General features: G+C 48.1%; 1 protein-coding gene across 1 annotated transcript; it reads right to left on the reverse strand.

Moving 5' to 3' along the window:
• Positions 1 to 31,355: 31,355 nt before the first annotated feature.
• NALF2 (NALCN channel auxiliary factor 2) lies at positions 31,356 to 59,474 on the reverse strand. The gene is made up of 3 exons (XM_007991963.3): positions 57,642 to 59,474; positions 34,698 to 34,869; positions 31,356 to 34,290 (listed from the first exon to the last, which is right to left on the reverse strand). The coding sequence occupies exons 1-3, from the start codon at positions 58,506 to 58,508 to the stop codon at positions 33,905 to 33,907; spliced, it is 1,425 nt and encodes a 474-aa protein (XP_007990154.1). The 5' UTR covers positions 58,509 to 59,474; the 3' UTR covers positions 31,356 to 33,904.
• Between the last annotated feature and the right edge of the window lie 2,715 nt (positions 59,475 to 62,189).

The following is a 62,189-nucleotide window of genomic DNA, read 5'->3' on the forward strand; positions in this document are numbered from 1 at the left end:
AGACTTGGGTCGGGTGGGACTCAAGAGGCCAAGGCTGAAGTGAAAGTGGGCAGGCTGGATCTAGGCCAATTGCCAGGACCTGAGAGCCAAAGTTCAAGTATCAATCAAGACCAGTACACAGCACACAGTAGGCCTGGATGTGGATTTAGACATATGAGATCTCAAGGAGAAGCCAATTTTCATTAAGGAGAGCCTGCTGTGAAAGTCACATGTCAGCAACCCAAGCCCAAGGTGCCAGAACATCTGGGCAAAGAGGACAACCACTGGGAGCCTGGCATTAGAGTCCAAGCAAGAGCGGTGATAAGGCGGACTCCATGCTGCCCCTTCTCTCCCCCACTACTAAGGTCAGGAGGTGTTTCTGAGGGTGGGGTTGGTGCAGGGCCTACAAATAACAAAAATAGCTAACAATTCATGCACTTACTGTGTGCCAGGCATTGTGCTAGAGTGGTTTACACATATTAACACATTCAATCCTCAGCACAACCATATGAGGTAGGTACCACTGTTCTTTCCATTTCAAAGATGAGGGAAGTGAGGCTTGCAGAGATTGTGTAACTGCTCCAAGGTCACACACTTAGTAAGTGACGGAGACAAAATTCAATCTGAAATTCAATGCCAGGGCTGTCTGGCTGGCTTCAGGGCCCATTTTGCCAGTAAATTTCAACTGCAGTTGCAAATTGGGAGCTTTAAAAAATAACCCTGCCTGGCCTCCACCTCTGGATATTCTGACTTAATTTGTTAGGGGTGGGAACTGGTCATGATTTATTTTTTAATCTCACAGGTGATCCTTACAGCAGCCAGAGTTGAGAAGCCCTAGACTAGGCTGTACCAACTCCTGAATGACTGATAGCTCCTCCTTTGAATTCTTCCAGAGGTGTTTGCATGTTATTGAAATAAATCTCTTATGGGTGGAATTTCAAGTCAAGTTGGGAGACATAATAGTAACTATAATGAAGATGATAATGATACTAATAACTCTTTATAGCTTTATAGGCGTCATCATTTACAAATGGCTTTCAAATGCATTATCTGCCACTTAATCCTCACAACCATCCTGTGAGGAAACAATCACTATCTCCACTTTACAGATTATCACACTGAGGCTCAGAGAGGTTAATAAACTTGCTCAATGTGTCCCAGAGTTGGTAAGCTGCAGAACTTTGGGTCTTCGGATTTCAAATTCCTTAGTCTCTCAATTACAGCACAAGTACAATCTTCCAAGGTCACAGTTTGGCAGAAGAGGGAGCAGGCAGGAAATAACTACATACATCTCCCAAATTCACCTTTTCTTTCCCGTGCCAGCAGCCCCAGCCCCAGCCTCCTTTTATGTGGGATCGCCATGTCTAGTATGAGCCCTCTCTGTCCAATTTTCAAGGTCATGGTTCAGTTTGTCTCCCAACTATCAACATTATTTTTTCCTTTTTAATGGCATAAACAACATCAACATAAATACAAAGAAAAGAAAAAAATAATTCACTGACAATCCTGCCACCACAATGAGTCATTTTCATTTTTTATGCTCCCCTCTCCAAAGCTTGGCCATGTGCATAGATCATTTTTACATACTTGTAATCATTGCATAGCTGTAATTTCATATTCTGCTTGTGTCGCTTAGCATTATATAGTAATCATTTGCTGTATTGCTACAGTGTCTTCATAATTACCATTTTAATGGCCACATAATATTCCATTGAGTGGAAGCACCATCATTGACTTAAGTATTTCCAATTTTTCACTATTATAGATAATGCTGCAATAAGCATCCTTACACATAGAGCTTTTTTCTTCTCATTCAGTCATCCATTCATCCAACTATTCATTCAGTCTAAAAACATTGTCAGGACATTGGGGCACACGCACAGAAGAATGAGACATGGGCCCTGTTTTCAGTCTAGTGGTAAAACAAGCACCTCAGCGAATGATTATGATATTATGCTCTAAGTGCTATGGGAGTCCAGTGGAGGGAGTAACACGTTCTGTCTCTTTCCCCTAGGGTAGCTTCTTATTGTTCTCTTGCCAGGACTTTGTCTCTTGCCTGACAGCTCTGGTTAACTTCATTTCTCCAGTCTCTTCTTTCTCCCTTGGCTTGCCTCTCAGTCTCCCTCACTCAAAGTCCCCTTCTTCTGAGCAATCTGTCCAAACTTGACCCTGGAATGCACACCCCCCACAACTCATAAGCTTTCTTTCTTCCTTAATTCAAATATCTCTGACTGCTACCTCCTCTTAATAAGCCTTCCCACAGGTTGCGAAGTATGGCCTTTAGGCCAAATTGGGCCTATGGGTTCATTGGTTGAGCACAGTGTTTTCAAACATTGAAACTGGAAGCTTGTGGACTAGGCATGCTTCTCTGTTTCCCCCAGGTCCATCACAACCTACTATCTCAGACTAGGTCAGTTCTACTCAGGTTTTTGTCCTGGCTGGTCTGAACTGGCAACTCAAACTAGGCTCCACTCAAGTAACCTGGGAACTTTTAATATTTTCCCTCAATTCCTTACCCCTCTACATAGGAATTTAATTTCTCCTATATTCCAACCTTGATGTGTGCTGCTGGTTTTTTATTACATGTCCATTTGCTTCATTCATTTATTAATTCAGTGACTGGTAAGGTAAGGAACCCTCACTGTGCAACTGTATTGTGCTGAATGCTGGACATACAGATGTAAATGATATGAAGTCTTTACACAGATGGAACTCATGGTCTAATATCCATATGTGCTGTGTGAATTTAGATTGTAAGCCCCTTTGCCTTTTGCGGGGGCATGGTTAAAGCACTTTATTTAGGGTCCTGCGTATAAAACAACATACTTAGTGCTCTTTGGTGACAACTTTGCCAAAATAATGGCTATTCATTCGAGGGCCATTCTACTTCATCATGTGAAGCTCCACTGGTGTCTAGTTTTGTGGGACCAGAAGTTGACAAAATTTATATTTCTTCCAGGATAAAACTGGTCACTTGGAAAAGACTGGATGATTATCCTAAGATTTCTCAGTAGGAAGAATTTTGTCCTTTCCTCTCATTTGGTCTTTGCCTCTATCTTCTGCCTCTAGCTTCTGTTTTGTTCATCTGTTCCCACGCTCTTGCATAAGTACAGGTCCTCGGGCCTCAGTATGAGAGGGTCTAGCCTCTCCTGTCTTCTCAGGACCACAACTGAGATGTCTTTCTATCCAGACAGGAGAAAAAAGAGGTGGAAAGAAGAAATGAAGTCCTGATCTTACATGGCTTGTCCCTGGCATCTGACCCTTATTTTGGAACACTCTCTTGACCTGCTCTTATTCCTGTGTATCTGCCCCAGTACTTGCTGTTGACTATCCTATCTTTAGGACATTTCCCCTAAAGGCCTTTCTTTTTCATCCATCTTTTTTTCCTGAATTTTAGTAACAGCTTTATTGAGATGCAATTCACATACCACACAACTCACATCTGTAAAGTGCACAATTAGGTGGTTTTTAGTGTATATTCAGAGTTATGCAACCTTTACCACTCATTCCAGAACATTTTCATTACCCTTAAAAGAAGCCCCATACTCCTTAGCCATCACCCCCAAACCAGTCCTAAACAACCCACTAATCTACTTTCTGTCTCTCCGAATATGCCTATTCTGAATGTTTCATAAAAATAAGGTTATACAGTGTATGTCTTTTGCATCTGACTTCTTTCCCTTAGCATAATGTTTCAAAGTTTATCCATACTGTAGCATGTGTCAGTACTTCATTTCTTCTTAAGGTTGAATAATACTCCATTGTATGGATATGCCAGCATTTGTTTATGCATTCATCCATTGATGGACATGTGAGTTGTTTCCACCTTTTGGCAATTGTAAATAGTGCTGCTAGGAGCACTTTTGTACAAATTTTTGTGTGCATGTGTGTTTTCATTTCTCTTGAGTATACATATATTAGGGAGCAGAATTGCTGGGTCAAATCGTAACTCTACGTTTAACCTTCAGAAGAACTGCCAGACTGTCTTCCAAAGTGCCTCTGTCCACCTTTTTAAATGTTGCTGTTTGTCTTTTCTTTTTAATTACCATTGATATTTTCCAAATTTCCACTTCCAGCTCAGATTCCCCTCTGAGCTGCCTATGAACATCTCCACCTGGGCGTCCCACAGACTCTTCAACCTAACAGTGCAAAATGGAATGTATCACATCCTCCCTACCCCATACTCTCTTCCCTCCTTCTCCCGTGCTGTCTATCCCAGCATATGTTACAGTAGTCTAGCCAGTTGCCCAAATGCCAGATACTAGATTCTTGCCCCTTCCTCATTCTCCACATCTAATTCATTACTAAATTCTAAAGGTTCCATCTTCTCAATAATTCTCCAGGGCAGGGGACAGTGGCTCACGCCTGTAATCCCAGCACTTTGGGAGACTGAGGAGCGTGGATCACCTGAGGTCGGAAGTTCGAGACCAGCCTGATCAACATGGAGAAACCCCATCTCTACTAAAAATACAAAATTAGCCGGACATGGTGGCGCAAGCCTGTAATCCTAGCTACTTGGGAGGCTGAGGCAGGAGAATCGCTTGAACCCAGGAGGCAGAGGTTGCGGTGAGCCAAGATCACGCCATTGCACTGCAGCTTGGGCAACCAGAGCGAAACTCCATTTCAAAAATATAAAAATAAAAATAAAAAATAATTCTCCAATCCATCTACTCCTCTTCATGCCCATTTGCCACTGCTCCAATTAAGGTCCCGTTTTGCTCAAAATAGTAGTGTTCCATCTAACCTCTAATCTTACTATCCCTCCAAATCTTTCTAAATATTATTGCTACTGTGATAAGTCACTTTCCTGCTCAAAATTCTTCAGTAACATGCACCAGACAATGGGATGAAATTTATCTTCTTTACCTGATATGGTAACACATAATGCTTCAGCAATATCGAATTAGGTATGCTTTCTTATACTTCAGTGCCTTGCACATGCTGTTTCCTTGGCCTAAGGACTCTCCCCATGTTTGTTCACTGAGAAAGTTTCTATTCATCCTGTAAAACCTAGATCAAATGCTACCTCCTCTGTGCAGCCTTCCCTGACTTCCTTGGGTAGACTTGTCTTACTTCCTCCACATTTCCACTGAGTTTATACATATACTTCACTAGACACATTATTATAAATTATGTTTATTTAACTATCTTCTTTTCCAGATTGCAAGACACTTGAGGGCAGAGATTTTATCATTTCATCTCTGAACATCCAGCCTCTACTACAGTATGTGGTATAAAGATACACACAGAGAGAGAAGCAAGGAAAAAAAGTAAGCTTTATAGACTCTTTGATCATCTGCTGTTCTGGGCCAAGAATGTTAAACAGTTTGCATATTATCTCATTTAATCTTTATTTAACCCTCTACTTGATATTTCTACCTTAAAAATGAGAAAACTCGGGCTCTATGAGGTTAGGTAATTTACGCAACGTCACGTATATAGTCAAAGACAGAGGCAAAGGTGACAGAGAGAAAAAGAATTGAACTCCTCTAGGAGTAGTCTTTCCTTAAAAGGGCCCCAACCTGAATTTTCACCAACTCCATCTTGCCTTCAGACCCAAAGCCTCCAAACAGTGTCTTATCTACAGACCATAGTCATCTACATCCTCCCTCTAAGAAAGAAAAGTTTCTAAGGAAGAAACTTTATGTCTCAGAAATGCCACCTTTCTATGTAACTTGCCTCCATCTTCTCTACCTAAGACTTCAACTGGGCCCATTGCAGCCATCTCCATTCCTCCCTGTTGGGAGCTTGAAACCCTCCCAGCTGTCTTGACCTTTCTACGGCCCAAGCCTTTTGCTTGAATTGATCTACGACAAAATGGGAGTTTTTGAAAAGAACTTTTCTCAGAAGTTGAGGGGAACACAACAATTTTTTTAAAATTACAAAACCCTAGAAATAAATGAGTTTACAGAAGACATTTATTTTCCTAATGGATCTCAGATCTTTCCACTGATGGATTTGGCCGGCAGATTATAGGGCATTCAATCCCCATTCCTATTCTTGGCCTCAGCCCTGTCTGAATTGGATGCTTGACCATGATATTCAGACTCATTGCCTGGAAAGTTTGGGTTTGTGCCACCATTAGAGCTGGTGGGATTCTCTGTCTTTTCCAGAATCGGCTTTATTAATTTGGCTTTGCAGTAGGGACGGGTGAAGGGAGATGGAGGACATTGCCAGATCACCTCCTTGCCCTGGGAAACTCTATACTTGTCCTGAGTAGCTTTTCTGTCCCCTGAGAGAACTACCCTGGTTCCTAGTCCCAGAGTAAGGAATATACTTCCTTATCTAGCCCAAAAGTGGCCTTTCTTGCACTTCAGGTAGCCTAGCAAATGTCTCTGTAACTCCTCTTAGATGCTTCTAGGCTCTGGTCTCTGAAAAGCCCACCTTCACTCCAGCCTGTTTCTCTTGGTCTCCTTAGATTTTCCTGGAGCATATCTGGTAGGCACCTCCTGCGGTGGTGGTATGGCTCACAACAGCACCCCTATGGCAGTCACTGCTGATTGTCTATCCAGTAGACCTGCCCCCGCTCCATCACTTATTGTTCCGGGGTTTAAAAATCTCTTACAACTCAGTCCAAACAACTTCACTCTCCAGGGAATTTTAAACTGGCAGCGGGAGACACAAAGTGTGGCAGCCAGTCATCGAAGCTGGGTCTCAGGAGTAGCAGCGATTTAATGAGGAGGGGACACCAATTCCCACTGTTTAGGTCTACAAAGCAGTCCTGGTTCCTGCCTTTCCTGAGGTTAACTCTTCCTTCAGTTGCTTGCAACCCAAAGAGCCTTAGATAAGGGCATCTAACAAATTAGACATTAGGACTAGTTCTACCATTCTGTGACACACACGGCTGTTATTGTAGGCCTGAAATTACAAATTGCTTTCATTTTCCATGTCAATGACTAGTGTACTTAGTTAAGAAGGACTTCAGAGTAGTGTCAGCACCGAAATCGGGGTGCAATGTCCACCAGGGGCAGAGGAGTGAGAAGTGGCATTATGTTTGCCAAGTATTTGCAGACCCTATCTGGGCTAATATCTGAGACTATTCTCTCTAGTAACCTATGTGGCCTCTTTCTGAAGCCTGTTTGTCTACCTAGTTCACTAACTCTGTGACCTTGGACAAACTTCTTCCCTTCTCTGAGTGCTGGTTCCTTGAGTATGAAACAAAGAGGCTGGGTCAGATGATCTCGGGGTCCTTTCTAGCTCTATGACTCAGGTCAGCCCCCTTCAAAGGGCAGTAGCAGACTCCCTGTCTCTTCCTGTTTCAAAACTCCCTCCCCTCCCCCTTTACAGCACTCACTGAATTCCAGTGTCATGTTTGAGGGACACCTTCAGTTCTCAGACCATTGGCAGAGTACAGTGGATTGACAGGCCTGGAGCCCAATGAATCATCAGGCCTTTCCTAGTTCAGGTTACGAACTCCACCCACTTCCCCTGGGTTTCTCTGATGATTCATTCAGGTGCCCCTCTCCTATCCTTGGGAATGACCTTCCAGAATTTTATCTCTCCAGTTTTGCAGTAGACAAATACTTCACATGCTGACTTATGGTAAGAGACAATATTCAGCAGCAGTAAAAGGGTTGCTTTCTCACGCCCTCCCTCCTCTGCCTCCACCACCATCACCCAAACCATGCGCCTCTCCAGTCAGGCTCTCACTGGCCCTCTCGTTCCTGTCTGCCTTCAGACTCAGTCCTGCACTCCGCGGGATTTCCTCTCCTAAGGCCCAAGTGCCTGCACCTCACCCCTTTCCCCTCATTAGGCTCTGGTCTTCCGTGGCAACGGGGCCTTTACCTTTTCCCCACCCTGCCACCCCACTCCAGCCTCATTGCCCCCTTCACGGGCCTCTCCCTCTGCAGCTGCTGCAGTCTGAATAAGCACAACAAAAAAATTACCACATGTATTAAAGCGAAGCTCTTGTTGGACAACTGCAGATTTCCCTGGGCACGATTTCAGTTTGATTTTCTCAGGGTTCCTATGGAGCCGGAGTTCCTGCCCAGACCCACCCCACCCCCGCCCCAGATGTTTGGGCCTGTAGGGAACCAGAGCCCTTTGCTTCTTTGGCCAGTCCTGGAAGACCAGACCCCCTTCCCACCCTGAACTTCCTTGTCCACCAGTCAGGGGCCCAAGGAACAGAGAGGACAGAGGAAAGTCAGCCAAATGGGGCAGAGAGCCTGCAGTCCACCCCTTAGGGAAGTTTAACTCAGAACTGGGGGCCTTAGGGCAGAGATCCAAGCCCCCCTCTCACTGAAACAGAAACCAATCTTGCAAATAAACATATAAACAGATTACCAGTGAGTTAGGAAGGGCTGCTAAGGGACTGGAGAGCTAAGCTGTCCATGGCCCCACCCCTGGCACTTCCCCCAAGGAAGAGGGATTGAGTCTCCAAAGCCTAGGCCCCACCCAACCTCTCAGTTGCTGAGCTTGGCCAGGCTGGGGCCTCTTCGTTCACTGTTGCCCCTTTCTCCCTGGCCTCTCCACCCAGAATCCCACTCCAACTCTTTTGCTTCAGAAGGCTGCGCTCCTGCCCATCTCTTCTGTGCACCTCTGCCATCTCTTGCCAGTTTTTCACCATCCCCAGCCACATTCTCTATATCCCCAAGCACATTTGCCACCGTGTGCCTCCCTCTCAAGGCTCATTAGGAGCCTTGAAAATGGCCACAGATAACACTCACTTCATCCCCCTCCTCATTTTTACTCTTTCAGAAGGCCAGACAGACCCTTCTATTTAAGTTGTCTGGGTCTCAGCTTGTCCCAAAATGCTGAGAGCCTTGCCCACACCCACAGGCACCCCTGAGAAGTATCTGTATGTTATGGAGCAGAACTGTGGTGCCTGGGCTCTGGGCCTCAGCAAGATTTTCCCAGTTTGCTCCTTCCTGTGGTTGCCCTTTCTATCACTCCCATCATAACCATTAGGGAATGGTTCCAAGCATTCAGATGCTGAGAGGGCCCAAGGGGAACCTGGTAACAGGCCAGAATGCTCTGCTGGAGGTCAGGTTGCCCATGCAGGTCACAGCCTCCAGCCTTGGCCAGAGGGAGAGAATACTGTCCCTGGGCCAGGCTGGAAGTTCCACAAGTCTGTTTAAGCTCTGTTACTGCATCCTCAAGGCCTAGCACAGTGTCTGGCACACAGGAGGCATGCAACAAATATGTTGAATATGTGCATGCGGAAGTATCTAAATGAATAAAGCTGACAGCAACAAACTTCTAGAGCGATGGTGCTTCCTCACATGACTAAAACTGGAAGGCTTCCGTATTAGCTTTCCATGACTGTTGTAACATATTAGCACAAACTTAGCAGCTTTAAAACACCACCTATTTATTAGCTCACAGTTCTGTAGATCAGAAGTCTGGGTGGACTCAACTGGGTTCCCCGCTCAGGGTCTTATAAAAGCAAGATCAAGATTTCTGCTGGCCTAGGCTCTTATCTGGAGGCTGAGTAAATATCCATTTCCAAGTTCATTTAGGTTGCTGGCAGAATTCACTTCCTTGTGACTGTAAGTCTAAGGTCCTGTTTCCTCGCTGGCTATCAGCTGGGGGCTGCTCACTGTCCTGAGAGGTTGCCTGCATTTCTTCTCACAGGCCCCTTCCTCCATTTTTAAAAGCAGCAACAGCGACTCAACTTTTCAAATCACTTTGCCTTTCTTTTCTGCCTTCCTCTTCCGCCACCAGCTGGAGAAAGTTCACTGCTTTTAAGGACTTGTGATTAGATCAGGTACATCCAGATATTCTCCCTTTTTTATTGTGGTAAAATACAGAAAATGGGCCACTGAACCATTAAGCGTACAATCCATTGAGATTAAGTACACTCATATTGCTGTGCAGCCATCCCCAACGTCCATCTCCAGAAGTTTTTCATCCTCCCAAACTGAAACTCCGTACCCATTAAACAATACCTCCACATTCCTTCATGCCCCCAGCCCCTAGCAACCACTATTCCATTTTCTATCTCTGTGAACTTGACTACTCTAGGTATCTCATATAAGTGGAATCATACAATTGTTTTATGACTTGCTTGGTTAACTTAGCATCATATTTTGAAGTTTTAGCCATGTTGTGGCATGTGTGAGAATTTCCTTCCTTTTAAAGGTCAAGTGATATCCCATTAAATCTCCCTTTTGTAAGGTCAACTGGGCCATAGAACTCAATATAACCCTGAGAGAGATAGCTTATCACATTTACAGGTTTTGGGAATTAGAACATAAAATCCTGGGGCCATTCTTAGAAATTCCGCCTACTGCAGTCTCCAATTCAAGGATGTAAACTATTGCTATCCTCCAGCCAGAGCAAAAAAGAGCAGCGTGGGTGGTAGCCAGAGCATGCCATGGGCCTGGTGAGGGTGACTGGTACGGGGAGTGGACCAAGAGGGTCAATGGAGAAAGGCACTAATCTTTATTGCATGAGCACTATACACAGGGTGCTAATAGGTGCTTTTACATGCATAATTCGTCAAATCCTGAGAACACTCCTGAGAAATATGGATTATCATTTCCATCTGACATATGAGGAAACTGAAGCTCAGAGAGTTTGAGTAACTTACTCAAAGTCTCACAACCAGTAAGAGGAAACATGTGCCTGACTCCACAGTCCGTGCTCTTTTCACTATATAGTGCCACCTTTCAAGACTGGACTTGAGACTGGTCAAACTTATGAGGGCATGACTAGGTGGTTTTTGCTCCCACCTCTCACTAACTCTACCCACCTGTACCGGAACAGAATTTATGAATGCTGGGCACAGCATAGGGTGACTGTTATGAGCTCAATGTTTCATTCCCCCCGCCCCTGCCAAATTCATATGTTAAGGCTCTAACTCCCAGTGTGACTGTATTTGGAGATAGGGGCTGTGAGGAGGTAATAAAGGTTAAATGAGGTCATAAGGATGGGGCCCTGATGTGATAGGACTGGTGCCCTTATGGAAGAAGAAGAGAAACCAGAGCTGTCTCTCCCTTTGCTATGTGAGGACGTAATGAGAAGATGGCAGTCTATAAGGCAGAAAGAGAGCCCTCACTAGGAACCAAATTGTCTAGCACCTTGATCTTGGATGTCTCCACCTCCAGAACCATGAAAAAAAAAATAAATTTCTGTTGTTTAAGCCACACAGTCTTTGGTATTTTATTATGGCAGTCCAAGCAGACTAATACAGTGACCATGATACACAGCAGCAGAAACCAAGATAGAAAGAAAGCTCCCAGCCCAATTGTGCAATCCTACTCTATGTCCTTGACCTTTCTGGCATTTACTGAGAGCCAGCCTGGGTGTCCTGCTGGCCCCAGTTCTGGCGCCTAGAAGAAAAGGAGAAACGAACAGTTTCTGAGGCTCAGGCTGTCTTAATGCAGCTACCTGTGAACTGAGTAGGGCTGCTGGAGCAGCTGGGGCCCTGGGTGCAAGGCCACCTCCCCAGGTGGGGTTAAGAAAGGTTGCAAGGGGAATTAGCTACAGCTGAAAATCTGCAGCGAGAAGCAGGGCAAGTGTACAGTACCATCAATCTGCAATTCATTTGTGACTGTGAACAGCATATTTGGGATGTGACAGCCGACTGCAAGGTCAAGAAGCCAGCAGAGCTGGGTTGGTTTGGAGGCAGTTCAAGACTCTGAACTGAAAAATCATGTGTGTGTGTGTGTGTGTGTGTGTGTATTTTTTTTGGGAAAGACCACGAGCATCTGTTTCAACTCCGAGACTGGCTCCTCCCTCCTGTTGTTGCTGGTTTCTTTTGTCAGAATGGGTAGGTCCCAACTGTGGCTCCTGGAAGCAAAGCTCCCAGTTGTTCAATGGCATCTTACCCTTGGGGCTGTGCATTAGTTATCTATTGCTGCATAACAAATTACCATAAATGTAATGACTTAAAACAACACAAATTTATTATCTCATGGTTTCCATGCATCAGAAGTCTGGGCACAGTTTAGCTGGCCCTCTGCTCAGGGTCTTACTAGGTTGAAATCAAGGTATTCACAGGACTGCAATGTCATCTGAAACTTGGGGTCCTCTTCTAAGCTCACTGGTTGTTGGCAGAATTCAGTTCCTTGCAATTATAGACCTTAAGCCCCATTTTCTTGCTGGCTCTTGGCCAGGGGGTAGTCTCAGCTCCTAGAGGCTGCACTCTGAGGTCATTGCCACATGGCCCCTTCCACAAGCAGTTCCTAACGCGACTGTTTGCTTCTGCAAGGTCAGAAAGAGTGCGTCTGCTCTCTTGCTCATTCCCTTTCACTCTCCCTCGCTCTTTCCCTCTCTCTTTCTCTCTTTAATTCATTTTGAAATAATTATAGAGTCACAGGAAGTTGAAAAGATAACACAAGGAGGTCCAATGTAGTGTTCCCTGACAGTTATGTCTTATATCAGTATAGTACTATGTCAAATCCAGGAAACTGACATTGGTGCAATGTATGTGTATACTTTTTTGCTATTTTATCACATATGTAGATTCCTGAAACCACAACTGCAGTCAAGATTCAGAACTGGTTCATACATTAAAGGTTTCCCTTGTGCTACCCCTTTGTAGTCACACTACCTCCTTCCCTCCCACCATCCCTAACTTGCAGCTACTTATCTGTTCCCTGACTCTATAATTTTGTCATTTTGAGAATGTTACATAACATTCAGCATGTGACCTTTTGAGATTGGCTTTTTGTCTCCACTCGGCATAATGCCCTTGAGATCCATCCAACCTTTTTTATGTATCAATAATAGTGCATTCCCCTTTTATTGCTGAGTAGTATTCCATGGTATGGATGTACCATAATTTGTTTAACCATTCACCACGTGACAAACTTTTGGTTGTTTCTGGGCCTGGCCAGTGCAAATAAAACTGATAGGAACAATTGTGCGCAGATTTTTGTGCCAACATAGATTTTCACTTTTCTGGGATACTTGTCCAAGAGCTGGGTTATATGGTAAATGATGTATAGTTTTAAAGAAACTGCCATACTCTTCTCCAGAGTGGCTGTACTATTTTACATTCCCACCAGCGAGGCAGGAGCCATCCAGTTTCTCACATCCTCACCAGCATTTGGTGTTGTCATTATTTTTTTTAGTCTTTTGGATAGGTGGTTTTAATTAGCAATTCCCTAATAGCTAATGATGATGAACATCTTTTCATGTGCTTCCTTCCCATTTGTATATTCTCTTCAGTGAAATGTCTCTTCATGTCTCTTGCTTATTTTCTAATTGGATTGTTTGCTTTCTATTGTTGAGTTTTCAGAGCTCTGTACACATTCTAGATACATGCCCTTTGTCAGACATGTGGCTTGCAGATATTTTATCCAAGTCTGTAGTCTGTCTTTTCTTCCTCTTAATGGATCTTTCAGAGTAAAATTTTCTACTTTTAATGAAGTCAAATTTATTATTATTTTTCTTTTATAGATCAGACTTTTCATGTCAAGTCTAAGAACTCTTCCCCAATTCCTAGGTCACAAAGGTTTTCTCCTATGTTTTCTCCTAGAAGTTTTAAAGTTTTGTATTTTATATCTAAATCTACAATCCACTTGGAGTTACATTTTGTATAAGGCATGAAATTCAGGTTGTTTTCTCTTTTTGTTGATGGATGTCCACATGCAGCAGCATCATTTGTTGAAAAGACTTTTTGTGTCTTTTAAAGACTCACCTCAATCAGTCAGGCCCCACTCAGGAAAATCCTCATTTTGATTAACTCAAACAGAACTGATTATGGATCTTAATTATATCTGAAACATCACTTTGTTAAATAGTAGCATAATCATGGGAGTGATAGCCCTTCATGTTTACCAGTTCCACCCACACTCAAGTGGAAGCAATTATACAAGAGTGTGGATCATTGTGGGAGAGAGGGTCATCTCTAGAATTCTGTGGATCACAGGCCATGACTCATGACTCATTCACACTCACTCTTTTTTTTTTTGGAAGGAGTTTCACTCTTGTTGCCCAGGCTGGAGTGCAGTGGCACAATCTCGGCTCACTGCAACCTCTGCCTCTCAGGTTCAAGCGATTCTCCTGTCTCAGCTGCCTCAGTAGCTGGGATGACAGGCATCCACCACCACACCCAGCTAGTTTTTTGTATTTTTAGTAGAGATGGGGTTTCACCATGTTGGCCAGGCTGCTCTCGAACTCCTGACCTCAAGTGATCCACCCACCAAAGTCCTGGGATTACAAGCGTGAACCACCGTGCCCAGCCCATTCACACTCACTTTTTCCTCCTCTGGGGTGGGAAAGCCTGCTCAGCTGTAGGGCCTTGAACAAGTGGGGACTAGCTTATTTGGAAAGCCCTGCAGGGATCTGAGGGTGGGTATGGGTACACGTATATATGCCATGACCCAAGCAAAACATGATTGTTCCTTCCCAGGGTTAGGGCTGGGTACTCTCACTCTGGACTGAATAGCTCTGATGGTGACGTGAAACACAAGTGGGATGGGAGGACACTACTACATGAGCCTTTTCTTTTAAAATAGAGCTTGGATTAGCGAACTCAAAGCAGAAGATTGTCATAGGCCCAATTAATGCAGGAAATGCCCATTCTCTTGCAAACGATTTTCTAATCTTCACCTAAATCACTGTTCTTTCACTGACATTCAGCCAAGAAGCAATGTTGGGGGCCCAAGAGTGAGACTTCCTTTATCTGTGACTTCTTTTAGCCATTGGATCCTTCCTGTCCCTCTGTACTTATCTCTGAAACTTCTACAACACGTCTTCTGCCTGAAAGAATCAGGCTTGTAGAAAAGAAGGCCCACCCAGATCCTTGTAGACAAATATCCCAAAAGTCTCAGCAGACCAGCCACTTGGCTGATTCTATGACTTTTGAATGAAAGGTGGCATGGTGAAATCAAGTCACAATGATGCCCTTTCAAGCTGGGGCCCAACAGGAGATTGTAAGCAGTAAGTGGCTGAGGACGTTGAGAAACATTCAAGAGAAAAGGTGAATTGAGAGATATAATGGGAAAGCTATTAGCAGATGCCTATTTAAATGAGTGGGATCCCAAACCTGCTTGTTAATCAGTCCTTCATAAAGCCAAAGAAAAACCTAAAGCAAGAAGAGTAAGGAGAAGTACAAAGTCTTATCTGGTCACAAACATTCTCTTATTATCTCAACTCCCAGTTCCTCTGGACTTTCTTCTTCTTTATAATTCCAATGTGAATATCATCCCTGGGGCTGAGCAGTACGGCAGCCCTGATTCTAATGTGCACTATGGAAATAACACTCTAAGGTCAGCAAGCTCCCATACACTTTCAGTCTCTTCTCAGAGTGCACCCTCCACCTCCTGCACTGGCTGCTAAAATCAGGCTCTCTGTGGACACACTTCCTCTACAAACTAGCTCCTTCTCTGATATCCCACCAGTACATTGCCTCAAAGTAGGATTGGCATCACCTAAATCCCTGTGGCTGTTTCCAGGCCACTGTTCTCCATCATTATGTAAAATCCCTTCTTCCTTCAATACTCAGTCCATCTGGTATCATCCCCTTCTATCCGCTTCTGTCCACTATCACTGTCCATTTTCTCTTCATTGTCAGAGGATTTTTGCCACCCCTTGCTTAGTTTATATATTCCTTCTCCATTCCAATTTGTCTTGCCACATTGGCTGATTTCAACATTCATATGGATGATTCCACTTACATCTCTGGCCCCGTGGTTTTTGATGTGCAATCACTTGAAAAAGTTTTTTAAAGTACTGATGCTTGGGACCAACTCAGATGAATTGAATCTGAATCTCTGGGAATGTGGCCTGAACACTACAGTACAACTAGAATCTTCCAGCTCTCACACTTCCCTACTCTAGTGCCTCTTCCATTTCATTACAACTCCAGATTTTTAACCCTACCACTGTTAAGATGTATTAGCAGTAGCCCATCATTTTGTTTTCCCACCCATCCTGGCTCCCATGATTGATATTCTCACTAGTAACTTCACCAGCCAAGCTCTCTTGCATATCTGTTGCACTTACCTTTACAAATCCCAAACCCTGAACCAACAGGGAAATCTACCTCCCCTGGTCTTCTGTCAGAACTTCTGGAGAAAAATTGGATATGCCATCCAGATGGGTGCCACTGTCACAGAATCTTTGGGTTCTCACTTTTCTGGCCAGAAACCTCTGTGGCCAGTGGTGCTTTTGCCCAAGTTTTGCTTGGGTCCGCTGGGCTTGTTCTGCCCACTTGGCCTGTCAGGCTACTCTTGGCTCATGCTACTGGCCTGGATCCCACACCTGCCAAGGGTGAGCCAGGTGCAGAGTGGCAAGGGGTGTGTGAGTGAGTGAGCATGGGGTCTGGCCATTGTGCACAACCAGGCATGCCAGCTGTGGTGGGGTGGGCAGCTCCAGGCGCTGGCATGGGTGCCAGCTCCCTGTGAGGCTGAGGCTGGACCAGGCAGCTTCCACTCTGGCAATGAGAAACATGGTGGTGTCCAGAGGCTTGGAGATGCCAGGAACCTCAGAGCCCCAAAGAGGGTGTCATAGCCCTGGCCTGGGGAACTGCTACGTCTGGTCTCTCTGAAGGGCCACAGCTCCCTCTTCTCTTCTCTCCTTCTTGTTGCCTGCAATGTAGCCAGTCAGGGACATGTTTCAGCCCTGTTTGTGTTACAGCTCTTTCAGCTCTTTCAGTCCCACCATTAGACAGGTCCCAAGTTCTTCTCCTGCATCCAGGAAGAATGAGGTATACTGACAACTGGAGAGTGAGTAAGGTGAAGAGGTGCTTTATTGAGTAACAGTACAGCTCTCAGGAGACCCGAAGTGGGTAGCTCCTCTCTGCAGGCAGGTCATCCTGTTGCCTGCTTGAGTCTGGCTGAGTCTGGGGTTTTTATGGGCTCCAGATGGGAGGAAGTACATGCTGATTTGTTCATGGGTGGCCATGGGTGGGCCTGGATAAAGCACCATAAGTTCTCACTCTGGTCCATACAACTGGCATCCCAGTTCCTGGGCTTCAGGCTGTCCCTGGCCTGAAGGTGGGGTTTCACCAGGGATCCACCCCTTTTCACCCAGGAGCCTGCCTGCCTTCTGCCACCATTAACCTGCCATCCACAGTACCCATGGTACCCAGGCTGTTTTTGCTGAGAGGTGCCTGCAGGCCTGCACCAAGCCACCCTTAGTCCCCCCTCAGCCTCCCTCCTGTGATCATTGATGCCCAAATTTCAGAGGGGGCCGAGGTGGCAGGGGGTTGGCATGTCAGCACTTTCCTGAGTGCATGGACACCTGGCCAGGTTGCAACAGTGCCTGGGCTTGGCCACAACTTTGCTCTGAAATCAGAGCAGGTGTTGGGAGTGAAGAAAGGCCATCCAGTGGGAACAGGCACTTCCTAGCCTGTCATGGGGAAGACATGCCCAGGTCCACAGTGGCTGCAGCTGCTCCAGGGAGGGTGGGGCTCCCACCCCTCCAACTTGGAATTGGGCGGGGCTTCTGCCTGTTCCCAGCTCCTGCCAGCTTCACAGAGCATGCAGCCCTGACGGCGCCTCCTCCACGGCAGCTGGTGTCATGGCAGCAACCACTCCAGATGGGCCACTGCTGAAATGTATGGCAGCCATCACCACTACAAATATATGATTTCTAATTTTAGTTAATTTCCAATACTATTTTTTTTTTACTTCTATTCAGCTCTCCCTCCCATTTCCCTTAGCCACAATTCTAAAACTTTTCCCCCACTTAGAAAGAGGCCATAGTTTATGAGGCCCCTCTTCCACAACCATAAGTTTGTTTGCATCTCCTATTGTCCTTTTCTCTTTTCCTTTTTCTCTGAGAGGAGTGTTCCTTTTCCTGTACAAGGCACGTTATTCTTTCCGTATTCTAAATCCTATCATCATGTCTCCTTTATTGAATCTTCAACCTCTGCCAGCTTCTTCCCCTGAGGATACACACACACACAAACACACACACAAACACACACACACACACACACAAAGTCTCTCCCATCTTCTAAAAATTCTCTCTTGAGCTTATATATTCCTTCCACTACCATCATCTGCTTGACCTCAGCCAAGCTTCTTGAAAGAGTGGTCTAATTTATTGTCTCCCTTTCCTTGCCTCGCAATTACTCCTCAACCCACAGCTACTAGGCTCCCATCATTCCACTAACCGCATGGCAAATAGTTAGGGCAAGATTCATACAGACATTCCAGATTTTTCTTTTATTGAAATTATTCTCTACACCATCTGTGCTAACCACTTCTGCCTTTTTGAAACCTACCTTGGCTCTCCTGATATTTCCCTTCTATGGATCACCTTCTCCCTTTCTGACTGAATGCTTCTTTTAAATCTTCATTGCTGCATTATGCATTATCTTTTATGTGCATTTTAAAAGTTGGTATATTCAAAAGTACTTTCCCTTGCCCTCATCTTTTCTCTCTATATACCGTCTCCCTAGATAGCCTTATATTGAGGACTTCCAATACTCTCAGTCAAGTCCAAGCCTTTTGTCTAAGTTCTAGACCTATACATTCACTGTCTATTGGATCTCTCCTCCTCCTCCTCCATTTCCTCAACTTTTACATGTCTCAGACCGAGCTCATAACCTTCTAGAATCTTCTTCCATCAAATATAAAACCAGATACCTGTGTTTCTTATCTTTATTTGTGATGCCATTATCTACTCAGTGTATCACAACAGAAACCTGGGTTTAGTTATAATGTTTAGTGATAACACCTCCTAACTTGTCTCCCTGTCTGCAGTTTTCCTCCTCAATGATGCTTCCACCCAGCAGCCACAGTGATAGAAAGCCCCTAGAATACTACCTGGTACGTATCAGGTATTCAGTGGAGTTTTGTTGGCTGAATGGATGTCCAAATGTTCTATGGAGGAACATATATATCCTGTTCCTAGTTCTGGCCTCATTTCCTCCATTGCAATTTGGATTCTGGCTAATGAGTGCAAGAGCAGATCTCATAACAGGCCTTCTGATTCCAAGTTTGAGTGTTCTTTTGACTACAGCCCAGCTGCTTCCATTTCAGCCTCATTTTATGGAAGTCTTAAAAACCTTCTGCTTGGGAGTATTTGCATACAGTCCCAACTGGAGGCAAAAGGATAGGCAATATGACTTCCCCCTTCACTTCCCACTACTGAATTCTATGATGTTAGACCCACCAGAGAAGGAAGGAGATAGATTCTATAGAGGTCGAGAGCGTGGAAAAATTCAGACCATAATTACTGCATTCACTAATTCATTCGTTTACTCAACAGACATTTACTTTGTGCCCAGCTCCATGGCAGGCCCTGAGTATGATGGTGGGCTCCACTACCTTCAGGAGATTTGATGGACAGTGATGGGAACTTTTGATACATTGGGAAACAGAAGGGGATGAATCTGTGCAGCATGACCTTGGTGGTGTGGCGGCCAAGGGGAGAAGAGCATCTCCCATATCCTATGGACCAGGATCTACTTCTGCCAGGCTGTGGGCCCTTGGACATGTCCTTTCTTTTCTCTGGGTCTGTTTTCTCCTCTACTGAACAAGGAGAGTGTTAAGCAAAGTCTGGGATGGTTCAAAAAAAAAATAGCCAAAAAATAGCCAAAGAACTGCTCCAGGGTGTGTCCTGGGTCCCTGCAGTGCCAGGGCAATGGGAAGTCATGGGATAGTGGGCAGAGAGGGAGTTCTGGGTCTGGAGCAAAACATTATTGCCTTAGCCCCTCACTTTTTGCTCTAACTACCCCTTGAAGCAATAATTATCCCACTCCCTGGATACCTAGGATGTGGCCAAGTCAACCTTCCTGGCAGTGCCCAAGATGGCTGGCAGCATAAACTTCCCTGAGAAGATGTTATTATGTGGAATTGAGCATGCCCACTGAGGGGCAAGTTGCCCAGGACTGTCTTCAGCCTGAGTTTTTACCCATAAGCCCTTAGCTCTTTACTGGTGACTCACTCAGGTGCCCCCCAAAGGAAAGTCTTTTACCCAGAATCCTAGAACTTCTTTGACAATATTTTTAAAACCACTTTGTATACCAGACAATTTCTGCCAGCATTGTTGGCGGAGAAGCATTGGCGCCTCACACAGTTGCTGACCTATGAGGACTAGGGCAGGCAACAGGGATCAAGGCTGCAAAGCTTAGCAGTGGAGAAATGTCTGTGCTGTGACTCTGTGCTTCCTCCCCAGGGGTCTGAGCCAGACCCCAGGGCTGGCCTCCTCTGTGCCCCACCCTTTGCCCTCCTCCCTTTCTGGGCAGAGCTGTACCAGACCAAGAAGACACTGCCCCAGGGGCTCGTAATCTGAACGAGACAGTCCAATTATCTACAATTTATGGAGCTCGATTGGAGTGAGTTCAGAAAGGAGCAACCTGAACAATTAAGGGACCAGAGGGCTCGGCTTCTGGGGCAAGATAAAAGGCAGGAGGTCTGAGGCAGCAGTAGTGGTTTCAGGGGGAGTGGTGACTAAGGGGGAGGGCCGGCATGGATGTCTGCCAGCGAGGGAGTGTTAAAGGGGGCAGACACCTGTGAGGGAGGGGGCAGAACGAGCGGGAACAAGGCAAGGGATATGAGCCCCCAGGTAGGGCGGGCAAGAGGCTTAGAGCTCAGACCCAGCCTCTGGGAGTCAAGCCATGTTGAGCAAGTAGTAAGTTTTGGCTTTCCCGGCCCAGGCCCTGGCTTGAGGGAATCCCAGGAAGCCCCAGAGAGCAAAGCAAGCAGCAGGGTAGTGTCTCTGACAGAAAGAAGCCTAGACCTGGGGCCCGTGGAAAACACAGGCCCCATAAGAAGGCCATGAGATGAAGAAAATGGTGGTTTGCTGGGCTGGTTGAGCTCCAAAGTATCCTGAAATATCCGTTCCAGCCCTGCAAAGATCCCACAGAAAAAGAAGCCCCTAACCCAATTCAATTCTTAACTCAGACTCTATCTTAAATCTAGAGGTATACTAGTTGAGAAGAAGTCCTGCTTCTGGACCAGGTTCTCCTGCCAGGCCGTGTGACCTCGGGCAAGTCCTTTATTTTCTCTGGGTCTGTTTTCTCCTCTACTGAACAATGGGAGTTTAAAATGAAGTATGGGATGGTTATTTTTTTAAAAAAACAAACAAACCAAGGGGGACCTTTTAAACTAGCTGAACACTTCCCCTTTTAATGAAAACTTACACAGAATCCTACCATGTAAAACAGATAAAAGCAGTGCTTTATTGATAGAAATGTGTTCATTGGGATCAAATTTATGCCATTTACCTTATTATAAAGTGAATCAATCAGAATTATGGGGCTATTTTGATGAAATCAATGGTTTGAAATGAAAGGTTGCAGCTCTCGGTTGCTGTCTGAATCTGCCAACACATCTGACCTTTGCAGAACTCCCGAAGCTCTTCTGTAAAGCCCAGGGGCACCACAGAATTCTGGGTGAAAACCATCACCTCAGTTATCCCCCACATTTCTCCCAACTCAGACTTTTTCCAAATCTAGACTATGTCTCTCTAGAGGACAGGCACTCTGTCTCCTTTTCCTGGTGTCCCCAGCACCTCAGGATCTTTACACCTGGCCTGGAGCTTTGCACACAGTAGGGTTTATTTTTTAAAGCTGTTGAATTGAATCAGGGGTCTTTGGTCAGGTAATGGAGGAAGGCCTTGGTTGACAGGGTGTATACACAGACGCAAGGGCTCTGCCCACTTCAGAGATCCCTCCCCAGATAACTGGGAGAAGCACTTTCAGAGAAGGAGGGTTTAAGGCCTGGTCTTTGGGTGCACTGCTGTTGCCAAACTACTTTTCACTTTAGCCACAATCCCCAGAAGGCTGAACTTCTGGGTGCCAAGGAGGCAGCCCAAACGAGGAATTTTTAGAGCTTGAATGTAGCCAACCTGAGCAGAATAGAGGAGATGGCCCAGGCAAGAAGCAGCAGAGTAAACGTGACTTATGTACACTTGGACATAGAATGATGACTGTGTAAATGACTGCAAATGAAAGGCTGGGGTACTGCAGACTCCAGGTTGTTCCCTGTGTAGCCTTGATGGTGATTCACCTTGTCGGTGACTTCAGGTTGTCTTAGGAGGAATACTGGAATTAGTTTTTTTTGTTCCTTTTGTATCTACTGCAGGATTTATTAAAAACAAGATTTTTTTGGCTTAGATTCATGGTTCAAAATTTAAAAGAAATACAAAGGTATATATTGAAAAAAAAAGCCTGTCTTCTTTCTCTCCCAGCTACACAATTCTTTTCCCCAGAGGCAGCACTGGTTACCAATTTCTTGACTTATCCTTCCATAGATATTTTACGTCTACACTATATTCAGACATCCTTCTGGAGATACTCTATACAAATACAAATACAAGCAGGTATAAGTGTGGGTGTTTATATTTCCCTTTTCCCCTTCCCACAGAAATGGAAGCATATCGTACGCACCACTCTTCGTGTTCTTTTTAATGATCACATAGTATTCCACTGTAGGTATGTGTCAAATTGATGACATTTCAGTTCTTTCTAATAGTTTCTATTATTCATGATGCTGTACATACATCACTTGGCAGCGACATGAGTGTAGCTTACTAGAATTGTTATTACTATTGAGTCCTTGAGCCAAATTTTAAACCCAACTTTGGGGCTGCAGGAGAGGATTCTCTGGAATGCCATGGCCTCATTTTGACTCCCTTTACCATCTTTGCTGCTTCTCTTGACCTTCAAGTTGGTGTGACTAAGTGCCATTCTGGGACATTAAAGAAAAGGCAGGCAAAGGCTTCTGACTGGCTTGGTAGGGATCTCTTGAGATGTCCCCATTGGCTGACAATTTCTGCTTCATGATGTTCCTTGCCCCTTGAACCATTTAAGCAGTGGTGAAAGATGACAGACTGACTTTAGAGGCCAGGAAGATAATGAAAACTCATGAAACTAGCTGCATGTAAGATGACAAATGGCAAGTGACACCTGGCTTCAGTGTCAGGGACCAAACAGGAATTTGCAGGACTGAGGCTACCCAGGAAAGAGCACATCCCACCTGAAGAGGGCAGATTCCGTTCTAGGTGGCAATGGAGGTCCAGGGCTGTCAGATCTTCTGAATATTTAAGGGGAAGTGAGAAATTTGAGTTTTATGTGAACTCTCCCCAATTTGTATATAATAATAATAATAGTAATAACAAACACATAGCATTTACTATGTGCCAGATACTATTCTAAGAGCTTTAGATGTAACTCAATACTTATTGTAACCCTATGAGGTAGAGTACTATTGTTTAAATCTCCATTTTACAGATGAGCAAGATGAAGCACAGAGAGTTTCAGTAACCTTCCCAGAGTCACAGAGAACAAGTGGCAAAGTCAGGATGCAAACCTAGGCTATGTTGTTAATGACTACACTATACAACCTCTTATAGAGGAAACCCAACTCAAATTTAAATACTGAATAGATCAACACTGCCAAGTTAAACAAAATAGCTGTAGAAGCTCCAGGTGGAGACTTCTACATTAGAAGGGGTTTGGCATGAGGCTGGCTGTTGCTCTGATGGTCCTGCAAACCTCAGCATTGACTGAATTCCCCTGCCATCATTCAGACCCAGGCCAGGTGTCAGCATGGCCCAGGAGCCAGGTGAAAGCCCTTCACTTGGCTTCAGTCACACTGCCTGCTTTTTCAATCACTCTTGAGAACAGGGTGAGGGTACAGGACTGGGGCCAGTTAACCTAGCTTTGGGTCTTCAATAGGTCATGAAACCACGGATGGAAAAGTGCTGGCACTGGTCTTAGAGTTGGAGTTCTTGGCTTCTAGTCCTGGCCTTCTGCTTTGCATTTCTCTTGTTTATTTTGGGTGAGTGGATCTTTTGGCCTCTTCAAGCCTCAGTTTTTTCATCTGTAAACCTAAACTAATTTCTACTGCACATGGTTATTGTGAGGATTAGCAAGACACTGTGTGTATACATGCAGTACAAGTGGAAAAGGATATTCTTAGCAGTAGAGCTAATTTGGGGGGCAGGAAGCTGTCATTTCCCAGAGAAAGTTACCCCAAGATGGAGCCAGGGAAGAGGAACTGCCTCCTCCTCTCATCCCAGCCTTCTCGGGGCTATGTCTTTCATTCCAAGCCCTTTTGTCCACTAGGCCACAAATGAGCCATATCTGACCCTGGGCACTGATTCCAGGAGTCCAAGGGCCCAAGGGCCCAGGGAATCTTGAAATTAACCATCAGTGTTTGCCAATAAATCTACCTTTGCAATTTTCCTCTTCACCTGTATGCTTTTCCATGTGAATTTTCAGGTTTGTGTCCTGGGTTCAACAAGGCTAAGATCAATACAGGAGTCTCTGACCTTTCCTCAAGAACAGCTACCTACAGTCTTAGTATCTGTGAATAGCAGGTTCCTCAAGAAAAACAAAAACAAAAAACCAACCCAAGTGCTGAAAGTGAAACTTGATGTTACAGAGAAGCCTGGTCATGCATGTCATCAAGCACTTTGTGGCAGGATGCTGTGTGCTTGTTGAGAATAAAGCCTCCTGCCTCCTGTACCAGCAGGCGGGTCATGAGGGGACAAGACAGAGGAGAAGAGGGAACAAGGAGATGGCAGGAGAGGACAGATCCTGGGAACAGGGGAAAAAGAGAGGGGCCAAAGGAATAAATACGGATGTGCTCTAGTGTTCCAGGGCAGGCAAGAATTGTGTTCTCTGCATCTCTCCAGTCTTGTGACAATGTGATCATGAATGAAGGTTGTTCAAATAGATGCTATGGAGCCCTGTACAGAGTCTTACAGAGCCTCCCACTCTGTTCAGTTCCTGTTCTAATTCCTCTTCTACTCAGGGCAGCCCACCAGGGGTATGCCTTTGAGTCTGGATGTGAGTTGAAGTGAGTTGGCCAAAAGGGTGAGGTCAGAATGTGGAAGGCCTTGAACAATAGCTTTCGATTTTTTCCCAAACAATGGGAACCATTAGAGGGGCAGGATGCCAGGCCAGTGCTCCAGGAGGCTCCTGGCTCTGTGCGAAGGTGTCTGGGCTGCAAGGGCAGGAGGCTAGAGGCAGGGATGCCAGTTGGGAGGTAATGAAGATCTGGGCAGACAACAGCAGTGACGAAGGAGGGATCAGTTTAGGATATAGAATATATATATGGGGTGGTGGCGATGTAATCTGGGACACACGGCAGGAGGGTGGAAAGGGCCACTGGAGGAGTCCCAGAAGATCAGCTTCTTGCTCCAGGGGTCGGGAGGAAAGGCAGGACTATTAACATAAACGGTGAATTGGCCCCTTAACTGCTCTGGTCCCTCCGCAGGAAAATGCTGCCCTTGCAGCCCTGAGCTCCCTTTAGTCCCGGGCCTGGCTGGACTGGACGGGCCGGCTCGGGGCTGCGGTCGCGAGCTCTGTTTTGTCGTTGGGGTCCAGGGAGACTTGAGGCCTGAACGGGCTGAAAAAGAAGGGCGACACTCCCGCGTCCCGCCCAGGCCCCTGCCTCTGGCCCGGCTGGTCGGAAAGCGAAGGAAGGTCAGAAGCGAAGGAGAGCGGGCTACCGGGGGCCAGGTTGGGGGTGGGAACGGGCCTGAACGCGGGAGAAGCCCGCGAAGTGGGAGAAAGGGACAGACGAGGAAGAGCCCGCTCTACAGCGCCGACAGACCCTAGAGCCAGGCCGGGTTCGGCGGCTGCGCCTCCGCCTCCCTGGCGCCTCCAGCCTGGGTAGGAGGAGCCACAGCGCCACCCAGCGGCCGGTGTCGGGGAACAGCAGTCAGGGCTCTTCCGTGGCCCCAGAAGAGTGGGGGAGCTGGGTGGAACAGGACAGTGGAGGGCCTAGAGGACAGCGGGTACCAGCGCGGGCACAGAGTGGTTGATACGCCCTTCGTTTACTTCACCTACCAGTCCATCCGGCACATGGCACCAGTTAAATCTTACTCCAGGTCAGCTGATGCTATTCCTCTCAAGCTCAACAATCTTCCATGGCTCCCAATGGGTCACCATATAAAGCCCACACATTCCCTGGCCTGACCTTCACGGCCTTCTGTGTTTTTACCTCAGGCTATCTTTCAAGCTCATCTCTTACCACCCACTCCACACATCCTGTGCCACTCATTCCTGCTCAGATGAACCACCCACCACTTCTGCATCTACATCCATTCACTCAGTGAGCATTGACTAAGGCACTGGGAAGATAATAAATAAGACAGACAAGGTCCTTGTCTGCTCAGAGCTTACATTCAAATGGAGAAAGAGGCAATAAACAAGAAAGCCAAAGTATAAACAAGATCGTTCCAAATAGTTACAAGTGCTAGATCATATACAAAGCAGGGTGGTATGATAGAGTGTCTGCGGTGAGAAGGGCACTACTATACCTAGAGTAGCCAGGAAAAACCTTTCTGAGAAAGCGATATCTGAGCTCAGACCTGATCATGAGGAGCGTTGCAAAAATCTGGGAGAATAACATTTCAGGCTGAGAAATGGCGTGTTCAAAGGACCTGAGACAGGAACAAGCTTAGCATATCAGTGGAAAATAAATAAGGCAGGGTGGCTGTAGGAGAGTGAAGGGAATATTCTAGGTGAGGTTGGAGAGATAGACAATTGGCAGGTAGTGTAGGGCACTGTGGGCCATAGTAAGGAGTCTGGAATTTATTTTGATTTAGATGGGAAACTAGGAGAGGGTGTTAGCCGGGGAGAGACATGATCTGGTTTGCATTTTTAAGAGATACTCTGAGTGAACTGTGCATGGGGTGCAAGACTGGAAGCAGGGAGACCAGTTAGGAGGCCATTGCAGTGGTCTATGAGAGAGTTGGTGACTAGGCGGTGACGATGGAGGTGAGAGAAATGGTCAGATTCTAGAGGTATTTTGACCAATTTCTGTTCATGTATTTTCTCCCCAACCAACCCAGGAGTTTCTTGAGCTTCTTCATGTCTGAGTGAGCTTTGGATTCCCATCCTACACCCCTAAGCAGTTAGTTTCTCTGCGATCTGCCACAGTGAATGTGACAGGAGGTAATGGCAGTTGGATAGAAACTTGGGCACGGCGCAGAAGTTCTGAGACTTCCTTCTAGTTGCTCTAATGGGCTTCTCCATCTCCTTTTTTCCTTCTTCACCCTTTAGTGTCACCTAAAAGAATTTAAGTATGTTTTGGAGGGAAGAAAACACAGGAGTTATGGAGTTGCTCCTCTGTGCTAGCAACTGGGCTCCATGTCTTCATTTGGGTTAACTTATTTCATATTTATAAAAACATCTAATCCTATCCCTTCATTTTAGAGATAGGCAGATTAAGAACCCCAAAAGGAAAAGGGACTTTACGAAGTTGGGTAGAAAGGTGAGGTTGTCATAGCATAAAGCAGTCACTATTTTGAGTCCCTCATAGACCCCTCTTCCCATTTAACACCCAAATACTGTTTGTCTACACCCATTTTGCTAAGGTCTTTTTCAGTCTCTTGTTAATTGTTAGCATTACATAATGCCAATAAATCTCTGGGTGAAACTGCAGGTCTTGAAAAGGATTCAAGGTTTCATGAAGTCAATGAAAGTGATGTTGGAGACCCTCTCTAATGTCATGTAAAGTCTTTGATAAATGGGAATTTGGCAGAGAGAGACCAGTTACCCCTGGCAGAAGAGAAAATTGACCTGGGTAATGACAGGATCAAGGCTTCAAAGAGAATGATTCAACTCTCAAAGGATTACAAGAGGTCCTTGGGATAATTGAAGAAGCTCTCTAATTTTGGAAAAACAAAACAAAATCTCTGCTTATGACTGTGCTGCAAAAGTCAATATTATCCTCTCATGTACTTTGGTCAGGAAAATTACATTATCCCCCAGTGCTTGACTCATTCTTTGTTCATTGTAAGAATTAGTGCATATTTGCAATTATTTATACATTTATACATTTTGTACATTTTAAATGGAAACTAAAATATTTTCCATGTTTCCAATTTTATTTCTCAAGATGAAGTCCTAACCAAATCCTTTTCCCCTTTTCTTCTGCTCTACTGTGAAATGTTGGTCCCCATTTCAAGTGGATTCATTGTAAGTGGCCTTTTTCTAGCACCACTTATCCTCAAATAACAAGGACTTCATGTAGCCAAAGCCTTCTCTTCACCCAGTGATTGTAAAGCCTGACTGCACATTAGAATCACTTGTGGAGTTTTCTAAACAATGCTGAAGCTGGGACTCCCACCCCGGACTAATTAAATCAGACTCTCTGCTGGTAAGGCCAGAACTAAAACTCTCCAGGTGATTCTGATGTGCTGCCAGGGCTGTGAGCCACTGCCATGTTTCCTCCTCGCCCATGCTGAGGCTGCAAGAGACAGACTGTCTGCAGTTGGACTGACCTGAAGAGAGTGCCAGGGCCTGGGCCTGGGCCTGGGTGAGGGAGGGAGCGCTTAGAGAGGCAGCTGCAGGGTGATGGTAGCTTAGTCCAGGAGTGAAGTTGTGACATATGGCTTGTAGAGCTACTTCCTTGGCACAGCTATTGCGCCCTTTAGTCCCTTAGTACTGTGGGTGTATTGCTCCCTCTGCTTTTGTATGTAGTAGGTTAGTGTGGGAACTGCAATCCCTCATCTCTCTTTCCTATGCACAAGGCCAAGAGAACCTGGCTCCCTCCTCTTGGGTATGCAGTGAGACAAAACCTCTAATGTTGTAGTGGGTAGTATTATGGTTGTCCAATGCATAAAGTCATGTTATTGTGTGGATTTATAATGTGTCTGTTTCCTGCTGTTTTGCCAGCACCCAGTGCAGTGTTTGATATATAGTAATTGCTCAGTAGGTACATTTTGAATGAATAAGTTGAACACAGGCAGGATGTAATCAGTACCACGATTAAGGGACAAAGTGTTATTGAAGTACAGAGGAGGAAGAGATTTTTTCCAGCTTGAGAGAGGGGGGAATGTGTAAGTCTTCATAGCAGAGGTGACATTTGAGCTGGACTTTGAAAACTAGGAAAGTCAGTGATAGGCAGAGATGGAAAGAGGGCATTCCAGGCAGAAGAGACAATGCGAGCCAAGGGTGGGAGATGAGACTGTGCAGAGCTCATTCAGAGGCTAACCAGTAGGGCAGTGGGGAGTGGATGTGAGTATATGAGCACCTATGGGGGAAGATCAGACTAGTAGGATATGATCAAAAAACAAAGAACCTTGAATGGGATACTCAGAAGTTTACACTTGATTCTACAGACAATGTGGAGCCATCTGATGTTTTTGATGTTTTCCAGGGGTGTAATGTTTGCTTTAGGAAGATTAGCTGTGTCCTCTAGGTAACTCAACTATGGCAGCAATTGTTTCACAAAATCTCTAGCAAGTGCCTCTGAAGCATGTGGGCTGTGCATGGATCAGAGATGGAGTGACTGGACAAGAGATTGGTTGATAGGCTATTGCAGTAGTCCAGGCAAAAGCTACTGAAGGCCTGAAACACCTTAGTAGGAGTCAGGGCGGAAAGTATGGGGAGGATTTGAACATCTTACAAAAGAAGAATGATGGAACTTGGTGAATGTCTTAGGTGGGGGTGAAAGAAAGAGAAGACAGACTGAGTGACTAATGATAATAACAATCAGCATGTGAGTGGCTCCTTTGTGCCAGCTATTTTGCCAAGTGCCTCATGTACTACACCATCTAATTCTCACAGTAACCCTTGTGATAGATGAGGACACCAAGGTTCAAGGAAGTAAAGGAACTCTTGTCTGAACTCATACAAGTAGGAGATGATGATGACAGCAGTGGCCCATCTAGAGTGGCCACTGCCAAGATGTCGGCTGCAGCAGGAAGGTGTGGTCCAGGCCTCCCACTCCACAGAGCAGGCAGGAGCCCTATCCCCTAGGCCTGGGCATCCCACTTTACAAAGCAGGCAGGAGACCCACCCTCCCAGGTGGGGCTGCAACTGCCCAAGTCATGCCTGCAGATCTGAGCATCTCTGTGCTCTTGAGGGGCTGAGAGCAGGCAGGAGCCCTGCCCTCCTGGGCACAGCTACAGCTGCCCAAACCATGATTGCAGACCTGGGCCTCCTGCTCCATGGAGCAGGCAGGAGCCCTGCTCCCCCAGGCACAGTGCAGCTGCCCAACCATGGCTGCAGACTCGGGCATCTCGGCACTTTTAGGGGCCCAGGAAGGCTCCCCTACCCTCGCAGGCTCAGAAGTGCCTGCTCCCACTGCCTGACTTCTCCCTTCTGCCGGTGCCCCCTCTGATCTTGGAGCAAAGTCGGGCCAAGCCCAGACACCATGAGCAGCAGTAGAAGGCAGATAGGTTCCTCAGTGAAAGGGGGTAGGTCCCTGGTGAGTCCCCACCTTCAGGCCAGGGAGGGTCTGAAGGCTGGGGGCCAGGCTGCCAGTCCCACAGACGGGAGTGGGAACTTGTGGTGCCTTTTCTGGGCCTGCCCATGGCTGCCTGTGGGCCAATCGGTGCACACTTCCTCCCCTCTGAGGCCCATAAAAGCCCTGGGCTCAGCCAGAGCTGAGCAGATGACAGGATGATCAGATGCAGTGAGGAGCTACCCGCTCTGCTGAGAGCTTCAGAGACCTGCAGAGATGTCAGGACTACCAGCTGCAGAGAGGAGCTACCCTCTCCAGGGCCTCCTCTCTGCTGAGAGCTGCAGAGATGACAGGATGACCTGCCTGCAGAGGAGCTACCCACTGTGGGTCCCCTCTGAGCTGTTCTAACACTCAGTAAAGCTCCTCTTTGTCTTTCTCACCCTCCACTTGTCTGCATACTTCATTCTTCCTGGATGCAGGATAAGAACTTGGGCAAAGGTGTCACTGACCACAGAGGTTTTTGGCCAGAAAAGTGACACCCCAAAGATCCCGTAACAATGGCACTGGCTAGACTTGGAAATCATATGGTCTGGCTCCAGAGACCATGCTGTGACCTCCATGTTATGCTGTTTTTGGGGAAGTGGAGTGGGCTCATGTTTTCTTGGCAAAGTAATTTGGCAGCTCAGTCAGGACACCAGCCTCTCTCCTGACCATGCTCTCCTTTCCTCATTTATGTGAAAAGCAGTATTAGTGATGGAGAGCCCTGTCTGCCACCCCTCAACCAGTTGTCCCCAAGTGACCTTCCTCCTGTGATGGGAAGATGGGTCTGGTGAAGAGGTGTAGGAGAGATGAGGCTGGCAGACTAGAACCAAAGGCTGCAACAAAAGCAAGAACTGGCAATCCCCAGGCCACATACAGCCTGCAGACTTGTTTAGCCCTCATGGAGATAGGTTTGTTGGTTTTTATACTTGAGCCAACATTTATGAATTAGGGGGCTTCATGTTAGAATCCCAAGTCCTAACTTCCCTTGAAGAATGAGAAGATTGGCAACACTGGACCTACATTCCCCAAGACAACCCTGGGCTTCAGCTGCCTCCTTTGCACATGTCCTGCAGTTCTCAGAACTCAAATTGGAGTCTGCACTTTTCCCCAACCCGGCCTACTTCACTCCATACAGTGATCTGCCTGATCCCTGCAGGTGGCTGGCTTTGTGAGTCCTTGTCTAGAATGGTCTACTACAGTTTACCCTTTCTTCCTGAGATTTGAGCTGACAGAGAGCTGGGCACAGGGTCAACATCTCTGGTCCCACCCCCTCCCCAAGCCACAGCCTTTCCTAATGCAGCAAGCTCAACTCCACAGAACAAATCCATGAAGGGAGGGTTATCATCAAGTCTTACCATTTATTTCTTTATGGGGTTAAACAAGAGCAGAGAGGTCTCTGCTCCACAATGCAACAAAACAGAAAGCAGTACACATACAGAGACTCTCACCGAAACACAGAGGCAGGGTAAGAGGGAGGGCAGAGACAACTGAATCATAGCTGGGTAAGGGAGGAAGGGATGGGGGACTACTAGGAAACCAGTTTGGAGACTCAGTCATAAGAACTAGTGCAAGAAAGTCCTACTCATGAAGCACAGTGTAGAAAATGGCATAAGAAAGCTGCCCGGCTCTGCTGCCTGTGATGGAGGGCAGGGGCAGCCGGAGAGGTGGTGGAAGATTAGGGTGGTGGGGTGGATGGGGGCAGTCAAATGACTTTGAGGTGGAGTGAGGTGCCCCTTTCCCCTGCCACTGGGCAAGGCCTTGGGCTGGTCTGAGCCAGGGGTCTCCTGGGCACTTGGTGAAGGGGAAGAGAGGATGGGAGTCTCCAAGGGTCCATTCCCTGGGGTCATATGGTTCCCCTTTACTTCCCAGTTCCTTTTCCCCTGCTGAGGATGCAGGAGTTAGAAGGCAGTACCTAGGGTCTCTCTGGAGCCCAAGCACCTGCCCCTTTACTTATACATAAGCATGTCTGGAAAGGAGCCAGCACCTCTTCCCCTCCCCAGCTGAAAAGAGCACTAGGGATGGGGTATGTGACCAGGCCCGAAGTGCTGAGGGCCAAACAGGGGAGTGTGTGGGCAGGGCACAGGGGTGGGGCTGGGGGATAGGCTGTAAGAAATGAGAAAACTGGCAGGGAAGGACTCCCCAGTCTCATGTAATCAGTCTGGGACCCAGCTGAGGCCCATGAATGATTCCTTCTCCACTCATCCCTAAGCTGACCAAGGTCAGCTCTCCCTTCCCCATCCGCTTCTTGGTTTCACTCTCACGCAGCTCCAGGCCCACCCTTCCATTCGCTCATTAGCATCGCATCCCAGGACACAGGCCCTGCTGGCACTAAAGGCTCCCTGGCCTGTCCCAGGAATACAGCTCTGGCTCCCTTTCCTGTCCGTTCTTATCAGCATTCAGATGTCCCAGGCAATGTGGGATGCCCCCTACTCCCCACCCCCACACAGCAGACCAGAGCAAGGCTAATGGCCCCCAAGGGGGCTCTCAATGCCTCTTCTCTTGTCCAGCCCTCTAGCCTGACTCAACAGTTTCTCAGCCAAGAGATGACAGCACATTATCTTTAGTCAACGGGTCTTCTTGGCAGTCCCTGGACTTTCTCTTGCAAGGGGCCGGGGTGACTGGAGCAGAAGACCCTGCTACAGGGTGAAGAGGAGTCTGGGTGTTTCACAATTGGGACAGTAACCCATGGAGTCAGGGATGGAAAGGTGTGAATACTCTTTGGTAGGCTGGGGACGGGGACAGGGTGGGGATAGGGGAGGCTCATCTCTGGAGAGCTCTGGGGCAATGCCACCAGGTTCTCCTTCATGGAGGCCTGGGCTGGGACAAGATGGGGGAGTATGAGGACCCGGGCCAGGCCTGACCCACTTGGGCTTAAGTCCCTCCTCCCCATGGAGATCGGAAATGGAAATATCTTTGACCCCAAGGCCAAGACCTCCAGGGCAAGAGTGGCCCTTGGGAGTATGTGCACCTTCTGTAAGATATGGTCCTTCAGACAGCGGCAGTCTAACCATGTGCCTGCAGCCTTTTGTTTTGAGGCCTAGCAACTCAGTTCCTGTGCTCTTTCCCCAGAGGGCTCCTCATGCAACTCACTGATTTGGGGAGCAGTTCTCGAGCCTACCTCAACACTTATCAACTGTCTTCCCAAAGCCGGGTGGCAGTAGCCTATTCGGCCATCTCTTCAAGCCCTCTGTCCACATTTCTCCTCTCCTCTCCCCGTTCTCTATCTTCACTCTCTTTCACCATTCATTCTGTACCCCTTTCCTGCCCCTCATTGCCTAGGGTGGTGGGGCACAGCTTAACTGGGGCCCCGACCTAGCTGCAACTGTGTGCACCTCATCTCCCAGCCTGGTGCTTCACGTGTGATGGTCCCAGGTGGGGCAAGGTGTGCTGAAGTGGCAGGAGGGCCATTGCACTGTCTGCCGTCGCCTGTAGGGATATGGGCAGGAGGGAATTAAGGATCTTGGCAACAAAAGGAATGTGGAGTGGGGGAAAGAGCTTCTCCCCTCTGTGCCCCCCAACATTCCCTGCAGGGCCAAGGCTGGGTGAGCAGCATCCTTCCCTGGGGTCAGGGCTTTTGGCAGGGGTGGGCATATCCAGTCCCCACTTCCTCCTTTTTCACTAAGCCCCATAGATGGGGACTTGGGAGGGGTCACCTACTGCTCCTGCCTTTTTCTCCCGGATGAATTTTGCAGCTCCCTGGGGCCCTCTGGCCATTCTGTTGGAGCTGATTTTGGGGTGGGGGTAGGTTGGGGGGGATGTGTCGTTCCCCCATTTCCCCCCGCCCCCACCTTATCCTATACCTCCCATGGGAGGAACCCCTCCCCCCCACCTGGGGGAGCTGGAGCTGATGTCAGTGTGTGGTGGAGGTCTGTCCTCCCTCCCTACTGTCACTCTTCCCGTGTCAGGCCCTCCTCTAGGGCAGGCAGTGTCTCCAGCCCCAATCCCCCACCACCCTGGTTGCTGGAGAAGGACACCACGGTATGGAGGAGCATGAGAACAAGGACGCAGAGCCGGATCCTGCTAGGGCTGAGGCGGGAGCCCCCAGAGACCGGCAGCAGGGCGGGCTTGTTGCTGACGCGGCGGGGGTGTTCATGACGGGGGTGGTAGTGATGGTACTGTTGGTGGTAGTGGTGGAAATAGGAGTGGTGGAATTGCTGGTGGTGGGTTTTGGGGGCCTCAGACTCCTTGAACTTCTTCTTCTTCGCCTCACAGGAGACCCACTGCACGTCACAGCACTTGGTTTCCGGACGCTTTGGTGAAGTATCCAGCAACCCTGCCAATGGATAAGGAAGGTGTGGTGGGGTGCTCGGGGAGCTGATAGCTATGCCTTACCTAGGGAGCAAGTTTCCAGAGCTGGGGCTGCTCAAGTAGCCTCATCTAAGGCTCCTTCCCCCCAGCCCTTGGCACTTGCCCTTTCTGAGTCCTTCTTTCCTGGGGACCCCAGCCAGTTTCTTCGGGATGACTACCTGGGAGTGTCCTGGGCAGAGAAAGACACTCTGGTGTTTTTCCCTATTCCAGTTGGCCCTATCCCCCACCTGGGGACCTCACTACCCATTCGTCCAGCCACTGGCCTTCTTCTCACCTGACTCCCCAGTTGTTCTCCCTGCTCCCAGCTCCTCTGACCTGATGCCTGTCCTGGGCCCCCAGCCTCCTCCCTCTTCCCCAGTGCCCTGCCTTTACCTGTACAGATAAAGCCAGGGAGCCCTCCGTACACCATTTCCTCATTGTCGGGGAGTATAAAGGGGCACCGGGTCTGCACCTCCAGGCAGTATTGCTTGCAGGGCACCCAGCGCTGGCATTCCTGCTGGGTCACGCTGAAGTATTCTGAGCACAGCCAGGCCTTGTAGACAGCCTGTGGGGAGAGGAAAGAGCATCAGCCCATGTGCCAGCCCCTTCTCACCTCAGAGGAGAGGGATGGGGAGACTTACTTGTGGTCTCTCAAGGGGGCCTCACCAACCTAACCCCAAGATTCCAGTGGGTAGAGAGGAAGAAGGGCTTGGATCAAGGCCACTATATCTTACCTAAGATCTCCCATCTCATAGCCAGTGCTCCCAAGCACCCCAGTCTGCAGTCATCCAAGACTCAGCATTTGTGTGTTGGCGAAGATCACAAAATTACTGGAAGGTCAGCACTGGAAGGAGCCTTGCCAATCATTCTGTGCAACCCTGTCATTTTACACTTGGTCCAAGGAAGTCTCTGACTTGTCTGAGACTACCTATATATAATGAGGCAAATGTCAGTTCTGTTCAATTCAGCAAACATTTCTTTGACTGATGGTATTGAGTTTCTAAATTCAAGAAAGAATAATCCTTGCTCTACCTCATTAGAGTGTTGTATGGATGAAATAATATGGCACATATGAAAATGTTTTGTAAACTGTAAAATGTAACGCAAATGTGAGGGGTTATTTTTAATGAAAAAAACAAAAAAACAGGAACCTGCCTTACCAGGCACCACATGTGCCTTTGAGCTCTACTTGATCCATGCTCTGCCCTATTGGCTTCTGCTCTGGCATGGGGCAGACATCACACACACTGCTATGTTTCATTTGGAACCTCTGCTTTGCAGTTTCACTTCACGGGTATGCTTCCTGTCCCTCATCTAGTCCACCCCTACCAGGCACTGGGTCCTAGCTAAGAAAGGTTCCCTGCTCCATACTCTTTGGTTATCATCAAGCCCAGGGTTTCTTAACAGTGATACTACTGACATTATGGGTCAGATAATTATTTGTTGTGGTGGCTGTCCTGTACACTGCAGGATATTGCACAGCATCTCTGTCCTCTACCCATTACACAGTAGTAGCATTCTCTCCCCTCACCTATTGTGAAAACCAAAAAAGAAAAAAAAAATGTCTCCAGCCATTGTCAAATGTTCCCCTGGGGTGGGGGCATTGTCTCCAGTTGTGAACCACTGATCTAGGTCCTTGCTCCTCAAAGTGTGGACCTGGACCAGCAGCATCACCATCACCATCACCTAGGAGCTTGTGAGAGATGCAGAATCTCAGACTCCACCCCTGATCTGCCAAGTCAGCATGTGCATTTTAACAGATGCCCAGATGGCTCTCATGCACCTGGCCTGTTTCTGTCTCGCCACCCACATCCAGTCCTGTATCTTTAGGGGCGCTTTCTAGGTTCATTGTTGTTCCTCACAGCAATGGTTCTCAGACTTCAGTGTGCCTCAGAACCCCCCGAAGCATTTGTTAAATATGCAGACGTCTCCCTCTGTTTCAGCTTCAAGAGGATGAAGGTGGGCTCAGAATCTGCATTTCTGAGCCAGGTCCGGGTCACTGTGCTGCAGGAGGCTCTTCTATCATATTCTGAGCAACATGGTTTCAGAAGCACTGTCAGTTTCTTATACTTACTTTAAACATTTTCACTAAACTACAAATAACTGCTGTGAACATGGACTTTGGCAATGCAATCCCACACTGGCCTTTTCCAAAGCAGGGGGGTACTAGTGGGTGACGGGGTAGGTTGTGTTGCTAACCAATCCCCCAAAGAGCAAAGCATTGCTTGGGACTTTGGTATTTCACAGGCATCTCAAATTTAACATGTTTACATTTTAAAATGTAGATCTTATTTTTTTAATCCCAAATCCACTGTCCTCCTCAAGTCTTGGCCGTTTCAGTGAGTGCCATGAAACCTAGATGTCAGCCTTCATTTCTCTTTCTGTTTCCCCACATCTAGTCCATCAGCAAGGCATGCCAACTGTAGCTCCACATCCACGCCTTTGGGCAGACCATCATCATCCCTCACCTGGATGGCAGTCTCCCATCTGGCCTCTCCACCTGCATCCTTGCTCTTTCCAATCCACTGTCTACACAGGAGGAACAGGGGTCTCAAAACGCAATTGACTCATATTACTGCTTTGCTCCAAACCCTTCAATGCATTTAGAATTAAACTTCTGACCACAGATTTCTAGCCCTTGTATAACTTTGTTCCTGTCTTTCTCTCCAACTTCATTTTCTTTCTTTTCCTTGAACATGCCCTACTTGTTCCCACCTCAGGGACTTGGCACATGCTGTTCTTTTGGCCTGGAATGCTCTTCCCCCTACTCTTGACATGTCTGGGTCATTTTCATTTTTCAGGTCTCAGTTTAAATGTCCTCTCCTCAGAGAGGGTCTCCCTTACCCCTCTCACCAAAGGATGCTACCCTCATTATTCTCTTTTCCTTGCTTCTTCACCACAAGTATTACTTTCTCTGCACTCTTGTTTGGTTCCTGTCAGCTCCACTAAAATGTGAGTTGCACGTAAGCAGACATTGGTTTGCTTTATTAACCATTGTGTACTCGGCACAATATACACTTTCAAAAATCTGTTGAATGAATGAACAGGACAACTAAATGAGGACATGTCCCTATGCTCATGAAAATTCCAGTTTCATGGGTAGACACATCTAACTTGAATCTATGGCATATGATCTATACCACAAGAGAGTTCAAACCACGGACCAATGGAGGGAAGTAAGTAGAGAAGCAGGGGAAGATTTCAGTGATGGGAAAACAGTTGAACTTGGACTCAAATCAGGATTTTAGATGGGGTGGGTAGAGATGACATAAACAAGCATTCCAGGCTGAGACAATAGCTTAAGCAAAGATATGTCGGCAAACAAATTCATGGTGTGTTAAGAGAACAGAGAATGGTTTTGTATGAATGGAATGAAAAGGGCATTGGTGATCTCTTGTTCATGGACATTTATTTCCACGTTTTCACTATTATGAACAACGCTCCAGTGATTATCTTTATACACACATCTCTCACACACTTGTGTTAAATTTTATTTATATAAATTCCTAAATATGAAATCATTGGGCTAAAAGAGTATATGAAAAGGAATGGGAAAGGAGTGAAAGGGCGGTAGAAAAACAGGTGGAAATAGGAGGCAGGGTAAGAGAGCTGGAGGGTTAAAAGAGGGCAGGAAGAGAGGGGCCTGAGGGGATTGAGAGAGTGGCAGATGGGGTAAGGGGTGGAAGACATGAGGTGTATGGGAAAGAGAGGGTAAGGAATGGTAGGAAACCACAGGGTTGGGAGAAACAGCCAGGGAATTAGAGGTGGAGGGTGTAAGGGAGGTGAAGAGTTAAGAGTGAGGTGAGGGTGAAATAAGTTGAAAGAGAGGGTGAGATAGGGGTAAGCGGGGCTGTTAAGAGGAAGCGGTAAGAAAGAGGGAGTAAGAAAGACGGGTAAGAACAAGCAGGGGGCGAATAAGATGGAATAAGAGTGGCTAAGAAAGATGGGAGCATAAGAAAGCAAAGGTAAGAAAGAGGGATAAGAGAGCGCAAGAAGGGGAGGAGAAAGAAACAGAAGTAAGGCAGGAAAGAACATGAAATTACAAGAACCAAAGGTCCCAGTACCTTAGAGACTTCCCTCCATCTTTTGAGCCCCTGAGTGCCAAGATGAGTCTCTGTCCACAGGCTCTGCCCCAATATCTGTAGCCTGGACCCAGAGCCTGCTTGACCCTCACCCCAAAATGTGTGCAATCGGCCCCCTCCCAACCCTGCATCCATCAGTGCAACTCAGAGGTCCCTGTGGAATTCTTTCTGGGCTCTTCTAGTTCAATGCTCCAGCTCCTAGGTGAGAAGGCCCCAGTGGAGTTCCTGCCCTCCTCCCAGGCAACTGCAATTAGCCCAGTAACAGGCTATGGTGGCTGGGCGCTCCCCTCATCTGCTCCTGGAGGGAGGAAGGGAGGGAGCCAGCCAGGGTAGGTTGGGGAAGGGGGAGGGGTAGCCTGACATTGGGAGTGTGGCCTTTCTCCTTAATTAGACGACCTCCCCACTCAGTCCCCACACCCCTAGCCAGAGTCACCATGACAACAAGTGGGTGAGCAGATTGCTTGGGGAGGACACCAGGCCTGTGGGTGGCGAAGCAGGAACAGGCAAGGAGCTAATGAGGGGAATGGAGGAAGAAGAGTGACACGGGGCTCAGAGGTAATCCAATTCCTCAGCCCCACAGCCGGCCAGCGGAGGCCATCGCTATCCCTCATGCCTCAGAGGTAGGCTGGGGTCCTTCTCAGGTGAAAGATCTGGCTCTCAGTGTTTGTTACAGCTTGGGCAACAAGCCTGCCTTAGACTCTGCAGCTCTGTTTCTTAGATGGACCTAGGTAGCTTGCCCTGTCTCATTAGTGTTAGGACTGAGCCAGGGGTTGACAGGGGGAGGTTGTTTGGGCAGTCACAGCTTCCTGGGCACTTGTCTACAAGGATGGAGGAAAGCCAGGAGGGCCCGGCTTACGAGAGTTGTGGGGCTTGCTGGAGGCAAGGGATGCAGGGAAAGAAATGTTTCAGAACAAGACAACAGTCGGTTTTGGGTGAACCACGGAGCTCTTTTGTTCTCCAGGATCTCAACTCTGGCTGCATATCACAATCACTCAGAGCTGCCAAAAAAATATTCCTGTCTTGGGCTGGGTGTGGTGGCTTATGCTGGTAATACCAGCAATTTGGGAGGCTGAAGCTGGTGGATCGCTTGAGTCCAGGAGTTCTAGACCAGCCTGGACAACATGGTGAAACCCTATCTCTACAAAAAAACACAGCTGGGTGTGGTGGTGCACACCTTGGATCCCACCTATTTAAGATGCTGAGGTGGGAGGGTCACCTTTGCCCGGGAGGTGGAGATTGCAGTGAGCCGAGATTACACCATTGCACTCCAACCTGGGCAACAGAGTGAGACCCTGTCTAAAAAACCACACACACACAAAAATACTCCCGTCTGGCTCACATCACACCCAGACCAACTAAGTCAGAATCCTTGTGGGTGGAGCCTACACATCTGTAGTTTTTCAAAATACCTCAGGCAATTTTAGTATGCAGCCACAGTTGAGAACCATCGGTTTGGGAGGAACTGGAAACCTGGTTTCCCACCTCCACTCCAGGGTTCTTCCTACTGAACAATCCTACCAGCAACTGTGAATCCAAAATTTGAGAGGCAGGACACAGGGTGTGGGGAGGGGAGGAGAGCTGAGGAGAACCAGACCTGCTCTGGCGTGTTAGGCTCTTCAAACTCTAGCCCTGGCATAAAAGGCTTTCCAATTATGTCCTGTCCTCTGAGCTTAACCATCCTGAACCCTTGAGATGGCAGTGCGGGGTGGGGGGTGGGTGGGGTGGGAAGCATTGACCCGGCGGTGCCCTCCTTTCCCCACCTCAGTTGGGCCACTGCTGGGCTCAATCAAGTTCTGGCTGCTACAGCCCAGTTGCTATGGGAACTGGGAGGGGAAGGAAGCAGGGAATAACTAGAGGGAACACCAATTAACCCAAAAAGGAAGCTGCGAAGGCTGTCCCATCCCTCCTCCCAGCTGGGCTGCAGAGCACTCCTGAAATGGGAGGACCAAGATGAGAGGGGTCACCACCCCTCCTGGGCTCTGCAGTTGCCAGTCTAGGGAGGATCCAGAGAGCCTTACCCTCCGGCTCTGAGGCTTGCAGCCCTGGCCGCGGCATCCTCATCCCTACTCTCCTCTAGAAAGAAGACTTTTACATCCCAAAGCCAGGACTCAGGACCAGAAAGTTTAGAAAGCGGAGGCCATCCCAAGCTCCTTGGTTCTGGGGCTGAAAAGCCCTCCGGGGAGGAGAGCTTTAGTTCTTGCCAACCAGGAAGTTAAGCAGTTTCCTTCTTGGATTCTAACTTGCTTCCCTCCCTGGGGCCTGTTTCCCCATCCAAATCCTCCCTATAGGCCTTCTCTCCAGGGCTGCTTGTCTTCCTAATGTACCCCTGGGGCCCTTGACCAGCAGCTGGAGCTGCAGCCGCAGAGCCTGTGGAGGCAAAGCAGCAATGTGAGCTACATATGGGGATGATATCCACTGTGCAGACACCACAGTATACTCCCCTCCCAGATTTTACCCATAGGGAAACTGAGGCCCAAAGAAGAGGGTCGACTTAGCCAAATCAGAGGCATGGAAGCAATCAACTATAAGCCATGATTCGAAGGGAGGCAACCTGATTGCTAACCTGATGCCTCTTTGTACCGCATCCATCAGCACACAGAGAAGTGTGTGAGGGACCCCCTCGGGCAGGGTCTGAAAAGAGCCAAGTGCTCCTAGTCCTGACTCGGGGCTTTCAAAGTATTGGATCAGAACAGGGTTAGGTCAAAGTCAGTCTCCTCAACCAGAGGAAGGAGATCATGGACGTAACTTTGGGGAAAGTAGTTCATTGGGATTGGTAGAATCAAACTGGGATTAGAGGCATTAAAGAGCAAATCCAGGTGGATGATAGGGCTCTACTTAAGTGGCTCTAAAAAATAAGCAACAGCTGTCCTGCTTCTCAGACTAAGCAATCATGAGTCAAAGTGGCCTGGCCTGAAGGAAAGGCAGGGGAGATGGCTGGAGAAGAGGGTGAGAACCTAGAGCCAGCGCACTTCCAGAAAGCTCTCCCACCATCAAGCCTCTTGGGCCATCTGCTCAAAGGCCAGTGGCTGGATGGGCCCAGCCTGGACACGGTTGGTCCAGTGGAGAAACAGTGTCTCTACTGTAGAAGCAGCTCTGAAGGGGCCTAGATAATCCATGTCAATCAGGTGAGTAGAGGAGTCAGGTTCATGACTGTTCCAGAATAGAAGGGACCATGAGAACCATCACAACACTGCCCTATCTGCTGTTGGAATTTCCACTCCAACATCACTGCCAAGTGCTTATCCAGTTTCTGATTGTAAGCCTTGTCACAGGGGGTCATGCTGTCCTAGGGCAGCCCATATCTTCAGATAACTCTAGCAGTTACAGAAGTTCTTCCTTCTTTTGAACTAATTCCTCCTTGTGGCTTCACTCGCGGCTCTTACTAACTCTTCTGGTGCCATATGGAACAGCTACCTTCCTGTCCCCCGTGCCAACCCTGCAGGTATTTTTAGACTTCTCCGAGTCTGGTTTTCTCATTATTTGTCCATGCGAACATTTCTTGAACATCTTCTGAGTGCCTGGCACTGTACTGGGAACTACAGATAATAGAGATGAGTAAGACAAGATTCCTGTCTTCAAGGAGCAGGGGAGACAATTACATGAATCAATCATTTGAAGTCACTGTGATAGGTAGCACAGACAGTTCCCAACTTATGATGGGGAAACTTATACTTTTTCAATTTTAACCATAGTGAGAAAGCAATATATATTCAATGGAAATGATACTTCAAGTACCCATACAACCATTCTGTTTTTCACTTTCAGTACAGTATTCAATAAATTACATGATACATTCAACACTTTATTATAAAATACACTTTGTGTTGGATTATTTTGCCTAATTGTAGGCTAGTGTAAGTGCTCTGAGCACGTCTGAGGTAGGCTAGGCTAAGCTATGATGTTTGGTAGGTTAGGTGTATTAAATGCATTTTCAACTTACGACATTCTCAACTTACAATGAGTTTCCCAGGGTGTAACCCCACTGTAAGTCAAGAAGCATTGTATCTCCTTGGTACAGTAGTAGCATTAAGGGTGGAGTGATCAACTGTGTTTTGAGGGCTGAAGGACAGGAAAACATCTCCATGTGGGAGAGGGTTGAGTTAGGAATTAAAAAAAAAAATGAGTAGAAGGTAACTAGGTGGAATATGGAAAGAGTAAGTACACTTCAAGCAAAGAAATGAGCAGGCATAAAGGCCTGGAAGTGTTGAGTTTAGAGACTGTAGGTAGTTCAGCATAGTTAGAGGGCGCAAAGTGGGACACAATGGGAGATGAGGTTGCAGAGGAAGACCACGGCCATGGTTATGATATGCTCTGGAAGCTGACAAGGAGCTGGGCTTCATCCTACAGGCAATGGAGAGCCTTTAATAGGTTTCAAATAATTGCCTACTTAAAGATCGCTTGCCACTCACATGACTAACTTTTCAGACTTCTGTCTGAAAGTGTGGATGATGGAGTATAGGCATCAAGACTGGAGGCATGGAGACCAGTTACGAGACAATTCCAACAGTCTGAGTGAGAGGTTATGAGGACCCCGACTAAGGCAACAGTGGCAGAATTGAGAAACAGGGAGGAGGGGGTGGATGTGGGAAGAGATGTTAAAGAGGTAGAACCACCAGGATTACTTGAGGATGTGGGGAATGAGAGAGAGGGAGAGATCCAGGATGATGACCAAGCTTCTGGCTTGGGTAGCTGGATGAATAGTTTCATTTATTAAGACAGGGAAAACAGAAGGCATAGAGTTGGGGCTGAAGACGATACATTCAGTTTGGGGTCATGTTGACTTTGAGGTATATGTGAGTCAGCCAGGTGGAAATGCTGAGGAGGCAGTTGGACACAGTAGTCAGCTCAGAAGGAGGGTCTGCATAAAGGCTTGGAAGTTATCAGGGGTTAGGGACTTAGCCATCAGGAACATAGTAGGACTACACTTTCCACATCCTCTGAAGTTAGGCATGGCCATATGACTTGCTTTGGTCAATGAAGTGTGAGTTGAGGTGACATGAGTCACTTCTGGGGAGAAGTTTTAAGAGCAAATGTATGATGTGCCACATTCTCCTCCCTCTGATGCTGACTGTGGAAGCAGTGTTATGTTGGATTCTCTACCATGCTGGGTCTTTGGTGACTATCATGAGCCGATGTTCCCTGATGACCTGTTTCAGACATGTATCATGAGAAAGAAGTAACCATTTGTTGTGCTAAACCTCAGATATTTGGCGGTTGTTTGTTACCAGAGCATAACCTAGATCACCCTGGCTGCGTCAGCAATTGTGGAAGCCTAGAAAGTGGATGGCGTTGCCTAGGGAGAGTAGATAGAGAAAGGGATCAACAGATCCCTAGAAAAACTAACATTTAAGGGGCAGATAGAGGAAAAGAATCAGATAAAGATGGAGGAGTGGCTCAAGAGACTGGAGGAGAAACAGAAGAGAGGCATTCTGCCAATTGAGGAGAGAATTTCAAAGAATAGGGAGTGGCCAGCAGATAAGGATTTAGATTGGAACACAGTGGTCTGGGGAATTAAGAGGCAGTCTCATTATGGTGAGAGCAGTTTCAATGGAGCAGTGGGGGCAGAAACCAGCCTGTAGAAAATTGAAAAGGAAATGTGAGGAAATAAAATTGAAGATAGCTATGTGTAGACTACTCTTTCAAGAAGCCAAACATCCCCAATGTTTTTTTCAACTATTTCAAAAGATGTGGTTTCCAGTCCTCTCTTAGCCTGGTTGTTCACATTCAGATGAGTCCCTGTATTTCCATGTCCTTTGCAACTACACACAATCCCCGGATAGGATTTATCAACACAACGTGAAGTAGAGGTATCAGCCCTCCTGTCCTAGAAACTTTTTGTTAATGCAGTCTAAGGTCACATTTGCTCTTTGGGGGACTGTATCACATTCTGGTAACTCATGGGAAACAAAGAAGAGGAGGGCTGCCTGAGTGTGGGACCAAAGGGACAGCCTAGATCAGTCTTAACACAGAGCCTTCTGGTAAGACATTTCTATAAATTATACACTCATGAGACTGTAGATTCACTAAGGACAGATTGTATCTTACTCATCTGTCCACTGTCCTCAGGGCCTTACATGGAGGTGGGTATATAAGTGGAGGAGGTATACACATGGAGGTACTTGACAAGTACTTGAAAACCAAACCTCTAGCAACTAGAGCAAGGTGGAGAGCTCTAAGAAAAACAGTGAAAATAATGGGTTATGAAAGTGTTTGTGTGAGATTTTATAGTTCTGATAAAGAAATCGGGAATGTATCAGCAAAAAATGAGAAAACTAAGCAAACAAAAAACAAGAGGCAATTATTAACTCCATGCAAACAAGATGACCAAGGAAGGAAACATAATCACAGTATTCTACATAACTCAGCTGTGAACAATATTTGTAATTCTAGTAATATAAACTGGAATATTGTTAAAACCAGAAATTTTGATTTGCCAATACTGAATGTATGAGGGGAGGGGAAGCATGTGTGTATGTTAAGTGCTGCTGGGAGTAAAAGAACTAAATCTTCCTCTAATCACATTTTAAAAGTCAACAGATATTTAAAAGAGAAAAATTGGGAAATAGAATATTGACATGGCATTTAGAAATGTGGAGGTAAATATCAGAAGAAAACAGCTAAGAGAGTTGGAAGTATTTAATTCTTAAGATTTAGGCTCAGGGGTGGAGTAGAGGGCTACTGTTTTAATGATAAACATTGAGATCTATATATGTCATTTAACAGACATTTTATATGTAGAATTTAAAAGCTTTATAAGCTACAAGGATACATATAAATGAGATATATACACACAGGTGTAGATATATGTATGTGTGAATATCTATCTATATGTGTGTGTATACACAAATATTTAAAACAGAAAAAACAAGAAATAGCAATATTAGCATACCATTTAGAAATACTGAGGCAAATATCAGAAGAAAGAGTCAAGAGTGTCTCAAGTGTTTGACTCTGAAGAGTGAGGCATGAGGTGTGTGTGTGTGTACACATATATATGTGTGTATATGTATATAGCTTGTACATGCCTTTTAAAATTATGAAAATACAGTACTTTCATAAAGTGAATTTTAAATAAAAACAAACTGCTTTGCAGCCACAAACCTCAAAAACAAAAAACAAAATCTCCAAGACCTGATCTGACCAACCTCGCCAGACTCAGCCCACACTGAACCTGCTGCAGAGCCCCAGGCCCTGCACTGCCCTGCCCTGGATCATCTACTCCATCATCACTGTCTGGACCACGGTAAATTTATCAGGACAACGGAGCTAATGAGGGGTCCCACAGCCACACAGAGGACTAAGATGAGAGGAGGGGAGCTTTGGGAGCTTCTGTGCACAATGGTTGTGCAGATTACCACGGGAATGGTGCCAGTGTGACAGTGACAGCCATAGGTTCCCTTGAGCTGCACACACTTCCCCTTCCCAGGCACACTTGTTTCCCACATACAGCTATACCTGGGTCCGGGCCCAGGCCCAAGAAGCAATCTCCAGCCTTCTCCAGGGATCACCAAAGACAGATCTTTACCTCCTCCTCCAAATGCTATGCCTTGCCAGAAAGATGAGAGGCTGGAGAGAAAAGAGATGTGATCAAAGATGACTGTCAGCTGTGCTTGGTCTTTAGTGATGAGGTAAATCAAGGGCTTTGGAGTCTTTCCATCTCCCTCTCTGCCTCTTTACTCCCCCATCTAAGCATATCCTTGTGCTTTCCCTCACTAGAATCCTCTGGCTCGTCATCTCCCACCCCAGATACTTCACCTCCTGCTCACAAATTACCTTTCCCTACTCCTAAGTAGCCCGCCCCAGTGTTGCCAATCTCAATTAGATATTAAGCAGTCATTTGGATTAAACACACCTAATTAAGGAGAGAATAATAATAGCTACCATTTATTAAGTGCTTACTATATGCCAGGCTCTGTTCTAATCACCTGACCCTGACATTTCTTAACTCACTGAAACCTCACAACCATTCCTTGAGGTAGAGACACATCTTTACAGATGAAGACAGGGAGGACCAAAGAGTTTAAATAATTTGTCCAAGGTCCACAGTCAATAATAATAACAACAATGTGGCTAGCCTGTCTTGAGCACTTTCCATCTCACAGGCACTGTGCTCTTAAGAGATTAGCATGCTTCATGGCATTTAAGCCTCATAATAACCCTATTTTTTAGTTCCAAAGGTGAGGAAAGTGAGATTCCAATAGAGATTAAAGAATATGTTCAAGTTCTCAACAGCTATTCTACAGAGAAGACAGATTTTGAACTGGAAGTTGAAGTCAGGTTAATCTGGACTTCGGTGTCCAAACTTTTATACTCATATTGCCCTTGGGATGGTCCCCTTCAATTCATTACAACCACTGAAGCCTGTGGACTCAAACAAATCTCGTTTTGACATAATTTCACATCAAATTAGGGAGAGATTTGTAGGTCTGGATGGGAGGGGCGACTCTGTAAAAATCAGTCTGTGTAGTCCATTCTCCATATGAGTAAAGTTTTCTTTGTAAGTAGATGTGGGGGGAATAGCATTTGGATATTAGGTGCCACAAATGATCATTTCCATTCCACAATCAAAGTATTCCTTTCTCTCTCTCCTCAACACACACACACACACGCACACGCACACATACACGTGCACATGCACACATCCTGGGAGATGGAGGTGTTAAAAAGAGGCAAACACTGCTTTGCTTCTTCTGCACCCATCAGCTTCCTACCCAGAGCCGAAGGCTCACTTTTCCTGTTTTAATCTTAACAATTGGTGAAGGGAAGGCAGCTGTCTTCAGAAGAAAGATTTTCTTGTCTCAGAACGTGAGTTCTCCTGTCCCAAGTCCTACCATCTGGGGGCTTCTAGAGTAGCCTCACCCTGGAAGGCTCCAATGCCAGAGTCCATTCCTTCAGAAAAGTCTCAGGGTATCTATGCACTCCACTTTCTCCCCAACTCCTTCTCCCCAGCATATTCCACAAATTCTCTTCATCGAGAAGCCCCTGCTCCAGTTAGATAGAGAGTTAGAGCTGGCTTCAGATTCTGGCTCTGCCACCAACTGTGTGAATTTGGACAAGTCACCTCCTGTAGGGAGACAGGGACTCAGCCACTAACTTTCTGGTGACTGTGAGAAAGGTATTTTTTCTTCCTGGGCCTCAAGTTGGATCCAAGAAGTTGATGCCTAGGGAGTAAGCAAATACAGTGGGAAGACAGGGTCAAATATCTTTAAACTCAGTCATGCCATCCAAACCCTAGGTCTGCTCATACTGGTTATAAAACCTCAGGCAAGTTACTGGACTTCCCTGATCCACACTTTCCTCATCTGTAAAATGGAGGTAATAAAAGTACATACCCTTACTTTTCTGTAAATGATGCCTGTTAAGGAACTAGCACGAAGCTTTACCACACAAAGCTTTACCGATAGTATAATTACACCAGCAAAGACTGGGTGGTGCCATTGTCTGCTGCCATTCAAATCCCTGGATTTGACGTGGGTTCAAATCCCAGCTCCAACTCTTACTAGCTGGATGACCTTAAGCTAGCCATTTAACCTCTCTGAGCCTGTCTTCTTCTCTGTAAAATGGGAATAATATATATGTACTTCATAAGGCAGATGCAAGAATTAAGTAAGATAAAGGACACAAAGTTTGTGGAATGGTTCTCTTCCTTTCCATTCCCTCCTTTCAGCTCTATGGTGCAAATAACAAATGAAAAAAATCCGCCACAAATGTGATTAGAAAAAGGTTAATATCATTAATACATACAAAAAAGCACGTACAAATCAGTAAGGGAAACGGAAAACATGAAAAGACAATTCACAAAGCAGGCAAGACAAATGGCCTATAAACAAGAAAAACAAACATCTGACCTAAGGAATGCAAATGAAAAGCCAATGCTGTACCATTTTTCAACTACCAAATTAGTAAAGCTTTAAAGATGTGATAGCCAATACTGAAAAAGTGTGCTGCATTAGTCTCACACTTTTGGTGAGGGTATAAACTAGAATAACCCAGTAATTTGAAAGAAAGTTGGTAATGTATGTCAAGAGCCTCAAAAAGGTTAATACTCTTTGATTCTGTAAGTCTAGCTCTGAAACTTCATCTTGCAGAATTAATGTCTATGCTCCCATTTGTATGCAAAAGGAAAGAAAAAGTCATTTTGTGTGTAGACGTTTATGTAAGCCTGGACAGAGGGGTAGGAGAACACACTCCATATTGTTAACATCAGGGACCTCAGGCAGTGGGATTGGGAGGGGAGCTAATAGGAGGATCATTAATGTTTTCTCTGTACAAAGAGCATGCATTATTTTGTGATTTTTAAAAACTCAGCAAAGTAGAGAAATAAGAAAAAATGACTGAGATAGCATTTATTAGTAAAAAAGAATCATAGTTCTGAAACAGATTTATGAACAAAGAATATCATCACAGTATTATTTATAATAGTAAAATGTTGGAAGTAACATAGATGTCAATAGGGGATTAGTTAAATACATTACATTACATTACATTCACATGATGGAATATTGTACACTCATCAAGAATGATGTTTACGAATATTTAATTATATAAAAAGATAGTGTAACAAGCTTAAAAGAGCAGGGTAAAAAACACTATGGTTTCAACTATGTAAAAATACAGTAACACATATCAAGATGGCTATTATTGAAAACACTGCAAAAATAACAAGGGTTGACAAGGATGTGCAGAAACTGGAACTCTTGTGTATTGCTGTTATGTATGTAAAATGGTGCAGAATGTATAACATAAAATGTAATATAATGTAAAATGGTACAGCCATTGTGGAAAACAGGATGGCAGTTCCTCAAAAAGTTAAACATAGAATTGCCATATGATCTGGCAATTCTACTCCTAGGCATTAATATAAACCCAAAAGAAATGAAAGCAGGGATGCAAAGGATACCTGTACACCAATGTTCAATGTTCATAGCAGCATTATTTACAATAGCCAAAAAGTGGAAATAACCCAAACGCCCACCAACAAATGAATGGATAAACAAAATATGTCATAGATATACAATGGACTATTAGCCATAAAAAGGAATGAAGTACTGGTGCATACTGCAACACGGATGAACCTTGAATACATTATGCTAAATGAAATAAGCTGGACACAAAAGGACAAATAGTATATGACTCCACTTATATGAAGTACCTACTCAAATTCCTAGAGACAGAAAGTAGAATAATGCTTACCAGGGGTTGGGAGGGGGGAAGAATGGGGAGTTATTTTTTTTAATTTTTTTTTTAATTTTTTGAGACAGTGTCTCACTTCGTCACCCAGGCTGGAGTGCAGCGACGCAATCTCAGCTCACGGCAACCTCCACCTCCAGAGTTCAAGTGACTCTCCTGTCTCAGCCTCCTGAGTAGCTGGGATTACAGGTGTGCACCACCATGCCCGGCTGTTTTGTATTTTTAGTAGAGCTGGGGTTTTGCCATGTTGGCCAGGCTGGTCTCGAACTCCTGACCTCAGGTGATCTGCTCAGCTCGACCTCCAAAAGTGCTGGGATTACAGGCATGAGCTACCGCGCCCAGCTGGGAGTTACTGTTTAATGGGCACAGAGTTTCTGTTTGGGAGGATGGAAATGTTTCAGAAACAGGTAGTGGTGATGATTGTACAATACTGCAAATGTGCTTAATTCCACTGAATTGTACACTTAAAAATGGTTGAAATGGTCAATTTTATGTTATGTATATTTTACCACAGGAAAAAAAAAGACTAAGTGCTCTGGGACTTTTTTCCTTTTATACTTCTACTTTCCAAAATTTCTCCAAGACCTTTTTGGTTAACTGGAAAAAAAAAAGATATTATTATAAGATTCTGAGACTATAATAATTCTAAGAGATTAACTTGGTTGGAAGTTTTAATGAGTTCAACACTAAACAGACAAGCTCACCTTTCACAGATCAGCCAGGTAGCCATGCTATCTTCTTAAAACCAAGTAAGACAGGGAACATTGGTAACACCCACCGCCACCAAATGCCCCTCTTCTGGCAGAATTTGGTGGGTTGGCACTTCCTTCAATCCCCAAAAAAAGCCTACGTATTCAAGGTTAGGGGCTCACCAAAACCCTTGCATGGGAACTGGGCATCCAAAGTCCACACCAGGCCTCAGCGGACTCTGGGGCGACAGTCTTACTGCAGTCGTTTTCCCTTCCAGCTCTACCAGCATGGGCAAGGATATGGAGAAATTGCACATGTTGAGATGCAGTGGATGTGGAGGCCAGGGTCTCAGGCCTGCATTAGGCCTGCTTAGGGACTAACTTAGGTTAATATTCTGCACCTTCTCCCCTCTTGCTCTGCTTGATCCCTCCAGCAGATTGCGGCTGAGAATACAACAGAGATACCTTCCCTCCAGGCGAGAGGAGCCCAGGTCCTCCTGTCTCCTTTACAGTTCCTTCCTTGTGCCCATTCTCTTGTTGCTATTCCAGGAAGGTTAACAGTGATTGTCACTGGATTCAAGGACAAGAGACTGGGATATTGAACAAAGAGGATGTTGGTGGGTCCTCATTTTGGATCTGGGCCACTCCAGAGGACTTTTAAGCTGCCAATAGGCTCTGTTGGGCCTCCCTTTCAGTCCGTCCAGCTTCTCAGCCCAGCCTCTCAGTAGCCAGCTGGGCACTACCTCTGACAGCTGGAGGAGATTATTAGCATTTTCTTCATGCATCTGTGCACTGGAGAAAGAACAGACAGACCTAGGTTTGTATGCCAGTCCTTTTGCTACGTGGCCTGGGAAGGTCACTTCACCTCAGAGCCTCAGTTGTCTCATGTGTAAAATGGGGATGATGATAGTGCCTGCCTGCTAGGATGACTGCCAGGATTAAATGAGTTCATGAACATATATAAAGCCCCTGGCATCTCCTAGGCACTCAAAGGCTCACAATTTTCTTCTTTCCTTCCCCTTTCTTAGCTCTTTCATCTTTGCAGCCAGTTGGCCTCATCTTCTGGCCCATAGACTTGTGGCTCAGGTTCCAGCTACTTTCCCCAGAATGCATTCCAGCAGGAGCTTTGGCCCTGGCAGTCCCTGTCACTCCGTAGTAACTCCTTCCCTCTCCAGAGCCAGCTGCAGCTCGCCTGGTGCCCTTGCTCTCCCCTCTAAGCACCTATCTGGCTCGCAGTATCAAAAATTCAGGCTTTACTGAACCCACTTTTATGCCCAGGGAGAAAAGGCTGGTCCAGCATCCCTGGCCTCTTGCACACACTCTGGTCTGTGTGCTTGTAATCACACAAAATGCAAACATACCCATTCCCCAGAGACCTACCAGGCCAGCATTGGAGAATGGTGCTTGTAGTGGTCCAGATTTGTCCAGACCCCCAGAAGCAGGGGCCACCCCTGGCTTTCAGCTAACACTAGCAGCTGGAATCCACATGTGGTTGAGAAATGAGCTGGGAAGGGCAGGTTTGATGCCCAGTCTGTACGAGCACACAGCAGGTAAACAGCCTCAGAGGGTGGGGGCACAGAAGAACTGCCCCAAAGGAGAAGTTTTTCTAGGACATACTCCCACCCCTGAGTCTGAGGTGTCAGCCGATGTCCCTCCCCACATGTAAAAAAGTGGGTATACCCTTTCCTTAGGGTACTGACATATCCAGAGGGGACCAGCATGCACCTGCATGGCTTAGAAGCACCCTCTCATGCTTACGATGTGTTGGGAGATTCTTGACCCTCCTTTGATCTTGGTCCCACCCACTGTCTTCCCTCTCTTCACTTCCACCTTCACCATGTTCAGAAGACTCTTCCTGCCAGACCATGGTACTGGGTGGGAGGCTGTTAGGCTCCCTTTCTCCACCTAACTCCCCCAACCCCCACCTTCAGGAGATACCAGTGTATCCTTCCTGGAGGTTCCCGTTGCTATGGTGACTGTAGTAGTCAGGCACCAGCCCGCGGGAAGGATGGGAAGTAGCCATGAAGAAGACTGGGGGATGTGTGTCTGTGTGTGCATGCACACATGTACATGTCTACCCTGAATGGTAAGGAGAGAAGGGAAGTGGGAGAAAGAGAGCAGAGAGGGAGAGGGGGAGGCAGGAGGAAAGAGGGCAGAAGACAGGACCAGAAGATGAAAGGGAGCAAGACAAGGGATGGGGAAAAGGGAGGTAAAGTGTGAGTGGAATGTGAGTGATGCAACGCCCAAGGGGCATGCGGGCCAGAAGAGGGTGTGGGATCTTGGAGTAAAGGTTTGGGCGGGGTGTCAGGTGGGAGATGGGAATAGGGGGAGTAAGGTGGAATGTGAGGGGCTGACTGTTGACAGGAAAGAGGTGGGGAGTGAGGTCCAGAGTTGGGGTGAAAGGGGGTAGAGATCACTGTCAGGAGGGGCAGGGGTTGGAGGACTATAGGTAGAGGGAGTAAGGTGTGGGTGTGACTTGGGAAAAGCCTAGGGTGATAAGTAGAAGATTGGGAAGGTTGTAGGGTCATTGGAAAGTGGATAGGCATGTTGGGTGTGAGCTAACATGTGGGAAGAATATGGGGGTTGGAGTTGGGGCAGGTCAGGGTGGACGTGAAGGGTCTGGAAACGTGTGAGCAGCATGAGGCCACTTTCCCACTCCCAGTCTTAATTCACTGTGTCCTTGTCCTAGCTATAAACATTGCCTCCTCTCTGTCCCTGCTCCAGGATTCCTGGTTCCTGCTCCTTCCCAGAACCCCATGCTCACCTTCCTTGGTGATGAGATGAGCTTCTGTGGATCTGGAGGCCCCTCTCCCAGGGCAGGGTTTGCCATGGCTCCCAAGAGGCTGTTTATTGACAGTCTGCCCCTTCCTCTACCCCCAAACAGGGACCAGGGCACCTCTCTGGCTCTAAGAGCCCTGGGTCAGGGAGGCTGCCTGTGGGGCACTGCTCCCTGACTGCAAGCCTGTGTGATGGTAACAGAGACCACTGGCCAACTTGGGGCTCCTGTCCTTTACCCAGTGCCCTGAGCTCCCTGCTCTCAGCACCCCTCATACCCAGTGTTAGCAAGGAGTCCTGCTTGGCAGGAAAGCTGTGGCAGGTGGGAGGAGAGAGGAAGGCAGTGAGGCAGAAACAGCTGCCAGCCGGAGTGGAGGAAGAGCAGGGCCCCAGCGGGTACGGGCAGAAGGCAAGGCGCTGGCTCTGGCAGCCCCCCACCCCCTCTCTTTGTGTGGGTGTTAGGACCAACCTCCTTCCCCAGCCCTCCCCATCCAGTGCTGCTGTTCAAGGAGCAAGCTTTGCTCACAGGCCTAAAATCCAGGCAGAAATAGACCTCAAAGGTCACCCAGTCCAACTCTGCTCAAAATCTGGTGTTAGAGTTGCCTCCATGGCATTTTCCCCAGGGGTCCACCTGTACCGGGCCAGATACTTCCTGGGAGGAGGAACTCACTTCCTCCTAAGGCATTCTGTTCCTTTTTTGAAAGGAAGAAACTGAGCAACTCTGCTATGGCAGGTCTAGGTACTGTAAAGACTCTTCTCATTAATAATGACCTCACAGGACTGTTACAATGAATTAGCCCCATTTTACAGGTGAGAAAAGTGAGGCTCAGAGTTGACGTCCTTAGCTCAAGGTTACACAGGTAATAAATAAAAGAACTACGTTTTAACCTAGGACTTTCTAACTACAAAAGCCCTTTGGGGCTACGCAGGTCATGCTTCTTCATTTATACCATGTCAACTCTTCTGAGGTGTGACGTCAGACAGCATGTCTGCCTGAGTCGCCTCTTCTCCAAGTGAAACACCTCCTTCTACTCTCTCCAGAAGAACATGGGTTCCTGCCTCCTCCTCAGCCCAGTCAGTGTGAGACCAAAATCAAACATACTGTCTGCCAGGTGTGCTTGGGTCAGTCTGGAGTAGAGCAGAACTATCACATCTTTCCCTGGTACTCATCTTTACTAATGCAACCCTATGGCTGGTGAGAGAGCTAAGAACTGTCCCTCCCTTGGGCCTCTATTCCCTCTCAGATCAATAGCTTTGAGAGAAGTCAGGATTTTGCCCCCATCTCCATCACTCCCCTAGTCTGAATGTTCTGAAGAGAGAGTAGGAAAGAGAGAGGTGGGGGAAGAGGCAATCAGAAAGGCAGAAGCGTGGCAGAACTGGGAGGGTGGAGAGGCATGGGGGAAGGGAGGTGGTTGTCCAGTAACCCTAGCTAGGTCCAAGAGAGTGGGGTGGGGGTTGGAGGAAACAGGGCTTGGGGGGATGCACAGGGAGATAAGAGAGAGGTGAGGCATGACCCTAGGAGCTGGGAGAGGCCAGGGCGGGGAAGGGCATCGGCCTGCCTAAGTTAACATTGCCCTGCTGTGTGAGAGGAAGTCAGTCACACATTAAGGAAATGTTGCAGCTGGTACTAAATTGGGAGGTGTCACAGGCAGCAGCGAGGACAGGTATGATTCGTGGGGCCCTGTGTGGCCTGAAACAGGGGCAGATATTGCAAAGGCAGAGAACAGGGTTTCTGGGGCCACCCAGGGAAGAGCTAACTGATGCACTCAGGACAGGGCCCTGGGGACAGGGGGTCACCTGGCTCTGGAACAGACGTTCCCAGCTTGGTTTCCAGAAGTAGAGAAAGCGTCTTCATCCTGGCCTGGGGCTGTGGGCTCTCCACTCTGGAGAAGCTCTGAGGGTGGGGAATCATCTCCCAGGGATCCCATTTGCAGTGGGGACTGGACAGGAGGGCTTGGAGCCCAGGAACAGGGTTGGGGAATGGCAACTAAGGCCTGCCAGGGAGGTGGGGTGAGGGGCTGAGGAGAGAGGAGCCTACAGTCCAAGAAGGGTAGCAAGGTTGTCTTTTCCCTTAGTGCCCATCATACAGCTGGATTCGAGAGCCAGGTGGGTCTGGCCTCAGTTGAGGGAGAGAGCATTGGACAAGGGGTGGGAAAGGCAGGAAGAGAGCTGTGGAGCTGGCACTGCCCTTCTGCCGGCACAGCAGGCAGCAAGAGAGCAGGAGGAGTTCGCTGGTTTGCTGGAGGGAGACAGACAAGAAGACAAAGGAGAGGAGGGAGGGCCATCAGGAACTTGATGTGAGGCCATGGCAAAAGCACCAGCTTAGCACCAAAACAGGTGGGCTGGAGTCCTGGCACTCCTGCTCATTATCTGAGTGACCTTAGGGCAAACCGTTTGATCCCCTTGCACCTAAATTTCCTCATCTGTAAAACAGGAGTAATGGTGCTAGTATCACCAGCCTCCTTGATCTCATAACATACACGAGAGGGGCGGAAAAACCCTAAGCATTACATTAATGTCAGATGTTATATTCTTATTACAAAATACATCTGCACCTTCTCCCCACAAAAGACCCAGGATGTGGGCAGAGCAAGGATGATGATCCCTGTTTTACAAATGAGGAAATGAAAGCTTACAGAAGTGAAGTGACTTGCCCAAGGTCATACCACTTACAAGAGGTAGAGGTGATAAGGCCTCCTGAATCAGAGAGATCAGATATATTTCTTCTACGTCACACTGCTTGGTAAAACAGTCAACATGAGAGATTTGTATTTAGTTCAGGTCCAGACAGAAATCGGAATCAACTACAACATGGAGAAAACCCCGTGGGGAAGTTGTGGTGTGCCTCTCATCCATACTGGTGATTGAGGAAAAAAACAAAACAAACAAACAAACAAACAACAGGGCCATGGGGTTGAAGGGAGGGCCACAAAAAACAGACATCCTCGATTCCATCTGCTTGTGGACCCTGTCTCTCTGCTCCCACTGAGTGTATGTGTCCGTGGCTGACATCAAGGGTATGTGTCTCTATTAAGACAAAATGTGTCCTTCTTCATGTGACAGTACTTCTGCCTGCATGTCTCTGACACTATGGGGAGATGTGCGTGTGTGTGACACGGCATCTGCTTCTGTGACACTGTTTGTGGGTGTGACGACCTCTCTGCATGTCTATGTGACTTTGCTCAGGGTGGTGGTGATGGTGTATGGCAGTGTGTGTGTCTATCTGTTTGTACACCTTTAAGATGTGGAATATCTCATTTGGTAGTGTGAGTGAGGCAGTGAGTCAGCTGAGGCTGAGGGAGGCGGGAGGGAGTCTGCTAGGTTACGAGAGCAGGAAAAAGGAGAAGGAGAAAGTGAAGTCAGGAGCGAGGAACTACCCCTTTCCTGCCCAACCCTCTGCCCCCAATCCCTAGGGAACCCGCCAAAAGCATGGAAGCCCTGCAGAAGTCCACAAGGGCCATGCTGGATGGAAAAGGGCACTTTCTGCCCCTCCCCAAAGTCTTGGAGGGAGACGAGCTAGGCTAGAAAGCAACTGTCTCACTCTCCAGCTCTTGGCCCCAGCTCGAGGATGTGTGAGGTCACCGCCCCTCCTGGTCTCCTTGTCATTTGACCCTTTGACCTTGCTGTTCTCTTTCCTCCCAAAGGCAGGTCACCTGGCCAGGCCGGGTGAGCAGGGCAGTAGCATCAAGTCCCAAATGTTTGCAGCCCTCACCCACCTAACTGTCCAGAGCAAGCCCGCCAAGGATCAAGAAGTTTAACACTCGGCTGTTCCCTAGGCGGGCCTGTTCTGCAGCTGCCTCGCCTCTCCTCTGGATACCTATCCCTAGCAGCTAGAAAGCCAGTTTTCCCTCCACTGTCACCCTGGGGTGCTGGGAAGGCACTAGGAGTTTTGTATGAGAATGCACCAACCTTCAGTGGCCTTCCCACCAGTCGCTGTTCCCTGTTCCCAGCTCCTTCCTTTGTCAGGGGAGTAGAGCTTGCAGGTGACTTCCTTGGGAGAAGACAGGCACCCCCTGGGGTTGACCTGCCTCGGCTCTGACCAGCCACTTCAGGTCACGTAAGGTCAAGAGTTTGGTGTGTCCCACCACCAGGAGTGCTCCTCCTCTCAGCCACTGGCAGAAGCCAAAGGGTGAGGGTTTGGTTGCCAAATATTCTTCCTCCCGTCTTTGGCCTTCCCCCTGCACCAGCCAGTCCCAGGACGTTCAATTCCAGCTTCAGAAAGGAGGGGGGCATGGCTGGCTGAGGATGGAGGCTGGGGGGAGCACAATCCCTCTTGCCACCTCATTGTCAGCCCAGGGCCCCGTGGCCCCTCCCCACTCATGAGGGGGCAGGTCTCCAGGAAGCCCCAGGCCTAAGGTGCCCAAACCCGGAATTAATAGAAGTTGGCCAGGTGGTTACCTGACCTGAATCCCTGAGGCCCCTTGACTAGGGAGGGTCCCAGGGTGGCACTGGTTAGTGCTGCACTGGGCACGGTGGGAGTGGTGGGGTGGGTAGAAAGGGAGACTTCCTTTTTAATTCCCATCCCACTGCTGCCGCTGCCACTGCCGCTGCCGCTGCCGCTGCCCAGGGCGGCTGTTGTGGCTGCGGAAGCCAGTCCTTACCTTACAGCCTTTCGTGCAGGACCGGATTGAGTACTCTTCCGCCTGTAAGTATTTATGCAGCACGAGGTCGAACTCGTCATATTTTTCCTGAGCGTGTTGGTCCAGCCGCTGGTACGCCTCGATACAGTTGCTACACGCCTCCCAGGCCCCGGAGCCTGGGCTGGCCACCACGGCTAGCAGGTCCCCCAGCAGGGTGTCCAGGCTACAGTCCAGGCTGTCGGGGCGGTCCATGCCCAGCAGCAAGTCCCAGACCGTGTAGGTATCGCAAAAGGAGAGAGTGAAGTTCCGAAAGTGGCCTTTGAGCAAGTTTTTTTTGGCGGAGGGGAACTCGGCCGGGGCACGGGAAGGGGAGTCAGGGGGCCGCAGAGGCGGAGCCGGGGTGGTGGGTTCGAAAAGTCTCTGCAAAGATTGCAATTTGGTGCAAGCTGCGTCCAGCCCCGTGGGCTCTGGGACGCCGCCGCAGACCGGCCGAGAGCCGGCGGCGGGGGCGGCTTTGGTCAGGTTGCTGTATCTGGGGCCGCAGGTGCCCGGGGGCGCACTGGGCTCGCCGGGTTGCGGCGGCTGCAGCGGCAGCACCGCGCGAGGAGGCACCGGTGGCCGCTCCCGGCCGGTCCCCCAGGGCGGCCGCATGGCGCTGCTCAGCTCCCTGGCCCGGGGCCGGGCCCGGGCCCCCGCGCACAGCCACAGATGGTCAGCGAGCAGCACGGTGAAGAACAGCAGGGACGCCAGGGACAGTCGCCATCGCTGCGCCCGCTCGGAGTCGGCGCAAGGTTTGTCGCTCGGCCTGGGAGCCCAGCAGCAGCAGCAGCAGCAGATAGTCAGCGCGGCGGCGTCTTTCCCGGGCCACATCCAAGCGCCCCTGAACATATTTCAGGGGGGTCCGGGCTGGAGGGAGTAGGCAGGCGCGAGGCCGGACGGCCGTCTCGGGCGGGCGGGCGGGCTGCGCGCCGCTCTGCGCTCCTCGGCGCCGTCCAGGCTCTACCTCGGGGGTTGCATGGTGAGGCAGGCCGGCCGGCCCGGTGCCCCGCTCAGGCCGGAGTCGCGGGGCGCTCTGGTGCCGTCTCCGAGCCGCTCCCGCGCTCCGTCGCTCTCAGCCCGGGCGCCGCCGCCCGGCCCGCTAGGCGCTGCCCGGCGTCCCGGTTGGGGGCGGTGCGGGGCACTGGGGCGGTGGCGGCTGCGGCGGCGGCGCCGCACTCCTCATAGTGTCGGGCCCCTCAGCTGCCCTCGGCTCCGCGCCACTTCACTCCGCGCCGGCGGCCGCCCGGCTTGCACTCCAAACCGGCCGTCTCGGCTCGGCGCAGCTCTGCGCCCCTCAGCGCCGCCGTGCGGGCCCCGCCGCCGCGCTCCGCTCCGCTCCGCTCCCCTCGCCCCGCGCCGCTCCGCTCCCGCCCGTCCGCCCGCTGCCCGCTCCGCGCCGCTCCCTGCCTCGCTCGCGCCTTCCTAGGCCGGCCGGCCGGTCCGCTGCCGGGCCCTTCAGGCTTCGTTCGCGCTCCGGGTGTTCTCCGGGGCCAGTCCCGGGCCGGCTCCGCTCTGGCCCCGCACCGGCTGCTCCTGGAGTTCCGGCTCGGGCGGGCCACCTGGCTCCCGGCAGCGCCACAGGCGCCGGACGCGGACACCGGGCTTTACTTAGTGCGCCTCTCGCTTCCGCCTCTCGTTCGCACCGCTGTGGCGGCAGCCGAGCGGCACGGCCCCGTGGCTCCCGCTGGCCATGCCCCCTCAGTCTGTCGCCATCTTCCGCTGTGCGGAGAACACCTTGAGAGCCCGTGTGCAAGTGTGTTTAGGGGGGAGCAGGGCGGAGAAAGAGGCACGGAGAGGAGGAGGGAGCGGGACTGGTGCCCCGACTGCGCCTGCGCCTCAGGACTCCCCCCACCCCACCCCGCCCCAGCCCCCGCCGGCCGCAGCCGGTGCTGTTTGGGGATGTTTCCAGTCCACCCCCAACTCCATTCACTTCAGCGCCTCCGTTCATCCGCCCGCTGCCCGCGTGCACACGCCACACGCTGAGTCCCAGGCCCCGGCGCTTCCCCTCCCCCACTAACCCGGGCGCCCGCCTTCCTCACCAAGGCGGTCCCTCACTCCCCCGAGGGCTAGGGGACTTCTGAGGGTGATTCTTGGAGGCAGGGGGCAGGAGGCATCTCGTAGCTGCTTGCTGCCTCCCTGGGTCGCCTCCGCCGTCCCCGTGACTGGAAGACGCTTGAGCCGGCTGCGGATCGGACCAGTCCAGTGTCCCTAACTCCACCGTCGCCCTCACTGTCCTGCCCGAGGACAAGGCGGCCCTTGGTGCTGAAGGACAGCTCCCAGCTTAGCTGCTGAGGAGGACTGAGTTTGGAGAGCGTCCTGGAGGGGGCAAGGCAGTGGGCTGAGATAGTAGTGGTGGGGTGTCGGTGTTTGCCCTTAGGAATATTTCCAGCAGCCTCCACCCCCCACCCGCTCCCCCCACGCCAGCACCAGCCCCCGTCCTAGCTTTTTGGCTCCCCCTACAGGCTGCTGAGAATAGCTGGCGGAGAGTTAGGGAAGCTGCGCCGCCCGGATGAAACCATGTGCTTGGGGCCCTCACAGAGTCACATGGCACTAGGAACTCAGACGTACAAACGTCCTGCCGCGCCACTAACCTTGTTTGGACTCCACTGGCCCTGTGGTCAGCTTGCTTTCCTCCCTCCCTTTCACTCCCAGTAACTCTCACATTGTAATTTTTTGTCAACCGTTGCCGGCAAGCGTTTGTTAATATTAAGAATAATAACAATAAAGAAAATAGCCTTAATTGAGCGTGTACTATGTGCTATGTACTGCTCTATACATTTTGCATGCATTCGTCATCCAGTCTTCACAACAGTGTTGTGAGATAGGTACTACTGTTATCTTCATTTGCATACAAGGAAGCTGAGGTTTACTGTGGTTGTTGCCTAAAGTAACCGGAGCAGCTAAGAAAGAAACTCAGTCTGACTCTAGAATTCTGTTAACACTCCAGTAAGGCCCTGGAAAGATAAAAGAGCCAAGGCATTCCTTCCTTAAAGGAAATTATAGTCTATATAAGGAAGCAAGACATGTATATTGGCTAGTGGGAGGATTCATGAACTAGAGCCTTGGATAATAACTCAACTGCTGAAATGCCGTGTGCCCTTGAGAGTCTTTTCCTTTTTTGTGTCTTGGTTTTCCCCTGAGTAACACGAAGGGATGCCAAGGGTTAAATGAAATGGGTGGGCATCGTTAGCACTACTCAGAGGTGGGCTGGGTTGGGTACATAAAAGGTTTCTGAAAGAGGGACGATTGAAGCTAGTTTCTAAAGTAGCAGGATTTGGATGGGTGGTTGAGAAGGGCATTCCAAATAAAAGGAATGCAGATGAAAAGTTTCAGGGGTAGGGAGCAGCTTTGTATGTTTGTGAAGCCACGAGTGTGGCAGTTTGGCTATATTGATGGTGAGAATCTGTGGGGAAGGGAGTAGCAGGAAATGAGACAAGGGACAAAACTCTCAGGCATTTGGGAGGCCTATTTCTTCATTATGTTTCAAGCACTGTGCTGGGGGCTAAGTGGTATACTGAGGGGAATCAGATGGCCCTGCCCTTGAGGTGCTCACAGTTGAATTAGAGAGGCAGGCATGTTAAAGAAGAAATTGCAACCTAGTGCAACAAGGATGGTAGGTGTCCCTCCCATAGAGGGAGGGACCAGTCAACTTTGCCAGATTCTCTCAGAGATGATTTTGCACACAGCCGCTGGAGTTGAGTCATTCATTCATTGATTCGTTCCTCTGTCAAACATCTATTGAGGCTCTATTACATCCTAGATGCTGTATTAGGCATCAGCAGTATAGACATGAGTAAAATATGTGTCTTGAGCTGAAGGAGGTTAGGTGAAACCTTAAGGGATGAGTAAGGACTGGCTAGACAGGTAGCAAAGAAGGTGGTGTGTGAAGGATGTCCCAGGCAGTGGGAATGTTATGTGTAAAGGACCAGAAGTAACGCCAGGAATGGTATGTTCAGAAACCTGCAAAGTAGTTTATCATGACTAGGTGTGAAGTGGGAGCACTGCCAAAATGAGGCTGAGGATTTGGCAGGAGCCAAATCATGAAGGGCCCTGGGTGCCATACTAAGTAGTTTGGACTTTATCCCAAGGGCACTAGGAGCCATGGAAGAGGCTGAAAGGTTTTCAGCAGGAGGTGACACGATCAGACTTGTATTTTTAGAAGATGGATTTGACTGCAGCATGGAGACTGGATTGGAGGGAGTGAGACGGCAGGCGGGGAGGCTAGTTGGGAGACTGGTTAGTAGTCAGGTGAGAGGTGTTGAGGGCTGAACAAAGACAGCAGCAGTGGAGACAGAGAAAAGAAATGCACATGGGAGGGAAATGAAAGAAGTAGAATTGAAAGGAGCTAGGAGGCAGGGCCAAAAGGAGGATGAAATCGAAGAGTTCCAGTTAGTGACACTGGCACGACTGCCCCTGCCCACCTAGGAACTGTCTTTCCTGAGCCATTCTTTGTTTAGTCCTTGGAGGGTTCAGTGTTCTGTTTAACAAAGAAAGCTAATCGCTTACAGATACCTAGTTCGGAGCTGATTG

Source organism: Chlorocebus sabaeus, chromosome X, assembly GCF_047675955.1.
Source record: "Chlorocebus sabaeus isolate Y175 chromosome X, mChlSab1.0.hap1, whole genome shotgun sequence".
In the NCBI taxonomy this organism is placed as follows: Eukaryota; Metazoa; Chordata; class Mammalia; order Primates; family Cercopithecidae; genus Chlorocebus; species Chlorocebus sabaeus.

Bases quoted from the DNA above. Each gene is read 5' to 3' on its own strand.
- NALF2 (XM_007991963.3), bottom strand. From the start codon at position 58,508: ATGTTCAGGGGCGCTTGGATGTGGCCCGGGAAAGACGCCGCCGCGCTG. The intron at 34,870-57,641 runs GTAAGGACTGGC...CTCTCCCCACAG, and splicing joins CCTGCACGAAAGGCTGTAAG to GCTGTCTACAAGGCCTGGCT. The intron at 34,291-34,697 runs GTAAAGGCAGGG...ATCCATTGGCAG, and splicing joins CCCTGGCTTTATCTGTACAG to GGTTGCTGGATACTTCACCA.